Source organism: Leguminivora glycinivorella, chromosome 15 (assembly GCF_023078275.1).
Source record: "Leguminivora glycinivorella isolate SPB_JAAS2020 chromosome 15, LegGlyc_1.1, whole genome shotgun sequence".
NCBI lineage: Eukaryota > Metazoa > Arthropoda > Insecta > Lepidoptera > Tortricidae > Leguminivora > Leguminivora glycinivorella.
In genome coordinates, this window is record NC_062985.1 from 19,293,569 (window position 1) to 19,365,657 (window position 72,089).

Sequence of the window (72,089 nt, forward strand, 5' to 3'; positions counted from 1 at the left end):
CTAAAATATTTTAAGAGTTTTAAATGATTCACGGTTAGTTTAATTAGACTAAATCTTATATTGACCGGGATATAAGCGGCGGGTTTTTCGTGTTCATGATTCATGATGCATGCAACTGCGTCGAAATATCGGGACCTCGATAAAAATCAAAAAAGTAATCACGGTCTACATATATCCCGGTCAATATAAGTCTAATTTGGGGTTTCTTGTTAGATTAAATACTCACAATATAATAATATTAAATAATCATAATATTTAGAAAGGATAGTAGATTGTCAAGATTGTGTCATAAAAAAAAATAGGTTTTTAAGGCGAGGACGCACATGGAATCCTGAATACCTATCGAATGCTGAACGTAGCGAAGGATTCTAAAATACAATCCTGAGAGTAGCCAGAGAGTCTAAAATAGAATGCATACGAGAGATTAACCTTGTATTCAGAGAAACCGCGTGATTTTGGCCGAATACCGAATATTTGACACTTTTCTCGGCCGAAGCATCGAATATTACGCGACCGCCTAAAAGTATCTATAATTTTATGTCACTAAACCAAACTAAAATAAACCTATATTTTAGTTTGATTTAGTGAGATTAAATTATCAATACTGGATTAAACGTAAAGCAGGGATTTAGCATTGGATTGGTTCGGGTTGATGAATATTTATCACTAATATAGCTGCGAGCAACGCCAAAAATATATTTACATGTATACATTGTAGACCTTATCTAGTTCCAATAAGGCATTAAACTGCATACATTGTCGGCGTCAATGTACGGTCGAGTACACAAACATCTTTACAAGCCAACATGGCAAAATAGTACATTATGTATTAGGGGCGGAAAGTGTAGGATTACGAACGGGAGGCTGTTTGAAGCCCGACGCCGAAGGGCTTTAATAACTCGTGTTTGTAATCCTTCAGCCGGCCGTGATATACACAATGTTTTTAACCATATTTTAAACTAAATGTATTAATTGAAATACCTAATCTGACATTTCGAACATTCGTCCGCCATCTTGTAACTTTTGACAGGTCGTGGAAGGTCCTACCCAGCAGGCCTAGCACATGATGGCCGCGGGAGTATGTCGCCGTGAGATAGACTACCTGTCCTTATGTCATTAATACAATTAGACAAAGACGTGTCATCTATCTCGCGGCGACATACTCCCGCGGCCATCATGTGCTAGGCCTACAGGTGCCGTTGACGAATGGCATTTCTGCGACGCGGAACGAAAACAAAACGCCTCGTGAGCGTTTGTGCCATTCGGCTACGTACCCATCAGGTATTCACTTTACCACCCTAGGGCGGTAAAATAGCTCATTACTTATTAGTATGCAGGCATCTAATAACACCGTTTACGAGCAAGTGTGATGAAAATATATTTACACGTCTATGACAAATGACAACAAGGTCGTGTATTTTAACTATAAAACTCCCGTGAGACTCAAACATATTTAAAAATATTTTAAGCTGGTTACTCACCTCTTAAGTCGATATAGCGTTCGACATGTTTCGATCCATTTTCGAGGATCTCTCTCAAGAGTAGCGACCCCGCCTTTACATGTCGAAAGCGCGACGCATGCTGCGGGACGTGGGTAACGCGCTTAAAATATTTTTAAATAAGTTCGTGTATATTTGGAATGTTGGTTTGTAAAGGGTTTCTGAACTCGACTGTACAGTGTACAAGGATTAGAAACAAACCATTGTTTGTCATTGTGAATTCCGATTGGATTCATTTCATTCAATTGGAAACATTAGGATTAAACCTATAAAATGACATAAAGTTATATGGGTCACACACTGTTTCATTGAAGATAGGTGAAGTGTTCGACAGTGGTTCGCTTTTTTCCATAGGCCATATCTCCGGAACTATTACTTATAGAGAGTGACTATAAAGACAATATTATAATGAATTTAATGTAGTTTTAGTATGTGTTACTGATTTTTAAAAATAGTCAATACTTTCAACAATACATTCGTTTTTTTTTTAAAGAGAGAAATTAGCCACTGTGTACGAGGGGTTTGTAACAGTGGCTCAGCCTTATTTTCACAGTGGCGCGGGGCGGCACACAGTGGATAACATTAGGCTAATTAACAGAAATAAAACAATTTCATGCGTATTTAAGTCAATCAGTCGTCTTTATTAAAATCCATGTAGCATAATCTGAGATCTACATATACAGATATTAAATATTCTTAACAAAAATTCAACACAAAACAAAACCTTTTCTCAACTTTCGGCGAATTTGTCTAAGTGCTACTTTGTCTCTTAATATTATACTTACACTACTCACAGACCTAGTTAAACATATGTCGAGATTCGAAACTGTTGAGGAGCTAGACGTACCTACGTAAACTGTCACGGACCAAAAATATCAAAGTTGATTTTCGTCCTTTGTCAAAAATAGAAGAACACTGTACTAGACACCAGCCGGCGTATCATGCTGCCAATTTTATCACTTATCCACGTGGATAAAGCATCCGTCACGCTTTAGCAAGTATGTCAGTGTGAGAGTGACAGATGTCTTATCCACGTGCATAAGTGATAAAATTGGCAGCATGATACGCCGGCAGGGGGTTAATCTATTTAACAAATTACCTCTGGAACTAAAAACTATTTCCACATATAGCTTATTTAAGGTGTTTTCGTAGGTCCTAAGTGTTGATTTGATTTATCTGTTTTGTATAGTTTTAAGTGTTGTTTTTTAACCGTCGCCTCATATCTCTCAAGAAGGACGGTTATCAAGTCGTCTGTATGTTTTTTTATTTTTTATGTTTGTTCCTTGATATCTCCGTCGTTACTAGACCGATTTTGAAAATTTTTCTTTTGATTGAATGTAGGTATATGCATACAGATTGGTCCCAATTTTCTCAGAACCCAGTTCTGAGAAAATTGGGAGGATCCTCAGAACCCAGTTCTGAGGATCCTGGAGAAATTGAGGGAACTCCTCGAATCTGAAAAGCATACATATGATGATTTTTGTGTTTTTAAAGGAACAGCATGCATTTAGGTACGGTACAGTGACATTTGGTGCAGTGGAACTGCTGATGATGGCCAGAACGGAACTCTTAAAATCTGAACGGCACGCTTATAGTGACTTTGGTATTTTTATAAGAACAGCAAGCACTTTCGTCCAGAACAGTGACATTTGGTGCAGTGGAACTCCTGATGATGGTCAGAACCGAACTCCTCAAATCTGAACGGCACGCTTATAGTGACTTTGCCATTTTTATAAGAACAGCATGCGCTTACGTCTAGAACAGTGACATTTGGTACAGTGGAACTGCTGATGATGGTCAGAACAGAACTACTCAAATCTGAACGGCACGCTTATAGTGACTTTGGTATTTTTGTAAGAAAAGCATGAATTTAAGTTCAGAACAGTGACATTTATTTAGTTATGTTTGTTAAGCATATTGAGTTTTCAAGTCAAAGTTTGTCAAGCTTCGATTTCTTATAATATAATCGGATTCATGAGGAATTAAGGAAACTCCTCAAACCTTAACGTTATACGTATATTCAGTTTTAAAAAATACTTACACATTTCTACATAATCCAACATTCGCAAGTAGCTTTCACCAGAACCCGTAAGGCGACGGTTTTTTTTTTTCTTAAAAATTATTTTTTCTTTTTCATTGAATTCAGTTTGTGTAGTTTCATAAGTCCTCTTCGTTGTTTTTTTTTTCTTCTCTCTCATTTCATGTACCTATGTATGTTCAAACACAATGTATATTGTTATTGAATAAAAATACTATGACTACTATGACTATGACTATGACTAATTTCTAAAAAATATAGGTGGGCTTTTTTTTCAAAGTTGTCCACCCCCATTTTTCTGGGTTTGGATTTTTTTATGTGGTTTCCACTCAGAATCGCGAGCGCGAGCTCTTTAAATCCTAATAGGAAAGAAATTCATACATTTTTTATGGCGGTAACGGAATGGAAGGTTTGAAAAATGTTTGGAAATCTTGGGACATTTTTTTTCCTCCTATCAGGATCGAAGAACCTCGCGATTTTCAGTATGAATCGCGTAAAAAATTTCCATGTTACCATGTGTAAGTTGAAAAAAATGTCCCAGGTACTTCTTAATAATACTCCTTAATTATACTGCACTTAAATTACAGTTTCCGAACCGATACGATTTTCAAAGCTGAGGATCATATATAACAAGTTTACTTTAACCATTTTGCTCGTTAGATTGCAACGATGGAAATCGGAGTCCATCGTTAATGGGCAAAACGACCTTGGCCTCTACCACGAGTTTTCAACATTTACTCTTCACGCCACAGCGTAAACGAAACAATGTACATATTTATGTCACTGTAAAAGCCCGAAGTACGGTAAAATCTAGGTTTAACCGGTAAATCCTAGGTTTTACCAATCGGCATTGGTAAAACCTAGGATTTACCGGTTAAACCTAGATTTTAGCCCGAAGTGAAGTACCCTGTGCTCGAGCGATTTTAGGCGTATGTATACAGCGTACGTATTCCATACGGGCAAATATTTTAATAACGATTAGTATCGGACCTAAGGAGCTTAGGCTACATGGTTTTGTTTTTTAATATATGAGTTTTTTTTTCATGCGTTCAGCACGCAATGTATTATGTACCCATCAATTAGCGTACCCACCTAAACGTCAATACGACATGACGTTTATGTCATGTCAAATTAAGTTGGACGGCGTACATTTAAAAACATAATTATTTTAAATTAATAACACATTTTAACAAAATTATGTCCTTGTTTTTGCCTGAAACACAGAAACTATCCTAGCTCAGGTATTTGTATAAATCATCCCTTATAAAATTAGTATTTAAGAATAACCACTGTACAGTGTACACTTATGTAACTCATAATAAATTATTTGTATTTGATTATCCTATACGATTTGTATTATCAGATCCTAGAGGTATAACTGGATACATTATTCGCCCGTATGGAATCCACACGCTGTATAATACCTCAATACCTACACAAATGGCGTCCATAACAATACATACCCACTCATAAAATGTTTAATCCTATTTTATTATATTATTTATTTTAAATGATATTTTTATTTTCTTAATCAAAGCTAACAGAGCCATAACCAAATTAGAGAAGCATCAACATATGAATTGAACAATAACATCTACGCTGTTTCGTTTCGTTTATACAAAATCAACAGTATAAAATCATACGGCGTTCTCTAAGTTGATATTCAGTAGTTTATTTTTAAATGAATTTTACTGATTTAGGTTAGATTGTAATCAATTTATATTTTTTAGTTCTAGTGTCCAAACCTGGCTAGGGAATGCGACCGGTTATAACCGTAACCTAAATAATCGGTTATAATAACCGGATATTTGGCAAATTTTCATAACCGATTATTAGGAAATTCTAATAACCGGTTACGGTTATTATCGGTTATTATTTTATGTCTGAAATTCGATGAATTTGATCTTTTAATGACTAGAAAAACTGCCTTCTTGCCTGTAACTATAATTTTTGTCATTCTTGTACTTTAGTAACGAAAATATAACATACTAGCTTTTGCCCGCGGCTTCGCTCGCGTTAGAAAGAGACAAAAAGTAGCCTATGTCACTCTCCATCCCTTCAAAAATTTCCACTTAAAAAATCACGTCGATTCGTCGCTCCGTTTTACCGTGAAAGACGGACAAAGAAACATACACACACACTTTCCCATTTATATTATTACTAATACTAGTATAGTATGGATTTCTAGAAGAAGGAAGAAAGGAAGAAGAGGGAAGAAATCCATACTATACTAGTACTAGTACTAGCACACAATAGGCTAGTTTCCTATAAGGTACAGCGAGGCAAATTTCGACTGGGGGGCAATTGTAACTGATCCATTTTTTTCCATTACTACGCTATGATATTGAGTTCTACATGTATCCACTGAACACGCCTACCATATATAACCGGTGGACACTCTATTTAGTGTTGCAAACATTGTAAAACATGGAAAAAATTAACCAGTTACATTGGCCCCCCAGTCGAGATTTGCCCCGCTGTACCTTACTTAAAATACAATATTTTATGCAGTGCACGAAATAAAGCACCACATAATTAGAAGGAAAATATGGACAGTAGTTAAATGTTTAAACATAATTTCTATTTAATTAGCCACAGGGAAAGATACTAATTAAATGAATTGACAGTGACATCACTCCTCAGTATTTCATAGGTAATTCCATATTACCAAATCGCTTTGACAGTTCTTAAAAAGAAGCTGATTTGACTAGTAGGAAACTAGCCTGTTACAACGTACTGGAATACAAATAATACCACAGAATATATAATAGTACAAGTACAGAAGGCCCACTGCTTTGATGTTCACAAAATGCCGCCTTTTTAAATGCCTACAAAATTCTAACAAAGAAACGAGCCGCACGTGCGCAGCGTCGGACGATAGGGTTGCCTATGGATTAAAACGAATTAATACTCAGATAAAATATTATACTAGTATAGTCAAGTTAAGGGTACTCTCTAGGTATATATACAATACTTATATATTTTTGTTTAAGTCCCAACATCGCAAGCCTTATTTAACTTTTCCGTGGAACAATCAATAGTAGATCTATGTAAGATTGTCCTATTTTATTCATGATGGCTATTTAACTAAGCATTATTAGCCATTCCACACGCGGACATCTCATATGAACCTTAAAAAAATATTTGCGACGTAAAGTAACAATGGAAAGTACAAACGTGCGTTCCGTGAGAATGCGCGCAACCCCTGATTAGGCCGCGAACTCGCGGCCGCCAGCATGTACTTGTAGCGTGGCGATAGAATCGCGGAGTGAGCCGCCCCTGATAATACAGGAACCCACCTCTCGTTCACTGAATTAGATAAAGATAGAGAGAATAAAGCCGCAGACAGAGCAATTAATAGTTTGCGGCCAGTTTTATGAAGTAACTTTTTCGGATTGTTCCAAGACTAATTATGGAGTTAGCGCGCTTTTGATCGAAACTCGCACGAAACTAAGTGGGGAAGATTAGTTGATGGGAATCGATGGTTAAGCTGCTAGGGAAGGCATAAAGATTTTATTCGATTCAGTTGAGAAAGCGTAATACGGGCGAAAAATTAAACCAGGGATGGAAATCATTATTGTTATCATTAATTGAGAGGTGTTTTTGAGTTACTCTTAATTGTCACCCCATAATTAATTGTGTAAATTTTTTTCAACGGAAATATACTGTAAACATGGTTACAATGACAGGCAATAATAACTGTCAACGACCGTTAACCGTGAGTGAGTTTGCATTATACTGCAAGCCGAATACTTTGTTTGGTTTATTTTTATTTCAATTTTAAGTCCACCGTTACTAAGAGATTCACCCGTATTAACTAGCTTTACACGCTGTATTAATTAAAGGAATATGTATGTTTTCTATGTATATAAGTATTTATATATTATATATATCGTTGTCTGAGTGAGTACCCACAACACAAGCCTTCTTGAGCTTACCGTGGGCCTCAGTCAATCTGTGTAAGAATGTCCTATAATATTTATTTATTTATTTATTTATTTATGTATATCAACGCTGACATAATATCAAAAATCAAAAACAAAACAAACAAAAACGTATGTGTGTATTAATTTGTATTGTTTCTATAAGTGTAAACCTGTAATTGGCTTTCCATCTCATATTCATTAAGGGCCGGTTGCATCAAACCGTCTGTTACCGTTAAAGAGTTCGTTAAATTTTATTGTATGGGAAGTTCCATAGACGTCTGCTGGTTGATGAATCTGTCAAATATTGTTGATGCAACTGGCCCTTAGTGTTATATTTTAATAATATCTCCATGACCTAAATAAATAAATAAAAACAACCCCCTCTTAGGGGGCGTCCATTAATCGCGTCATACGTTTTTGGCTTATTTTAGACCCCCTCCCCCATGGTGATCTTTGGTGATATTTTCAGGACCCCCCCCCCCCCCTTGGCCAATATGACGTGTAATTTTTTAGCAACTTAAGTAGACTTTTTTCAACCCACGAATCAACCAAATCTTGGCGCGAAATTCAAATTTTCTATGAGAATTAAACCTTCGCCCCGTCATTTTTAGTGCGTTTTCACATTATCCGATCCGATATCGGATGTAGGACCGATATCCCCTACATTTAAGCCGCCATCTTGGATTTTTGCTTTAGAAATCCTTCCGACATCCGATATCTTATACGTATTTCAAAAATATATGTTTTTAATAATTTTCAGTCAAGTAATTTAAGAAAACAGGCAAAAATGACCATTCCCTTATCTCCGAAACTAATTAGCATAAAATTTTCAAAACATCACCGGGTAAGCCTTTAATGTATAGATTACAACAAAACCTATTAGAAAATATATAGTCAAGCCTAAATTGGACTTAAAAGAAAAAAACTCAAATTACGAATTTCACTCATGGGGCTGCAAGGAGTTACCAAATCTTTTGAAAGTGTACTCGCGTTTGAATATTACATGTACATTCATTTTTGTTTCGTCTTTTTAGGGTTCCGTAAGTCAACCAGGAACCCTTATATTTTCGCCATGTCTGTCTGTCTGTCCGTCCGTCCGTCCGTCCGTCCGCGGATAATCTCAGTGACCCTTAGCACTAGAAAGCTGAAATTTGGTACCAATATGTATATCAATCACGCCAACAAAGTGGTAAAATAAAAAGTGGAAAAAATGTTTTGTAAGGGTACCCCTACATGTAAAGTGGGGACTGATTTTTTTTTTCATTCCAACCCCAACGTTTGATAAATTGTTGGATAGGTATTTAAAAATGAATAAGGGTTTACTAAAATCGAGAAAAATACGGAAAACTACGGAACCCTACCCTGAGCGTGGCCCGACACGCTCTTGGTCGGTTTTTTATAAATTGTTCAAAATATTATTATTTTATTTTCAAAAATGACTTAGCGCCTCCAGAAGGCGCTTAAGCTCTTCTTGTGATATAACCATTGCAACACGAGTTCAACTCACACTTGGCCGGTTTTTAAGTGTTATGGCTCGACTGTCCGTGTACACGTGATGAGGGCAAACTAAAAAAATCTTTGAGAATTAAAAATAACCGACTGCACACAGCTCTTTTTTTCTCACTTGATGGTCTCATCGAAAGATCAGCGCTGGAAGTTAACAGCAACACGCTGAGATGAGGCCATTTCGTGGCACTTCATTCCGTTCTGTTTGTGTTGTAATGTGTAATTAAACTTGACTGTGTTCACGAATAAATTATATTATATTCTATTCTGTTCTCTTTGCACTGCACAACGCAAGTTCTGACTGTAAAAGTTGATATTATAAAAATAGCTCAGAAATATGATTTTTTCTTTACGTTAGTGTAACAAAAAAATACACGTGATATGTTCCTAACCCCCCCACCCCCCATGGTGATACTTGGTGATTTTTTCATGACCCCCTCCCCCCCCTATGCAGTATGACGCGATTAATGGACGCCCCCTTACCCGAACATAAGATTTTCCAGCCAGTGGGCCAACCCGAGAGGATCGCGAATCCTTTTCCCTTCGCCGTGAATAAAAAACTTTTGACGTCATAAAAGTATACGAGTTCGTCCCAATACTGTGTCGATGAGTTCCAATCTCTGTACCGTGCCCGACCCTGGAGATTGCTTTTCTCCCTCATCCAGTAAATTGAATTAAAATGAGAAGAAAACGGATAAAGGAAAGGGTGTTCGCCGATTTTCGCGAACATTTCATACAAAGAATGTATAAAACTGAGGAAAAAATCAAGTTATTCAGTATTTTTTTGATTTTTGAGCAGATTTAATACTATACACACAGTCACACTCAGCTGACTGTTTTATAAGGATAGCTGTCAAACAAAAAACCGGGCAAGTGCGAGTCGGACTTATTTATTACTATTTTTTACATTTATTGTTTTTAAGTTTCGCGAAGTTAACATTTAGGTTTTATCCATTCTTTAACAAACTCGCATTGCTTTTTATTATTTACACGACTGCCCCAAAAAAAGAGTGTATTGTTCATGTTTGTATGTAAGTAAGTATGTATGTGAGTTTCTTTGTTCCACCATAACTTCTGAATGACTTAACCGATTTAAATGAATGATGTATCATTAGAATCCTTACGTCACCCCAATGAACATAGGATATGTGACGTCACTTAAAATTGAATATGGCGGGCGTATTACGTCATAATGCGCAAACTTTAGAAAAAAAATTTTTGCAAACCTATCAAGTGGGGTATCGAAATGAAGAGCTTTGAAAGGCGATTAATAATATATACACATTATATGTGTTTATGTCTTGTTTTGAGATATTAAGAGTTTTCAAAAACAAATCTAATAATAAAAACAGATAATATTGAATGAGACATTAAAATGAAGACTAGATAGAGGATAATAGAAAATATAAGTATCCGGAATAACCATAGGTGTTATTCGGGGACCTAATAGTTAATAGACTATATGAATCACTCCAATAGGGTTGAAAACGTTAAAACTTAATCTAGGTACATCTACGTCTGTTTATTAAGCAATACGATCATAGGATACAAAAGAAATTGCGTCGACTTACAGATCAAAGCAGGTGCCCGACTGATTTTCCGAGAAAAAATACGATCATTTTCGGCAGGCCAACAGCCGCCAGCGGTTCGCCGACGGCTTCTTTTTCCAAATAAAAATTAGAAGAATCTCATTACGCATAGTATAATAATTCATCTGTAGTTGTAGATCATTTGGCATTAGGTACTGGTAGTTTTCTAGGACTCGCGTATAATTTGTTGTATGGATTCAATAAGCTACTATCTTTAACTTATCTAATAAAAAGTTTCTAAATATCTGAGAGGTCTATACCTATTCAAAGCTATTTATTCCGAGCCTGCGATAGCATATTGACCAATTTCATGCGGCCGAAGGCCGGAAGGCGCCCTCATACTTAGAGTCGTGCGAAGCCCGACGCACGCGGTCCAAGACCGGGCGCCGAAGGCACCCTCATACATAGAGTCAGGCGAAGCCGGACGCACGTGGTCCAATGCCGGGCGCCGAAGGCGCCCTCATATAATTATAGAGTCGGGCGAAGCCCGACGCACGCGGTTGCAGGCCGGGCGCCCAAGGCGCCCCTATACATAGAGTCGGGCGAAGCCCGACACACGCGGTTGAAGGCCGGGCGCCCAAGGCTCATACATAGAGTCGGACGAAGGCCGACGCACTCGCTTGAAGGCCGGGCGCCCAAGGCGCCCTTATACATAGAGTCGGGCGAAGCCCGACGCACGTGGTTGAAGGCCCTCATAGTTAGAGTCGAGTGAGGCCATGCACGCGGTCCAACGTCGGGCCAGGGCTGCGTCACTACTATTCTGCTGAGTTTTACGTGGTAACTCACTAGTATTAGTGAAATAAAGCGAAAGTATTTGTAGTTTTGCTGGCAAGTGAAGGATCTGTTTGTGTGGGGATGCAGAGATAGAGTGTTGTTGTTACGGTGTGCCATTCTCTCTGTCCTCCGTAGCAGAGTTATGGCTATGCAATAGGTATGTTGTCAGTGCTTAATAAAGCACAGAACAAAAGTACAAGTGTCTAAAAGCGAATGCCGTTAAATAAAGTTACCTACACGTTTCATGCTAAAATATCAAGAGCCAACACATGGCCTAAATAAAATAATTATGGTTCGTTTGTGTGGTCACTAAAATGTAAGAAATAAAATAAATAATTAAAAAATTAAAAAACACGACTGCGGTTTTAAAGCAAACTGAAAAGATGAAAATAATCTTTAGATATGCTGGTCAGTCAACTTGATTAATTATAAATTAGAATAATGAGTGCTTAGTCAGGTTCATAAATAGCTAAAGCAAAAGTTAATGCTCATGGAGGATATCGTGACCGTACCTGAATATTTTATTTCAATTGCAGTCGGGGGACCTTCTTGTCAGGTTTTTGTCCATTGTCCCCCGACTGCGAGGGAAATAAAATATTCAGGTACGGTCACGATATCCTCCAAACTACATATTAGAACCAAAAATCATAATTTTCCGAAACTTTTACTCTATTGAGTAACGCAGTTAAAAAAGCGTCGAAAACTAATATTTCGCCTTTTTAGGGTTCCGTAGTCAACTAGGAACCCTTATAGTTTCGCCATGTCTGTCTGTCCGTCTGTCCATCCGTCCGTCCGTCCGTCCGTCCGTCCGTCCGTCCGCGGATAATCTCAGTAACCGTTAGCACTAGAAAGCTGAAATTTGGTACCAATATGTATATCAATCACGCCAACAAAGTGCAAGAATAAAAAATGGAAAAAAATGTTTTATTAGGGTACCCCCCCTACATGTAAAGTGGGGGCTGATATTTTTTTTTCATTTCAACCCCAACGTGTGATATATTGTTGGATAAGTATTTAAAAATGAATAAGGGTTTACTAAAATCTTTTTTTGATAATATTAATATTTTCGGAAATAATCGCTCCTAAAGGAAAAAAAGTGCGTCCCCCCCCCCTCTAACTTTTGAACCATATGTTTAAAAAATATGAAAAAATCACAAAAGTAGAACTTTATAAACACTTTCTAAGAAAATTGTTTTGAATTTGATAGGTTTAGTAGTTTTTGAGAAAAATACGGAAAACTACGGAACCCTACACTGAGCGTGGCCCGACACGCTCTTGGCCGGTTTTTTATAGGTTATTCTTACACAGATTGACTGAGTCCCACGATAAGCTCAAGAAGGCTTGTGTTGCAGGTACTCAGACAACGATATAATAATATACAAATACTTATATATGGACATAGAAAACATCCATGACTCAGGAACAAATATATGTGCTCATCACACAAATAAATAGTTAAATACCCTTCACGGGATTCGAACCCGGGACCGCGGCGTAGCAGGCAGCGCTAGGCCAGGCCGGTCGTCAAATTCGCTTCTTTTAAGAAAATTAAAAATCTCTTGAAGCATTCTTCAAGAGATTTTTAATTTTCTTAAAAGAAGCCATTGCTGACTAGACAGATACCAATCCGATTTGTTTGCATAAAATAATGGGATTAGTCCATTATCTACAGGTATTTGATAAACCTTGACGGGTTATTGAAATATTCAATATTGGCATTCATTTTAAAAGATTATATGTAGTTAGTAGACAGAATATTATCAAAAGTTTACTTGATTCATTAAACATGGCTTTTAGGGAATTGGGTTGCAGTGCTGTATTTTTGAAGCGTTGATATTTATGTGGATCATCATCATCATCATCCTCCTCGCGTTATCCCGTCATTTGCCACGGCTGATATTTATGTGGATATTAAAGTAATAAATAAATAGAGCAGAATACTTCAAATTAGGTCGGGATTTGGAACTACATACTACGTATCCGGTGCGCTGGGTGAGGATGATATGTTTTAAAGGAATTTACATCAGCAACCGCTTTACATCAGGCGGGCCGTATGCTTGTTTGCCACTGACGTAGTATAAAAAATCATAGTACATTTCACACCTAAGCCAGTTAAGCACCCTTCATTTGTTTTTAAACGTCAAATACATTTTCTGTGACGTATTAACTATCAAGTGATAAACTAAGTCAATAGTAGAGGCAACGAATAGTAGAGGATCTTGGCGAGTTAAAATAACAAGACTGTTTCGTGTTTCACATCTCATTTGGCCGAAAATGGCTGCGTTCCACTCGGTTGACTTTCACGCGACCGCTTAAATGGAACTATAAAATTGTTTGCGGTCTGAAAGTAACCCTGAAGTAACCCTAAATCTGCAGAGCTTTTGGGAGCCACTTGTGTAACAAAGGGAAACCTATAAAGTAGTTTTTAAATCCAATTTTGTACTTCCGCGTTAAGGTCAATACGGGTATGTGTGTCACAAGGGGAAGTGTGTCTGTCCTTCACATTTGGCCTGTTTACCATTACCCTATCCCTTCCCCTATTGGGAAGTTGACTGTAGTTCAAATAAAATATTTTATACGATCCACGAAATAAAGCATCAGATAATTATAAAAAAAACGTGGACAGATGTTGTTTTTTAATCCAATTTCTATTTAATAAGTCAAGTAGAATTATATAAAGTAACTGAGTTAACTGTGATGTCACTTAATTCGATCTCATATAAATTCGATATTAGCAAGTCGTTCAAATTCGTTTTGATAGTTCTTAAAAAGAAGCTGATTTGACTAGGATGCATGTAGCCTATCGTGAGTAGCAAGTGGCAAAAGTATGAATTGTCAAAAACACTGACAATTAGTAAAAAGGTCAAATGTGAGGTCCATACACACTGTATAACACACTTACTCGTATTACTTGACTTATCACAATTTTAATTACGGCCCATGATGCACTAAATACTAGATTGCCACTATGGTAGTCAGGACGAATAAAAGGGAAAACAATTAAGGCGATATATTTCCGTAGACGCTGCGCGCACTCGTTTTTTGAAGCCGTTAAAAACATAGGAAAACGCAATGGAAAAATCTGAAAATGATATATGTTAAATTTCAGGATCTGGTGAGTATGTTATGGAGTTGAACAACATGAATGTTACAACTTCGCTCGATAGAAAATGACTCCAAAGTTACCTCTTCTTTTAACAATAAATCGTTCCCATAGCTAGGATAAAAACTTTTTTGACTTGTTTTTTACTTCAATACATAGGTAATAAGATTATCTAGACGAATCTGATGAGTTTGTGCCGGTAGCGTCATTAAAATAATATAATGTTTACCAAATACTATCAAATCCGCAAAGGAAAGATGGAACAACTATGAACCCAATTTTAAGACCTGTTACTAATCCTGTTTTTGCAAAAAAAAATTGTTTTTGAAAAAAATTTTGAAATTGAAAACATTTTCGATGGCACTTATGGCCTCTTCAGTCGCGCGGCGGCGCTTTCAGAGGATGGACCTGTGTCAGTTTTCTCCGCGTGGTCACGTGTCATTGAAACAATGGGGAACAAAGCTTTGAGGAGGCAGAAAAAATAATTGCGTGCTAGAAAACAAATAAATAAAGGAAATTCTAATCAAAGACTGTGAAAAGGGAGGAAAATAATAATTTATATATACTCGTAAGTATTTCATTTTCATATGATGTTATCAAGTGACATTTACGATATCTAAACATCATAGATTTTAGAAACCCCTAGATGACGCGTCTGTGACGTCATTACAGCACAACTTTTCTACTTGGAAAATATATGTATGACTGATGTCCAGCTAGTGAAGAAACTTACGTATAATTTTCATACGTATCATTTTGACGTTCATATGCGCATTGTAATATGCCTACTTGAAAAAAAAAAATATTTCATTTTCATTTCATTTTCATTTTCATACAAATATTGAGTTGTTCGAAAGAAAAGGCGGCGGCAGGTACAGTACTGATTGAAGATCAGGTAGGGTAGGTATTTCTGTCTTTCAAAATTTGGTATAAGGTTAATTAGATCGTGCTACCCTCCGTCTATATTTTTTCTGTGTCTATGCCAAACATGTGGCCAGCCTGACAGAAATTTTGTTTGACAACTGTCGCCATTTTTCCACAATAGTTAAAAGATTTCAGTATTTTAACTTCTCAATAAATTTTGATGAAAGTTCATAATCATACATTGGTTCATAATCATATTTGGTGGGTATGATTACGGTACTTTATATTTACAGATATTTGTCTAATTTGCAAGATTATATGAATCCTTTAACAAGCTGTCTGACTCCTTTGACAACAGTTGATAAGATATGAATATACTTGAGAATCCAAGGTGGGCATAGAATGGTATTGATACTTTATGTTGTGCTGAGTTGTATTTTATTTGGAGGTACGGTAGTGGCGGTAGTGCCCCCGCCAACACGAGTCAAGCGAAGAGAAAAGCTGTTTTCTTGAAGCATTTTGTCGTTCTTCTGAATCCTCGATTTTTGGGTCTGGTAACCAAAAAAGACCAGACTCTGGTTTAAACCAGATAAATATAATTGTCAGGATATGATATCAATAGCAGCTTTATTAAATAGACAAAGTTTCAATTGCATAGTTTTCATACTTTAGATTTTATTCATATCTTAATATAAATAGCATAGATGTCATCAAAATATACAAGTAATTAACCTGCTATTAGTAGGTTCATAAACAACAAGAATAAAATTCGAAACTTTGGTATGTATACAGCTTAAAAGCTTTCAATATGAAAATGAAAAAGCGTTATTTATTCACGACTGACAAATTTAATGTGTATTTTTAAACAACAGTGACATTACATAATAATCTCTTTACATAAAGTCTATGGTCAAAGAAGCTGACTGTTGTGTTCTGTTAACAATATGTTTATAAGAAAAAACTTCTACATGAAGTAGAAAACTCGCCGAGATGTTAATCTTTCCCCTCTTCCCTTCAGTTTTTCATATATTCATTTTCAGTTTCAACCGTAAAATCTACAGTTATGATGTTTATGATGTTTAGGAGAAGTAGGTATATTTCCATAAAATTCTCTACACAGTATTATCTTTGCAGGTAAATAGTTGTAACTCGTAATTTTCAAATTGTGCTCCTATTTACTATGGGACTAATGCTGAAAACGCAAAAAAAAAATCTTTTTTATACATTTCGACTGTCATGATACAGCTCATTTCTATGGAACATCCATTTTTTTTCGTGGTTTCAGCATTGGACCCTTACTAAAACTTGTTCATAATGACCTCAAAAGTCACTATGCAAAGTTTGAATGGTCCTTTTTATTTCACCCTGTCGATCTGTAGCTAAGTGCGATTACTAAGAAGTTTCGACGATGGCAGTTGGAGAATCCGAAATAATCGATAAAATTGATTGTAGTTTAGGTACGTCCTTAAAAGCTCCGACAACGCTGACCAAACGCTGGATAAAACGAACATCGTTCACTTTCAGTTAAGAAACACAATTAAAACAAAATTAAACATAGTTCTCAATGACACCCTTATTCCTCAGGTTGATACAGTTAAATATCTCGGTTTTGAAATCGATGCCGGGCTGACATGGGGCCCCCACATCCAGTCGACCTGCGATAGACTGGCTTCTGCCTGCTATGCGCTGTCCAGGTTAGCGCCCAGTCTGACTACTGAAAATCTCAAAATGGCGTATTACGGCTATTTCCATTCGATCCTTACACAGGCTGTTGATCTCTGGGGCACTGCTGCAGACCGGGATAGGGTGTTCAGGATGCAAAAACGTGCCCTCCGTATAATCGATGGTAAACCAACTGACCACCCAGCAAAATTGTTATTTAAAAAACATAACATACTAACTTTACCTAGTATATTTGTGTTGTCGGCTTGTATGTACGTCAGAACAAATATAAATATGTATAAAACTAGTGCACCTATACATACTCACGACCTGCCCCCCCACAGATCTCCCCTACTACTTGTTCCGATGCGCCGGCTTGCTAAATCGTGACGGTCACTTGGTGTAATCGGACCAAGGCTTTATAATTCACTTCCGTCTAAATTAAAGGACTCGAAAAGTGACTCAATTTTTAAAAAAGACCTTAAACTATTACTCATTAGACATGCTTGCTACTCGATTGAAGAATTTATGTGTATAATAACAACCAAAGATCATTGACCCAAAATTGCACTAAAAAAAAAAGAGCAAATAATTGTGTTATATTAATGATATTTAAATTTTAATTGTGTAAATTATTGTAAATTTTGTATATTATTCTTGACTTGTAAAATGTACTTTTATTTTATCAATAAATTCTGTATTCTGTATTCTGTATTCTGTATACACACTGTAACTATAAATCATTAGTATTACTTACACAAGTGATATGAAACCTAATAAAGAAAATAAAGGCGGTGATCGTTTACCATGAGGCGATACAGCTGCTCATTTGCCTCCTATTTCATGAAAAAACTAAGAAAGCCCAGTTAAAATACGGCGATCATTATACTGCGATCCGTCTGTGCCATGTTGCCGCGCGAATTTGAGTTCCCGTGTGCGACAAGCGAACAGAGCCGCGCGGGCGGGGCTGCCCGGACGCCGCGCACCTCACCCCCTTGGATTGGTTAGTTTGACAGATCATCTCGCCTTAATATTCGTTTTATAGATTACGTATGTCAATGCAAAAATACACACTGTATAAGGCCTTCTATCAGGATAATACTGAACGAGGAAAAACTCATTTTCTGTAAGTTAATTATGTGAAAACTTCAATTTGACATTTAACTCGACAAAATCGTTAAAAATACAATAAGAAATTTTCGAAAAGTTAATCTGAAATCAATCTGAAATGTTTCATGAATATTTTGCAGATTTTCAACCCAAATCTGGTCCTATTTATTACTTTTATGTAAACCATTATTCACCAACACCCTTCTAAAAGTAGAAAAACATTAAAGAACACTCCAGCCTTGACACAGAAACCCGTCCATGCATAGAAATTAAAGTGTGGCACCGGCACCATACAAGTCGTGTCGCGGTTATTCCTCGGGGCCTCCGCATTTTCTTATATTTCCGTCCGTTGAGAAAATTTATTTGGCCTCTGAGAATATTCGCGATGGTCGCCGCGCTTTTGCCTCGAACAAACTTAAGGCTTTGTAGTTAGGACCGAGCGGATCCTCCGCGTCGTCAAATTGTAGTTTTTTTTATCGCACGGGTGATTTTAGGCGCGATTCAGGCTCCAAAAGCGGTCACTATCATTGGCCTTCAACAGACCATAACAGCAGTCTCAGATGGGTCATTTTTTTTTTCAAAATTGTCCACCCCACTTATTTTTGTAACATGGGTATTTTTTACGCGATTCATACTCAGAATCGTGAACTCTTTCAATCCTAATAGGAGAAAAAAAGAGTACCAAGGATTTTTTCCCATTCCGTTACCATTTTTTCATACATTTTGTATAGCGGTAACGGAATGTAAGGTTTCAAAAATGTATTATTATTTATTATTTATTTGATACACTAGGTCCAGAGGGTGGATCCATCACGTTACCTGTCCGGTAACTGAATGGAATCACTACGGGTACGCGACCCCGGACTGCTCTAGCTGCTAGTGTCACACGCCCCTCTGTCTCTGTGACCCTAGTATCCCAAACCCTTGCCCTTAATATCCTTTCCTTTTCCTTACCTAATCTTATCTTTCTATACTTCTAAGCGAAGAATTCCCAAGGAGGGTTGATGTCAGGCAGGCGGCCGATCGTAAAAAAGACATGCCAAATCCCACACAACATGAGTATTAGTGCAACGGATGGAATATGTGATAATGCTAGGGCGTACCCCGCAGGCGACGCGCAGGCGCAGCACCCGGCGGCTGTGGGAAGTGGACGAGGGTTGCTGCACCGGGGACGGGGGCAGCGTAAGAAGCTAGTCCGGGAAGTAAGACTGAGGATTGCAAGCTGGAATGTAGGTACGATGACTGGGAGAGAAAGAGAGTTAGCGGATGTTTTGGAAAGAAGACGAATAAATGTAGCATGCCTGCAGGAGACGAAGTGGAAGGGACAGAAAGCAAGAGAAATTGGGGCGGGTTACAAGTTTTATTATTGTGGAAGTGACGGGAAAAGAAATGGGGTGAGTGTAGTTCTGGATAGAGAACTCAAGAACAAGGTGATGGATGTAAACAGAGTGAATGATAGAATGATTGCCGTGAAATTGTTGCTAGAAAACGTGATTGTGAATGTAATAAGTGTTTATGCACCGCAGACTGGGTGTAATAATAGTTTGAAAGAGAAATTCTGGAGTGATTTGGATTTGTTAATTATGGGAATACCAGAATATGAGGAGATATACGTGGGTGGGGATTTTAATGGACATGTGGGAAGGATGAATGATGGATATGAAAGAGTGCATGGGGGGCGTGGTTACGGAGTCAGGAATCAGGAGGGTGAAGCTCTACTGGAAGCAGCCTTAGCCTTTGACTTGGCTATAGTTAACACCTACTATCAAAAGAAAGATCAACATCTTGTCACATACCGTAGTGGTCAACACTCTACCCAAATTGATTACTTTCTTTTGAGAAGGAGTAAAATACTTTCGGCTAAGGACTGCAAAGTTGTACCAAGTGAGAGCTTAGTTTCCCAGCATAGGTTACTGATTCTGGAGTTGAAGCATAAAGTAGCACGTAAGCATAATAACCTAAAGCCCCCACCTAAAACGAAGTGGTACAAATTGAGTGACAGGGAGTTGGCTGATGAATTTAAGAAAAGAATGGTCGATAAGATGATAAAAATGAATGATATGGCAGAGATGAATGAATGCTGGAATGAAATGGCTGTAAGTTTAAGAAGTGTGGCGAAGAATGTACTTGGTGAAACAAGGGGGAAAGGAAAGATTGATAAAGATACATGGTGGTGGAATGATGATGTGCAAATGATTTTGAAAGAAAAGAAGAATGCTTTTAAAGAATGGAAAAGTGTGGAAGAGGGTAATGATAGAGAAAAGGAAAACAAGAGGTCAGCTTATCTAATAAGTAAAAAGAAGGCCAAGAAAGCAGTTGCAATCGCGAGGGCCAAGGTCCAAGATAAGCTCTACAACCATTTGGAAAGCCCACAAGGCCAAAAAGACCTTTATAGAATAGCAAGAGAGCGGGAGAGGAATGCAAGAGATATCAATCACATGAAATGTATGAAAGATGAAGCAGGAAAGATTTTGACGGATGACAAGAGCATAAGAGAACGCTGGAAGAACTATTTTAATAAACTTATGAATGAAGAGAATGACTGGACAGGTGTGCTAGATGATGCTAAAAGTAACATAGGTATGGTGAAAGAGATTACTGTAGAAGAAGTAAAAATGGCAGTGCAAGGTATGAAGAATGGGAAAGCGGTAGGGCCAGATGATATACCAGTGGAAGTATGGAAGGTTCTGAAAGCGGATGGTTGGAAGTGGCTGACTTTATTCTTTAATAAGTTGTTGCAAGAAGCGGCGATCCCTGATGAATGGTGCAGCAGTACATTGGTGCCCATTTTTAAGAATAAGGGTGATGTACAGGATTGCAACAACTACCGGGGAATAAAGCTCATGTCACATAGTATGAAGATATGGGAAATAGTGGTAGCGAGACGAATAAGAGAAGAGAGTGAGGTAACACAGAACCAATTTGGGTTTATGCCGGGCCGGGGAACCACGGACGCCATATTTGCACTTCGCCAACTATGCGAGAAATACAGAAAAGCCAAAAAGAACTTGCACATGGTGTTCGTGGATCTGGAAAAGGCATACGATAGAGTTCCGCGTAAGGTTCTGTGGTGGTGTATGAGAGAGAAGGGAGTGCCAGAGAAGTATGTGCGGCTTGTTCAGGCGATGTATGATAGAGCTAGTACTCACGTCAGGTCTGAAGCTGGAGTCACCGACAAGTTCAATGTGGCGGTAGGTCTACACCAGGGGTCGGCTTTAAGTCCGTATTTGTTCCTCCTGGTTATGGATGCTCTGACATCGGACATACAGGAGGAAGCACCCTAGTGTATGCTGTTTGCCGATGACATTGTTCTTGTTGGGGAAAATGCACTTGAGGTCCAGAGCAAACTGGGAAAATGGCAAGAAAGACTGGAAAGTGTGGGACTGAAAATCAGCAGAACCAAAACTGAACAGATGTTCTGCGATTTCGGTGGTCTATCCAGTTTTTCCCCTATTGCCTTAGATGGTGTATACCTACCAGTCTGCTCCGACTTCCGGTACCTTGGGTCATTATTCCAAAATGACGGAAGCATCGACCGTGACGTGAAAAATAGAATAAATGCGGGATGGATGAAATGGCGACAGGTCTCAGGGACAACATGCGATCGACGGATGCCCCTTAAACTTAAGGGGAAAATCTATAAGACGATTGTGAGGCCTGTTGTATTGTATGGATCTGAATGCTGGGCGACAAAGGTGGAGGATGAAAGGAGATTGCACGTAGCGGAAATTAGAATGTTGAGATGGATGTGTGGAGTGACCAGAATGGATCAGATCAGGAATGAGTATATTAGGGGAAGTTTGAAAGTTGCGCCTATAACGGAAAAGATGAGGAGTGGCAGGTTGGCGTGGTACGGTCATGTAATGAGGAGGGATGAGTGTCATATAGGCAAAAGAATGTTGGAGATGAATGTTGATGGATGGAGAGGGAGGGGTAAACCCAAACAACGATGGATGGATTGTGTGAAAGAGGACATGAGAAAGAAAGATGTGAGTGTTGAGATGACGAAAGATAGGGGAGAATGGAAGAGAAAGACATGTTGTACCGACCCCACATAACGTGGGATAAGGGTAGGAGGAAGAAGATTTATTTGATACACTAGCAGCTCTTCGAGCTGATGCGTGTATATCACTGCACTTGTGTTTATTTTGCACTTTTCAAAGTTCTAATATAATTGTCCAGTCTATTTTTGAAACAGTTCACTGACGGCGCGCTAATAACAGTTTCTGGTAGAGAGTTCCACATATTAACTATGCGATTCGGCAGGAAGTGTTTCTTAGGATTGCTAGCACATGGAGGTTTGATAAGCTTTTTAGAATGCCCTCTTAGTTTTGAGTTCTGGCTTAGTATATATAGGTCTTTCATATTATTCACATTGTAGTGTCCAGACAAGATTTTGTATGTCTCAATGAGATCACCACGCTTTCTTCTATCCTCCAATGATGTAAGACCTAATTCCTGAAGCCGTTCGTCGTATGGCTTATCTTTCAGTGAAGCGACCATTTTAGTAGCCATTCTCTCTGGACTTTTTCTAATAGTGTAATATCCTTTTTGAAGTAGGGGGACCATACCTGAAAAGCGTATTCAAGCAAAGGACGCAGGTATGTCTTGTAAATCCCAACAAAAAGATCCTTAGTGATCACATAGAATGCCTTTCGAATCATATACAGCATAGAATTTGCTTTCTTCGTTATATTGGTGGTGGTATGTAAATCTTGGGACATTTTTTTTTCTCCTATCGAGATCCAAAGTCGAGCGATTCTGAATATGAAACGCGTAAAAAATATCCATGTTATAAAAAAAGTGGGGTGGAAAACTTTGAAAAAAAAATGGTCCAGATGGGCGGCAATATTTTTCATGGCTGTGTTAAGGTGCTGTTACACGGGCAACACAATTGACAGCAATTGACATACCATTGCCGCGTTTGCTCCGTAATTAGTTGGTACGTATTGAACAAACGCGGCAATGGTATGTGAATTGCTGGCAACCCGTGTAACAGTACCGTAAGCCAATACGGGAGCGACAAGCATGACCACAACTCATGAAGGTGTAGTGTGCCCGGGGCAAACAGGTATCGCGCTGATAACTGAAAATATTTTTTTTGCATGTTGGCCCTTACTCTGCATGTCGTAACAACAAGCCAGAAACGAGAATAATACTAGACCGGACCCGAATCGCGAATGTGCGACGCAACGCACCTAATATATCAAGGGCGGTACTTTAATCTACCTCGCCCACAAGTATTGCGTAGCCAGAATAATCTTGAATGCGGGACAATTTAAGCACATTGTTGTCACTTGGGAATAAATTATGGTGGTCAGTATATAGTGGCTTATGTACAAGACATTTATTTTATTTTATTATTGTGAGCCTGTCATGTCCCACTTTTGGGCAAAGGCCTCCCCCCGCTTCTTCCACTCTTCCCTGTGTTGAGTAGTCGTCGGCCATTTTTCCAAAAAGGAGTCTAGCTCGTTCCGCCATCGCATACGTGTTCTGCTGGGTCCCCGTTTTGGCCTGCGCTGCCACTCTGTGGTAATTTTGGCCCATAGCTCATTCGGCATTGGGCCGACATGACCAGCCCAGTCCCACTTGAGCTTAGTCGCTTTCCGAGCTACGTCGACTATTTTTGTTTTGGAGCGCAGCCTGGTGTTCCGGATACGATTCGTTAATTTTACACCTAATATGCTGCGCTCCATGGCTCAAGATATTTATTGACTATATTTTTTTATGATATCGGCAGCAAACGGACAGACGATCCGCCATCGCCACCAATGGACATAAGCAATATCAAGGGAGCCACTTATGCGTCGCCCATGTTTAAGAATCCTAAATGCCTGCTTCTTTAAGAACCCCATATAGCGCAAGGAAAACGCCTCAGAAGGTAGAGGTCCGGAAAATACCTAATTAGATTCTCAAGTGATATAAATATTTTCAATTTGAAACTACATGTTCTTAATTTCATTTATTTTATTAAATGATAGTGATATGTATCTATATACTCCTACAAACTACTACAACAGTGCGAAGAGTGAAGCCGATGATGTGGTTTCTATTATATTTCATTAGTCTATTGACTTGTTTGAGCATAAATCAGGGCGAAGACCGAATATGTGCCTCTGACAACCTGAAATATAAAAAAATACACATTAAAGATTGTTTCAGTCACGACGTGGTTTGCGAAGACGACGGTCGCGCGACGGCGATACGACGCGACGCATCGCGATGAAATCAAACCTTCGATTTCTATGGAAGTGTCTTAGGTGGGCCACGTCGATGAACTATCGTTGATAGACTATGCGATGCGACGCGATGGTGACGATCGTGCAACTACCGTCCACGAAAGCCACGATGTCAAAAAGAACCATGGTCCGATTCATAATAAGGGCCGGTTGCATCAAACTGCGAATCATGAAATCGTTAAATTTTATTGTATGGGAAGTTCCATAGACGTCTGCTGCGTGACGATGATGTGTCTGCCAAATGTGGTTGATGCAACTGGCCCTAAGTATCATATCGTAAATGATGTTCTAAATTTTAAATGCGCCCATAAGTTGTACACAATTAAGTGGCAAAAGTCCTCATTACAGTCCCTCAATTCTAACCTGTATAAAGGTACCATAAGTTAGCTGCAACATGTTGAAGGCCTTCATGACGATTGGTCGTTGCGCCGCCGCCACCGAGAACAGAACTAGACGGCGTACGTCGCGTCGCGTCGTGCACGCGTGCCAGCCGCAGTAGAAGATCGAATCGGATAGTAGAGATGCCTGAACATTTCATTTTAATTATTAGGGTTCCGTAACAAACATTTTGTGAGTAACGCCGTGTCTTGCGTGGTTTTTCAAGGTTTGATTTCGTATGCGACGCATCGCCGTCGCGCGACCATCGCGCGACCTTCGCCCACGCAAGCCACGGCGTTACACTTTGCAATGCGTTGACTACTCGCACGTGACCGGGTTAGAGGCGTCAGCTGAAGTCTAAAATGCTTGTTGAAGCATCGGGCCGTATGATACTATACAGCACGACCACGGATGATTTTATTAATTCTGTTGCGGTACAAATTCCCGAAAAAATGAACTTTTTTGTACTTACGTTTAAAAAAAATGTACCCTAATGGTTTTGCAGTTTCGACATAGGAGCCGTGGTCGTGCTAGTTAGGTAGTCCCTGGCACCACCACATTATTAATGAGTTTTTAAATTTCTGTTGCAGTACAAATTCACGAAAAAAAAAATACTTTTTTGTACTTACCTTTTAAAAAAAATACCCGCATGGTTTCGGTGTTTTGACATGGAGTATGGTCGTGCTAGATAGGTACTTCCTGGCACGTACGTACGGGCACAGCACGTAAGTACGCCGTGAATATAATTGTAATAAAATTGTTTATATAAATTCTAATTTCATTGAAAAAAATAAAATAAAGGTTAAGACATACCTGATAAGTGATTTCGCCAGCGTTGCACAGGAAAAGTGCGAGTAGAAAGTACAACGCTACCACAAACAGGATTATTTTCATTTGGGCGGCCAGAGTCAAGTCCTTTGAGAGCTGGAAATAAGCAGTTTTGCTTTTACAACGTTTTACGCTGCCTTTTCACTTTGTTTCTATGTGTGTGTGTGTGTATGTGTGTGTGTGTGTTTGTGGTGCCATATATTTAGTTGGCTGGTGATATACAAGATGCGGGTGACAAATATGTGTGTCGCTTAACTTCAAACTTGGGTAAATCCATTCTGCTATAAGGTTGATTATCTTTCAGATCAATATTATATTTTTTATTTATATTCAAGTCGACTGTGGGATATGGGTTAAATTGTGGCGTAGGCGAGAGGCTGGCAACCTGTCACTGCAATGTCACAATTTGGATTTCTTTCAAACCCTTTTTGCCAAGAGTGGCACTGAAACTTAGTAGTTCATGTGCTCTGCCTACCCCTTTATGGGATACAGGCGTGATTATATGTATGTATGTATATGTATATTCAACCTTAAAGCAGAATGGATTTGCCCATGTTTGAAGTTAAAGCGACACACGTATCTGTCACCGCATCTTGTAGTAGTAGTAGTAGTAGTAACTCTTTATTGTACAAAAACACATTAAAAAAAAAGCATACATTGAGATGTGAAGTACAAAGGCGAACTTCTTCTTGTATATCACCAGCCAACTAAATATATGGCTATTTTAGTTTTTTTTTTTTTTTTTAGTTACCAGTTGGCTGTGGGAAAGTGTGTGTGTCTGTTTGTTTGTCCGTCTTTCACGGCAAAACGGCGCGGAGCGACGAATTGACATAATTCTTTAAGTGGAGATAGTTGAAAGGATGGAGAGTGACATAGGCTACTTTTTGTCTCTTTCTAACCCTCCACTTCCCCAAAATTCCCTAAAATTATAATCTTATTTATAACGTCACTGTGACATAGTTCTACAGTGGCCTAGGGTTCCAATTGGTTAACTGTACATAGTCTTTAACGCGACAACGCGGCTCCGAAAATGCTAGCTTTACGATATTCGATCGAGTGACGATATTAAAACTCAGACATCACACAAACAATTTAATAACGAATTGAAGAATTTATTACTAAGTAAGTGCTACTATAAACTTAATGATTTTTTGGATGAAAAGAATGATGATAATGAATGCTATTAGTTTTAGTTCAAATTTACACACGCCAATTTAATTAATATAATTTTAATCTTATTTTTATTTTCTTACCCTCTTAATTGAATATTCTGTGACATATTATCTATTTTGGTATACGTAGCAACTTCAAGTGACATTCATAATTTTAATTCTTTTTTGACATACCTACCTTTATGTCCTATTTCATTGTTTCCTATTATATACTTTTACATAATTACCTTGTTAAATTCAATATTGTAATATTATAATCGATTCAATACCTAGCATAATTTAGATTTAAAACTTGCTGTACCCTGTCAGGGTCCATGTGAAACTAATATAAATATGTAACACCTAGATGTAACCATGGATGCAATAAAGAAATTATGAATTATGAATTATTTGGCCCCGTAGCCGAATGGCATTTCTACGACGCGAAACGAAAACGAAACGCCGCGAAAGGTAGTCTGGCTCTGTCGCGCTAATAAGCAAGAGCGATAGAGATAGATATCCACGAGCGTTTGTGCCATTCGGCTACGTAGGTAAGGTACCCTGGACCACTCCGGACTAATGTACATTGTGCATCCATTCTGCATTTCGCCGTATTATAATTTTGCTTTATTTCCTTTTACATTGCCGAATAACATATATTGGAGTGTATGATAGTGATGTGCCGTTGCCGAAAAATTCCCGAGATGGGTAATTTCTCGGTAAATGTTCGGTATATGAGTAATCAAGTTTGCTCCTAGTGTGCGTAGAATGATGAGACAATTTGCAGGTAAATAAATATAAAATATCTGGGCGACCGAGCTTCGCTCGGTTCTGTTTCGTATCCTTGACCTGTGTCGCCATCTAGTTCGAAAATAAATAGTACCTACATCGATCAATCGAAAGAACTCTCAGTCTTAACAACACAACTACTCCACACGAGATGGCGCGCGTTTCGTCACAAAAGCTCAGTGTATTTTTCTATTCGTGTTAGCCTTGACCTGTGTCGCCATCTAGTCTTTGAAGTAAATAATACTTACATCGACCGAAAGACTTCTGTCTCAACAGTACAACTACTCCACACGAGATGGCGCGCGAAGAAAAACGCGTGAAAACTCGAAAATTCGCGTTTTCCGGGACCTAAGGATATGTTAGATCGATTTTTCACCCACTAAAACCCCCACATAACAAATTTCAGCGAAATCGTTAGAGCGGTTTCCGAGATCGTCGGTATAAATAAATAAATAGATAAATAAATAAATAAATATACAAGAATTGCTCGTTTAATAGTATAAGATTAAATAAATATTGGGGACACCTTACACAGATCAACTTAGCCCCAAACTAAGTAAAGCTTGTACTAAGCTAAGCGACGATATACATATTTAAATAGATAAATACACACTTTTTTTACATAGAAAACATCCATGACTCAGGAACAAATATCTGTAAATAAATGCCCTTACCAGGATTCGAACCCAGGACCGCGGCTTAGCGGTCAGGGTCACTACCGACTGAGCCAGAGCCGGTACGGATATTATCGTAAGTGTTTGTGCATTTGGCTACGTACCCAGTTCATGGTCCAGGAAAATTCGGGAAATATTTATTTTCCGGTAAAAGGAATTCCCAACGGCACATCACTAGTGCATGCAATTTAGCTTAAGCGTGCATGATATTTATTTAAGCCCATAACTGAGCTGGTTGCCTGAAATCGCAGTTGCGCTGGCAATTCCGTCGTGTACTGTTTATGTGGCATTCCACGGTGAAAGGTATCTGGTTGGTACCGCATTACGGCCTAGCCACCACATTGGTCTAAGGGGACAGTGGCGAGCGGCGGCCGTTCGAGCGAGACAGAGCAATTAGGCCTTTCGTTCGCACCTATAGCCGCCGCTCGCCACTGTAATCTTAATCCAACCGAAATAATAATCGTTGTCGCTAGACGCCGCAGTCTGACTCTGTCGAGCCAATACAGAAGAACGATATTGTAGATAGCTACTCGTACGATAACGATATTATTATCGTAAACTTTTTGCATTTGGTTACGTACCCTGTACACAACATTAGTGTTAAGGCGCCGTTATGAAGGCATCAGCGCCATCAGCGCCAAACGCCTTAAGGTACCTTTCATCGTGAAATGTCACATATATGTCACACGAATGCCTCATTTATATATAGGTACTTTGAATTTCTAGTGCTCTAAATTGCTCAATAGTTGGCATCATTACAATACAATACAATTTAGTACCTACTATTTCATAGACTTTACATATTTTTACAGGAATATAAGGAGAAAGAAATGAACAAGCGTAAGCGGTTTTTTCGCTCAAAAGCAAGCAAAGGCAAACTAGAAGCCCCGTAACGCGCCAACAACGGACCGAGTTACTCCTTTTGATAAGTTTACAATTTACAACCCATGTAAGTATTTATAAACTGTAACATTTAATTTTAAGACTTCGCGTTCGTGATAACGTTTAATGAAAGTTTCACTATCTAAATACTCGAAATGTTAAAGATACTTTTAACCGTTGACGCAAAAAAGACGGGGTGTTATAAGTTTGACGTGTCTGTCTGTCTGTGTGTTTCTGTTTGTGGCATCGTAGCTCCCGAAAGGATGAACCGATTTAGATTTAGTTTTTTTATTTGAAAGTTTAGTCGGGAGTGTTTTTAGCCATCTTTGATGGAAATCGGTCAACTATGTCGGCGGTTTTTTTTTTATATAAATTCTGTGGTTCTGGTTGTGGTTATGGTTGGTTGTGGTATTGGTTTTGTGGTTTCTGTGTATATTTTATCTTTCACCTGATCATGATGTCGTTCACCTGAATTTTAATCGATCATAACTTCTAAAGTAATTAATTCATACCGGTGCCTTTGACAGTTTTAAAATGTTTGAGATGCATTAAAACGATGCCTAAAAGAAATCTAACTAAAAATGGGTAATTTTTCAAAAATAAAAACTTTCACCGACAGGTGCCAAAAATTTGAGAAATGACCTTAGGTTATTGGTATATCATTGAAACTTACGGCCAACTGCAACAGCAAGGATACGGCGGAGCCCGAGCTCAGGCATACTTGGAGCGCCAGCACTGCGCCCACGCACCGGTCGATGTCTTTTGATAACCTTATAACATAAATCTGCCATTAGATTTGTATTTTAACTAATTATAAACTCAACAAAAGCAATGAACTTGGTCGTAACTGTCGTAAGCTCTAGTTACTCCTCAAACTGAGTAATAACATAGATCAAGCAAACGTATCTACTTAGCGTGTCAAATGAACTCAGTGAAATCCACTGAGTTGTCCGTCTTTACTCGCAGCTTGCAGCTTTCGGGCGTCAATTTTTGTAAGTTGAAGTCAACCAAAACATAAAAAATGCCTCGTTACGTGATATTCAATTGCAACAACACAAAAATTATGAACAATCAAGAGCCTGAGACATATTTAAAATTACAGGCAAGAATCAACTTCAGTACAAAATTTGACACGCTCGGCCCCTATACAAATATATGAATTTGTTTCTTCTATCTAAACTAGTGGCTCTGGGAGCTGTAGACCTTCGCGAAATGCTTAGAGAACGCAAAACTGAAAGATAATTAGTGATTATCGCAGTCAGGTCATGACCTCATGACAGCAACAGTTTCAAGCGACATATACTCGTACGCTATAGGCACTCAACTCAAGCCCTTAACGGCAATTTCTGCATTTAACATATAAAAACTGTGGGGCTATCATGCTTGCACTTTTATCACTTATCAATGTGGATAACATATATGTCAATATTACACTGACTAACTTGCCACAACGTGACGGATGCTTTATCCGCGTAGATAAGTGATAAAATGGCAAGAATCATAGTCCTGCCCTTGGTTTTGTTATCAACTTTTGTTTTGTAATCGTGTCGACGCTAGCCCGCAAAGTGGGCTTTTCGCTTCTAAGCGTCACACGAAAATCCTAACCTAACTTAGTTTGGATATTTAATAGGTCTTTCTTTTTTCGGGGCTGGCCCCCCCAGCCCCCCCCTTATAATCACCCTTGTTCGTCGCAAGAAAACCTTAAACTAACTTATTTTCAATAGGTATTACGTTGGTATTTTGTGGGGGTTACCCCTCCCCCTCCCCGAGCCCCGGGGTGGGTGTTTCGCCGAAAGAAAACCCTAACTTCTTTTCAATAAGTACAACGGTGGTATTTCTTTCTTCGCCCCCGTCGTCCACGATTTGTAAGCGTGTCGACACTAGCCCGCGAAGTGGGTTGCTTATTTTCGCTTTTCAGGGTCACAAGAACACCTAACCCTACTTAGTTTGGATACTTAATTGGTGTTTCTATTTTGCGGGGGCTGCGCCCCGAGACCCCTTATTTTCGATCTTAAACTTCGCAAGTAAACCCTAACCTAACTTATTTTCAATACGTACTACGTGGTATTTCTTTTTGGAGCCTCTCTTGTGGGTGCTTCTCCCCTCGTCGTCCATTTTGGTTTTGTTATCAATTTTCGATTTGTAAGGGTGTCGACGCTAGCCCGCGAAGTGGGCTGCCTATTTTCGCTTTTCAGGGTCACAAGAAAACCCTAACCTTACTTAGTTTGGATACTTAATCGGTATTTCTATTTTGCGGGGGCTGCGCCCCCGAGCGCCCCCTTATTTTCCATCTTAAACTTCGCAAGAAAACCCTAACCTACCTTATTTTCAATACGTACTACGTGGTATTTATTTTTGGCGGGGGCTTCGCCCCCGAGCCCCTTGTGGGTGCTTCGCCCCTCGTCGTCCATTTTGGTTTTGTTATCAATTTTCGATTTCTAAGCGTGTCGACGCTAGCCCGCGAAGTGGGTTGCTTATTTTCGCTTTTCAGGGTCACAAGAACACCTAACCCTACTTAGTTTGGATACTTAATTGGTGTTTCTATTTTGCGGGGGCTGCGCCCCCGAGCCCCCCCTTATTTTCAATCTTAAACTTCGCAAGAAAACCCTAACCTAACTTATTTTCAATACGTACTACGTGGTATTTATTTTTGGCGGGGGGCTTCGCCCCCCGAGCCCCTTTGTGGGTGCTTCGCCCCTCGTCGTCCATTTTGGTTTTGTTATCAATTTTCGATTTCTAAGCGTGTCGACGCTAGCCCGCGAAGTGGGCTGCCTATTTTCGCTTTTCAGGGTCACAAGAAAACCCTAACCTTACTTAGTTTGGATACATACCGAGCCCCCCCTTATCTTCGCTCTTAAGCGTCGTAAAAAAGACTAAACCTAACTTATTTTCAATACGTACTACGTTGGTATTTCTTTTTGGCGGGGGGCTTCGCCCCCGAGCCCCCCTTGTGGATGCTTCGCCCCTCGTGGTCCATTTTGTTTTTCTTATCAATTTTGGATTTGTAAGCGTGTCGACGCTAGCCCGCGAAGTGGGTTGCCTATTTTCGCTTTTCAGGGTCACAAGATAACCCTAACCTTACTTAGTTTGGATATTTAATCGGTATTATTTTTGGCGGGGGGCTGCGCCCCTGAGCCCCCCTTATTTTCCCTCTTAAGGGTCGCAAGAAAACTTTAACCTTAATTAGTTTGGACACTTAATTGATATTTCTTTTTGCGGGGGCTGCGCCCCCGAGCCCCCCTTATCTTCGCTCTTAAGCGTCGTAAACAAGACTAAACCTAACTTATTTTCAATACGTACTACGTTGGTATTTCTTTTTGGCGGGGGCTTCGCCCCGAGCCCCCCTTGTGGATGCTTCACCCTCGTGGTCCATTTTGTTTTTCTTATCAATTTTGGATTTGTAAGCGTGTCGACGCTAGCCCGCGAAGTGCGTTGCCTATTTTCGCTTTTCAGGGTCACAAGAAAACCCTAACCTTACTTAGTTTGGATACTTAATCGGTATTTCTATTTTGCGGGGGCTGCGCCCCCGAGCCCCTTATTTTTCCTCTTAAGGGTCGCAAGAAAACATTAACCTTACTTAGTTTGGATACTTAATTGATCTTTCTTTTTTGCGGGGGGCTGCGCCCCCCGAGCCCCCCCTTATCTTCGCTCTTAAGCGTCGTAAAAAAGACCCTAACCTAACTTTTTTTCAATACTTACTACGTTGGTATTTCTTTTTGGCGGGGGGCTTCGCCCCCCGAGCCCCCCTTGTGGATGCTTCGCCCCTCGTGGTCCATTTTGTTTTTCTTATCAATTTTGGATTTGTAAGCGTGTCGACGCTAGCCCGCGAAGTGGGTTGCCTATTTTCGCTTTTCAGGGTCACAAGAAAACCCTAACCTTACTTAGTTTGGATACTTAATCGGTATTTCTATTTTGCGGGGCTGCGCCCCCGAGCCCCCCCCTTTATTTTCGATCTTATACTTCGCAAGAAAACCCTAACCTAACTTATTTTCAATACGTACTACGTGGTATTTATTTTTGGCGGGGGCTTCGCCCCCGAGCCCCCTTGTGGGTGCTTCCCCCTCGTCGTCCATTTTGGTTTTGTTATCAGTTTTTGTTTTGTAAACGTGTCGACGGTAGCCCGCGAAGTGGGATTCCTATTTTCGTTTTTAAGGGTCACAAGAAAACCCTAACCCAACTATTTTAAATACTACGATGCACCGCCAACTCACTAATTCAATCTATATTTTGAAAGTGGCAGCACATAACACTTAAATTCGCACCGATTAGTACAAACCACGGTGGTGCAGTGTCATTCATGGTACATTTTTGCCCTCATGCTGGTCATATTTCTAGGTTCGATTCCCGGCAAATGCAAAACTTTTTGTATTTTTATTATTTTTCTTCTTGTTGCCAACAGCTATCATAATTATGTTACGAAGTTTCACTTATGCCGCGCGGAGGGACTCCACGCACAAATTTTTAATGTTTGCGTCCGTTTTCTTTAGTCAAACCAGAGAGTATAGAGTCTTAGTCAGACGAAGTTATATAGGTCTCTGGTCAGACACAATTTTGTTGATTTTTCCGAGGTAAGTTTTTATCTTCTGTTTAACGCCATCTGTGAGAATATTGTGGCGTGACGTTGTAGGAGAGGCATCGTAATTATTTCAGCTCATCCTTTCTATATCAAATTGGTTAGTACTTATTTTTGCCATCTTCGGCACTACATTTATTTATAAATAATAAGTTTTTTTTTGTACTTCAAAATTATTAAACACTGGATCATAAAAAATAAATATAAATAGTCTCGTTACATAATTAAATTTTACGAGAATCGGTTGAATAGAGGAAAATATACGGACATAAAAATGCAAATTTCGATCATCAAGCAAACAGGATTTTACTTTCTACTGAAAAAAAAATGATTATATGTATATAAAATGTATATATCGCTTAGTTGGTTAAAATATAATTATTATAATACAAAATTCAAATGCAAAAAAAATACAAAAATTATGGCACCTGGAGGATTCGAACGCAGAACTTGGTGATTAGAAATTTGAAAAAAAGCACGGTGACTTACCACTGAGCCACCCTAACACATACGTAGATTGGCGAAATTAAAATGCTTATTCTCATGCAATATTACATATTTTTACATCTACCGTCTAAACCTGTGTTCTAAAACGTCTGATTTTTTTGCCAAGCACTCTATATACATGCATCTAAAAGACAAGACTTTTAAGATATCGATACGGCTAAAAGTTAAGGCTTGAGGCCCCATGACTTTGTAAATTTTTACAATTTCCAAAATCTGGGACGACAAAAAAATTTTATTGAGTCATAGAATCTGGTCACAAAATTTCACGCCAATCGGTTGGGAAATGCGAGCTGTAGAGCGAGACATCCGGACATACAAAAGCAAACTGCTTGAGTTAAAACGTAGCCCTTGCTTCGCTGCGGTCAATTAAGTTCTGTGGTAATAACGCTCTAATCTTCATAATAGGTATCATGTTTTGTGTTTATTTAATGTTTAACCAGTACTTAGATCGATGTATTGCGACTTTGTTTTACTTCAAGCAGTGTCAATTGAAAATTAATTTCCTATCGTATCGCTTTAATGCTTATTTAGCGTAGTGTTGAGATAGTTTTTTTACCGTAAATATGCAGATGTAACCACTCACAAACCATAAAGGGCGATAGATAGTTACCTAATTAAACCAGATAAATGAATAATTAGTGTTGAAAATTTAAAAAAATGTTGTTTAACAGATGCAAAATCGGGTAACTCACGTAAAATTGTCGAACGTCGCTCGATATGTTTCGCTCCATAACGAGAAGCATTTTCACTGAGCACGCGCGATGCCCATGGTATCCCGACGCAGACTGTTGTTGTTGTTGTAATGTTTTAATTTTTTCCCTCAATAAACGATTTTCTTTTCATTTTTTTAATTATTAATTAAGAAGTGTTTTAAGTTACCTACTATTAATTGCCACTCTTTAATTAATTTTTTAAAAAGTTTTTCAGCAGCAATGTAATGGCTTTATGCACTATTTTTTGACATAACTGAACGAGACAACGCAAGTGAAGTACCTACCTTATAAGATTACTATGCATCACGATTCCTTCAACCAATCCAGCATGCAACTGCTCAGTAGCATATTCCTCATTTCCCGCACAATTATTCCTATCAAATTGCCCCCTCAATCCTTCCAAATAGTATCTCAAGGTCATGAACTTGTATTTGTACATGATCAGGCTGACTATTGCGTAGGAGTCGATACAAATCATGGTGACCATCATAACGGCTAACACTAGTGTTGTGAAGAATCTGAAGGACACAGCTATGGCGGAATTGTCTTCGTAAAACGGCCAGTATGTTACTATTGTTATAAAGTGAGACCCTGAAATAAAGAGTACACACATCAAGACCCGCCTTGAACCAAATAAAATTAAATTTAAATATTCCCTATTAAAACATACTCAATATGTTCCAAACACTGAAATAAATAAGTGTATTTTATAATATCCGTACTGGGCGGGAAGAAGTTGATAACTCTAAAATGACAACTTTACAGGGCGGCAATTTTAAACTTTGTGATTTTTTCCTAAATCCATTTTTAATTAGATTTTAGGTTTGAAACTAGATTTAAGGATAAAATTATACAATCTATCAGATAATTGTATGTAAATGGGTTAATTTATTACAGATTATGAGATATAGGACTTATCGACATGTGTACCACGGACTTGTTATGTTCTTCCCCATACAAAAGCGAAAAAAACGTTAAAAATTAAATTTAACTTTATCGCAAAAATCCATTTTTCTGGTGATCATGAAGACAAAAATTGATTTAAAAATAGTTTTTAGCAAGTTTTCATATTATATGAAGACATATTAAAAACTCGTAGTCATCTTCAAGATATTAGACATATCAATAAATGTACCAACAACTTATCTATATATGAACGGATTGTCATTAGACAAATGATGAAAAAAAATCAAGTTTTGACCCAATTTTATTTACTTTTTCTATATTCTATCTATAAAAATAAAAATCTAATGATGTTCGTTAGTCTAGCTAGAACTCGAGAACGGCTGAATCGATTTGGGTAGGTAGTTGTGGTCTTAAAATATTCGTAGAAGTCCAGGGAAAGTTCATATGGAAAGAAAATAACTATGGAAAAATTTCGAGGAATATTGAAACAAATACAATAATTTTATTATACTTCCATACTAAGGGCCACTTGCACCAACGAAAATGGAGGGTTAACCCACCATTTTATACGGAAATTGACAGATGACAGCTCACTAACCCCGAGTTAAATGTTTAGTGCAAGTGGGCTTTACTGTTACAGAACAAAAGTCGATAAGGCGATAGTTTGATACAAATTATAAGAAAAATAGCCCTTAATACCTGAAATACGGTAGTGACAAGTGACAGTTAAGATTTGCTACTTTAACCTATAAAGGGTCGCATACACGGTACGATTCATCTTTGCTATCCACCCGTTACAAATTAAGGTGCGACCACAGCGCTGCTTAAAAAACGGTGACGGTACGGAATCACAGTGACGCATCGTATCCGTACCGTTTTTACCGCATGGTCCACAGACCGCTGATAATAATACGCAGACGGTAGGTACGGAAACGCAGTGACTTTCGTATGGGACACGGTGTGGGGAGCATGCAGTAAAAATGGTACGGATACGATGCGTCACTGCGATTTCGTATACCGTCGCCGTTTTTTAAGTCACGGTGTTGACACACTTGAAATTCTCTAGAAGCCTCTGATTTAGGAGCAATTTTTAACATACTCTGTTTTAGTTCTTTTTCTTTTTATCTTTGGATATAATCGTAGCCGAATGAAAGAATATAACGCAACATACAGTAGAAAAAAAGTTCGTAAATTATTGACCGCAGCGAAGCAAGGGCTACGTTTTAACTCAAGCAGTTTGCTTTTGTATGTCCGGATGTCTCGTTCTACAGCTCGCATTTCCCAACCGATTCGCGTGAAATTTTGTGACCAGATTCTATGACTCAATAAAATTTTTTTGTCGTCCCAGATTTTGGAAATTGTAAAAATTTACAAAGTCATGGGGCCTCACGCCTTAACTTTTAGCCGTATCGATATCTTAAAAGTCTTGTCTTTTAGATGCATGTATATAGAGTGCTTGGCAAAAAAATCAGACGTTTTAGAACACAGGTTTAGACGGTAGATGTAAAAATATGTAATATTGCATGAGAATAAGCATTTTAATTTCGCCAATCTACGTATGTGTTAGGGTGGCTCAGAGGTAAGTCACCGTGCTTTTTTTCAAACTTCTAATCACCAAGTTCTGCGTTCGAATCCTCCAGGTGCCATAATTTTTGTATTTTTTTTGCATTTGAATTTTGTATTATAATAATTATATTTTAACCAATTAAGCGATATATACATTTTATATACATATAATCATTTTTTTTTTTCAGTAGAAAGTAAAATCCTGTTTGCTTGATGATCGAAATTTGCATTTTTATGTCCGTATATTTTCCTCTATTCAACCGATTCTCGTAAAATTTAATTATGTAACGAGACTATTTATATAATATTGTCTTCGGTTACCGCGATAGTTACTCAATAGTTATCGGGATGTATTTTAAATTCATTATACGCGATTTAATCCGTTTCCATAGTTTTATTTCATGAGACTATTTATATTTATTTTTTATGATTCAGTGTTTAATAATTTTGAAGTACAAAAAAAACTTATTATTTATAAATAAATGTAGTGCCGAAGATGGCAAAAATAAGTACTAACCAATTTGATATAGAAAGGATGAGCTGAAATAATTACGATGCCTCTCCTACAACGTCACGCCACAATATTCTCACAGATGGCGTTAAACAGAAGATAAAAACTTACCTCGGAAAAATCAACAAAATTGTGTCTGACCAGAGACCTATATAACTTCGTCTGACTAAGACTCTATACTCTCTGGTTTGACTAAAGAAAACGGACGCAAACATTAAAAATTTGTGCGTGGAGTCCCTCCGCGCGGCATAAGTGAAACTTCGTAACATAATTATGATAGCTGTTGGCAACAAGAAGAAAAATAATAAAAATACAAAAAGTTTTGCATTTGCCGGGAATCGAACCTAGAAATATGACCAGCATGAGGGCAAAAATGTACCATGAATGACACTGCACCACCGTGGTTTGTACTAATCGGTGCGAATTTAAGTGTTATGTGCTGCCACTTTCAAATAGATTGAATTAGTGAGTTGGCGATGCATCGTAGTATTTAAAATAGTTGGGTTAGGGTTTTCTTGTGACCCTTAAAAGCGAAAATAGGAATCCCACTTCGCGGGCTACCGTCGACACGTTTACAAAACAAAAACTGATAACAAAACCAAAATGGACGACGAGGGGGAAGCACCCACAAGGGGCCAAAAATAAATACCACGTAGTACGTATTGAAATAAGTTAGGTTAGGGTTTTCTTGCGAAGTATAAGATCGAAAATAAAGGGGGGGGGCTCGGGGGCGCAGCCCCGCAAAATAGAAATACCGATTAAGTATCCAAACTAAGTAAGGTTAGGGTTTTCTTGTGACCCTGAAAAGCGAAAATAGGCAACCCACTTCGCGGGCTAGCGTCGACACGCTTACAAATCCAAAATTGATAAGAAAAACAAAATGGACCACGAGGGGCGAAGCATCCACAAGGGGGCTCGGGGGCGAAGCCCCCGGCAAAAAGAAATACCAACGTAGTAAGTATTGAAAATAAGTTAGGTTAGGGTCTTTTTTACGACGCTTAAGAGCGAAGATAAGGGGGGGCTCGGGGGGCGCAGCCCCCCGCAAAAAAGAAAGATCAATTAAGTATCCAAACTAAGTAAGGTTAATGTTTTCTTGCGACCCTTAAGAGGAAAAATAAGGGGGCTCGGGGGCGCAGCCCCCGCAAAATAGAAATACCGATTAAGTATCCAAACTAAGTAAGGTTAGGGTTTTCTTGTGACCCTGAAAAGCGAAAATAGGCAACCCACTTCGCGGGCTAGCGTCGACACGCTTACACATCCAAAATGGATAAGAAAAACAAAATGGACAACGAGGGGCGAAGCATCCACAAGGGGGGCTCGGGGGGCGAAGCCCCCCGCCAAAAAGAAATACCAACGTAGTACGTATTGAAAATAAGTAAGGTTTAGTCTTTTTTACGACGCTTAAGAGCGAAGATAAGGGGGGCTCGGGGGGCGCAGCCCCCGCAAAAAGAAAGATCAATTAAGTGTCCAAACTAATTAAGGTTAAAGTTTTCTTGCGACCCTTAAGAGGGAAAATAAGGGGGGCTCAGGGGGCGCAGCCCCCCGCCAAAAATAATACCGATTAAATATCCAAACTAAGTAAGGTTAGGGTTATCTTGTGACCCTGAAAAGCGAAAATAAGCAACCCACTTCGCGGGCTAGCGTCGACACGCTTACAAATCCAAAATTGATAAGAAAAACAAAATGGACCACGAGGGGCGAAGCATCCACAGGGGGGCTCGGGGGCGAAGCCCCCGCCAAAAAGAAATACCAACGTAGTACGTATTGAAAATAAGTTAGGTTTAGTCTTTTTTACGACGCTTAAGAGCGAAGATAAGGGGGGGCTCGGGGGCGCAGCCCCCGCAAAAAAGAAAGATCGATTAAGTATCCAAACTAAGTAAGGTTAAAGTTTTCTTGCGACCCTTAAGAGGGAAAATAAGGGGGGCTCGGGGGCGCAGCCCCGCAAAATAGAAATACCGATTATGTATCCAAACTAAGTAAGGTTAGGGTTTTCTTGTGACCCTGAAAAGCGAAAATAGGCAGCCCACTTCGCGGGCTAGCGTCGACACGCTTAGAAATCGAAAATTGATAACAAAACCAAAATGGACGACGAGGGGCGAAGCACCCACAAGGGGCTCGGGGGCAAAGCCCCCGCCAAAAATAAATACCACGTAGTACGTATTGAAAATAAGTTAGGTTAGGGTTTTCTTGCGAAGTTTAAGATTGAAAATAAGGGGGGCTCGGGGGCGCAGCCCCCGCAAAATAGAAACACCAATTAAGTATCCAAACTAAGTAGGGTTAGGTGTTCTTGTGACCCTGAAAAGCGAAAATAAGCAACCCACTTCGCGGGCTAGCGTCGACACGCTTAGAAATCGAAAATTGATAACAAAACCAAAATGGACGACGAGGGGCGAAGCACCCACAAGGGGAGCTCGGGGGCGAAGCCCCCGCCAAAAATAAATACCACGTAGTACGTATTGAAATAAGTTAGGTTAGGGTTTTCTTGCGAAGTATAAGATCGAAAATAAAGGGGGGGGGGGCTCGGGGGGCGCAGCCCCGCAAAATAGAAATACCGATTAAGTATCCAAACTAAGTAAGGTTAGGGTTTTCTTGTGACCCTGAAAAGCGAAAATAGGCAACCCACTTCGCGGGCTAGCGTCGACACGCTTACAAATCCAAAATTGATAAGAAAAACAAAATGGACCACGAGGGGCGAAGCATCCACAAGGGGGGCTCGGGGGGCGAAGCCCCCCGCCAAAAAGAAATACCAACGTAGTAAGTATTGAAAATAAGTTAGGTTAGGGTCTTTTTTACGACGCTTAAGAGCGAAGATAAGGGGGGGCTCGGGGGGCGCAGCCCCGCAAAAAAGAAAGATCAATTAAGTATCCAAACTAAGTAAGGTTAATGTTTTCTTGCGACCCTTAAGAGGAAAAATAAGGGGGGGCTCGGGGGCGCAGCCCCCGCAAAATAGAAATACCGATTAAGTATCCAAACTAAGTAAGGTTAGGGTTTTCTTGTGACCCTGAAAAGCGAAAATAGGCAACCCACTTCGCGGGCTAGCGTCGACACGCTTACAAATCCAAAATTGATAAGAAAAACAAAATGGACCACGAGGGGCGAAGCATCCACAAGGGGGGCTCGGGGGCGAAGCCCCCGCCAAAAAGAAATACCAACGTAGTACGTATTGAAAATAAGTTAGGTTTAGTCTTTTTTACGACGCTTAAGAGCGAAGATAAGGGGGGGCTCGGGGGGCGCAGCCCCCCGCAAAAAAGAAAGATCAATCAAGTGTCCAAACTAATTAAGGTTAAAGTTTTCTTGCGACCCTTAAGAGGGAAAATAAGGGGGGCTCAGGGGCGCAGCCCCCGCCAAAAATAATACCGATTAAATATCCAAACTAAGTAAGGTTAGGGTTATCTTGTGACCCTGAAAAGCGAAAATAGGCAACCCACTTCGCGGGCTAGCGTCGACACGCTTACAAATCCAAAATTGATAAGAAAAACAAAATGGACCACGAGGGGCGAAGCATCCACAAGGGGGGCTCGGGGGCGAAGCCCCCGCCAAAAAGAAATACCAACGTAGTACGTATTGAAAATAAGTTAGGTTTAGTCTTTTTTACGACGCTTAAGAGCGAAGATAAGGAGGGGCTCGGGGGCGCAGCCCCCGCAAAAAAGAAAGATCGATTAAGTATCCAAACTAAGTAAGGTTAAAGTTTTCTTGCGACCCTTAAGAGGGAAAATAAGGGGGCTCGGGGGCGCAGCCCCGCAAAATAGAAATACCGATTATGTATCCAAACTAAGTAAGGTTAGGGTTTTCTTGTGACCCTGAAAAGCGAAAATAGGCAGCCCACTTCGCGGGCTAGCGTCGACACGCTTAGAAATCGAAAATTGATAACAAAACCAAAATGGACGACGAGGGGCGAAGCATCCACAAGGGGCTCGGGGGCGAAGCCCCCGCAAAAATAAATACCACGTAGTACGTATTGAAAATAAGTTAGGTTAGGGTTTTCTTGCGAAGTTTAAGATTGAAAATAAGGGGGGCTCGGGGGCGCAGCCCCCCGCAAAATAGAAACACCAATTAAGTATCCAAACTAAGTAGGGTTAGGTGTTCTTGTGACCCTGAAAAGCGAAAATAAGCAACCCACTTCGCGGGCTAGCGTCGACACGCTTAGAAATCGAAAATTGATAACAAAACCAAAATGGACGACGAGGGGCGAAGCACCCACAAGGGGGCTCGGGGGGCGAAGCCCCCCGCCAAAAATAAATACCACGTAGTACGTATTGAAAATAAGTTAGGTTAGAGTTTTCTTGCGAAGTATAAGTTTTTACGACGCTTAAGAGCGAAGATAAGGGGGGGCTCGGGGGGCGCAGCCCCCCGCAAAAAAGAAAGATCAATTAAGTATCCAAACTAAGTAAGGTTAATGTTTTCTTGCGACCCTTAAGAGGAAAAATAAGGGGGGCTCGGGGGGCGCAGCCCCCGCAAAATAGAAATACCGATTAAGTATCCAAACTAAGTAAGGTTAGGGTTTTCTTGTGACCCTGAAAAGCGAAAATAGGCAACCCACTTCGCGGGCTAGCGTCGACACGCTTACACATCCAAAATGGATAAGAAAAACAAAATGGACAACGAGGGGCGAAGCATCCACAAGGGGGCTCGGGGGCGAAGCCCCCGCCAAAAAGAAATACCAACGTAGTACGTATTGAAAATAAGTAAGGTTTAGTCTTTTTTACGACGCTTAAGAGCGAAGATAAGGGGGGCTCGGGGGCGCAGCCCCCGCAAAAAAGAAAGATCAATTAAGTGTCCAAACTAATTAAGGTTAAAGTTTTCTTGCGACCCTTAAGAGGGAAAATAAGGGGGCTCAGGGGGCGCAGCCCCCGCCAAAAATAATACCGATTAAATATCCAAACTAAGTAAGGTTAGGGTTATCTTGTGACCCTGAAAAGCGAAAATAAGCAACCCACTTCGCGGGCTAGCGTCGACACGCTTACAAATCCAAAATTGATAAGAAAAACAAAATGGACCACGAGGGGCGAAGCATCCACAAGGGGGGCTCGGGGGCGAAGCCCCCGCCAAAAAGAAATACCAACGTAGTACGTATTGAAAATAAGTTAGGTTTAGTCTTTTTTACGACGCTTAAGAGCGAAGATAAGGGGGGCTCGGGGGCGCAGCCCCGCAAAAAAGAAAGATCGATTAAGTATCCAAACTAAGTAAGGTTAAAGTTTTCTTGCGACCCTTAAGAGGGAAAATAAGGGGGGCTCGGGGGCGCAGCCCCGCAAAATAGAAATACCGATTATGTATCCAAACTAAGTAAGGTTAGGGTTTTCTTGTGACCCTGAAAAGCGAAAATAGGCAGCCCACTTCGCGGGCTAGCGTCGACACGCTTAGAAATCGAAAATTGATAACAAAACCAAAATGGACGACGAGGGGCGAAGCACCCACAAGGGGGCTCGGGGGCAAAGCCCCCGCCAAAAATAAATACCACGTAGTACGTATTGAAAATAAGTTAGGTTAGGGTTTTCTTGCGAAGTTTAAGATTGAAAATAAGGGGGGCTCGGGGGCGCAGCCCCCGCAAAATAGAAACACCAATTAAGTATCCAAACTAAGTAGGGTTAGGTGTTCTTGTGACCCTGAAAAGCGAAAATAAGCAACCCACTTCGCGGGCTAGCGTCGACACGCTTAGAAATCGAAAATTGATAACAAAACCAAAATGGACGACGAGGGGCGAAGCACCCACAAGGGGAGCTCGGGGGCGAAGCCCCCGCCAAAAATAAATACCACGTAGTACGTATTGAAATAAGTTAGGTTAGGGTTTTCTTGCGAAGTATAAGATCGAAAATAAAGGGGGGGGGCTCGGGGGCGCAGCCCCGCAAAATAGAAATACCGATTAAGTATCCAAACTAAGTAAGGTTAGGGTTTTCTTGTGACCCTGAAAAGCGAAAATAGGCAACCCACTTCGCGGGCTAGCGTCGACACGCTTACAAATCCAAAATTGATAAGAAAAACAAAATGGACCACGAGGGGCGAAGCATCCACAAGGGGGCTCGGGGGCGAAGCCCCCGCCAAAAAGAAATACCAACGTAGTAAGTATTGAAAATAAGTTAGGTTAGGGTCTTTTTTACGACGCTTAAGAGCGAAGATAAGGGGGGGGCTCGGGGGCGCAGCCCCCCGCAAAAAAAAAGATCAATTAAGTATCCAAACTAAGTAAGGTTAATGTTTTCTTGCGACCCTTAAGAGGAAAAATAAGGGGGCTCGGGGGCGCAGCCCCCGCAAAATAGAAATACCGATTAAGTATCCAAACTAAGTAAGGTTAGGGTTTTCTTGTGACCCTGAAAAGCGAAAATAGGCAACCCACTTCGCGGGCTAGCGTCGACACGCTTACAAATCCAAAATTGATAAGAAAAACAAAATGGACCACGAGGGGCGAAGCATCCACAAGGGGGCTCGGGGGCGAAGCCCCCGCCAAAAGAAATACCAACGTAGTACGTATTGAAAATAAGTTAGGTTTAGTCTTTTTTACGACGCTTAAGAGCGAAGATAAGGGGGGGCTCGGGGGCGCAGCCCCCGCAAAAAAGAAAGATCAATCAAGTGTCCAAACTAATTAAGGTTAAAGTTTTCTTGCGACCCTTAAGAGGGAAAATAAGGGGGGCTCAGGGGCGCAGCCCCCGCCAAAAATAATACCGATTAAATATCCAAACTAAGTAAGGTTAGGGTTATCTTGTGACCCTGAAAAGCGAAAATAGGCAACCCACTTCGCGGGCTAGCGTCGACACGCTTACAAATCCAAAATTGATAAGAAAAACAAAATGGACCACGAGGGGCGAAGCATCCACAAGGGGGGCTCGGGGGCGAAGCCCCCGCCAAAAGAAATACCAACGTAGTACGTATTGAAAATAAGTTAGGTTTAGTCTTTTTTACGACGCTTAAGAGCGAAGATAAGGAGGGGCTCGGGGGGCGCAGCCCCCCGCAAAAAAGAAAGATCGATTAAGTATCCAAACTAAGTAAGGTTAAAGTTTTCTTGCGACCCTTAAGAGGGAAAATAAGGGGGGCTCGGGGGGCGCAGCCCCCGCAAAATAGAAATACCGATTATGTATCCAAACTAAGTAAGGTTAGGGTTTTCTTGTGACCCTGAAAAGCGAAAATAGGCAGCCCACTTCGCGGGCTAGCGTCGACACGCTTAGAAATCGAAAATTGATAACAAAACCAAAATGGACGACGAGGGGCGAAGCATCCACAAGGGGGCTCGGGGGGCGAAGCCCCCCGCCAAAAATAAATACCACGTAGTACGTATTGAAAATAAGTTAGGTTAGGGTTTTCTTGCGAAGTTTAAGATTGAAAATAAGGGGGGCTCGGGGGCGCAGCCCCCCGCAAAATAGAAACACCAATTAAGTATCCAAACTAAGTAGGGTTAGGTGTTTTTGTGACCCTGAAAAGCGAAAATAAGCAACCCACTTCGCGGGCTAGCGTCGACACGCTTAGAAATCGAAAATTGATAACAAAACCAAAATGGACGACGAGGGGCGAAGCACCCACAAGGGGGCTCGGGGGGCGAAGCCCCCCGCCAAAAATAAATACCACGTAGTACGTATTGAAAATAAGTTAGGTTAGAGTTTTCTTGCGAAGTTTAAGATGGAAAATAAGGGGGCGCTCGGGGGGCGCAGCCCCCCGCAAAATAGAAATACCGATTAAGTATCCAAACTAAGTAAGGTTAGGGTTTTCTTGTGACCCTGAAAAGCGAAAATAGGCAGCCCACTTCGCGGGCTAGCGTCGACACCCTTACAAATCGAAAATTGATAACAAAACCAAAATGGACGACGAGGGGAGAAGCACCCACAAGAGAGGCTCCAAAAAGAAATACCACGTAGTACGTATTGAAAATAAGTTAGGTTAGGGTTTACTTGCGAAGTTTAAGATCGAAAATAAGGGGTCTCGGGGCGCAGCCCCCGCAAAATAGAAACACCAATTAAGTATCCAAACTAAGTAGGGTTAGGTGTTCTTGTGACCCTGAAAAGCGAAAATAAGCAACCCACTTCGCGGGCTAGTGTCGACACGCTTACAAATCGTGGACGACGGGGGGCGACGAAAGAAATACCACCGTTGTACTTATTGAAAAGAAGTTAGGGTATTCTTTCGGCGAAACACCCACCCCGGGGCTCGGGGAGGGGGAGGGGTAACCCCACAAAATACCAACGTAATACCTATTGAAAATAAGTTAGTTTAAGGTTTTCTTGCGACGAACAAGGGTGATTATAAGGGGGGGGGGGGAGCTTGGGGGGCCAGCCCCGAAAAAGAAAGACCTATTAAATATCCAAACTAAGTTAGGTTAGGATTTTCGTGTGACGCTTAGAAGCGAAAAGCCCACTTTGCGGGCTAGCGTCGACACGATTACAAAACAAAAGTTGATAACAAAACCAAGGGCAGGACTATGATTCTTGCCATTTTATCACTTATCTACGCGGATAAAGCATCCGTCACGTTGTGGCAAGTTAGTCAGTGTAATATTGACATATATGTTATCCACATTGATAAGTGATAAAAGTGCAAGCATGATAGCCCCACAGTTTTTATATGTTAAATGCAGAAATTGCCGTTAAGGGCTTGAGTTGAGTGCCTATAGCGTACGAGTATATGTCGCTTGAAACTGTTGCTGTCATGAGGTCATGACTTGACTGCGATAATCACTAATTATCTTTCAGTTTTGCGTTCTCTAAGCATTTCGCGAAGGTCTACAGCTCCCAGAGCCACTAGTAAATCCATTTTTAAAATTGAGTACTTAAAGTGACTTCATTATTCCGTTTCGTAGGAGTAAATGATCCATCGTAACGTGTATTGCTTCGTGTACGGCTCGAACGTAACGATAAATTGCTTCATGTATGGCTGGCAATTTCAATGCGATCGATCGCCACGATATTCGTCCAGTCGATCAAAGCGATTAATCGTACCGTGTATGGGGCCTTTAATAGGGACTGCACTGTCATATTTTTTGCAATATGTTAAATTGAATCTTATCACTGAGCCATAAAGTCGTCTGTATCGAAAACGGTCCACGTGAGAGGGCGACGAGATTGGTCTGGTGCCTCACTCGCACAATGTCTATAATGTGCATGTGAGACACCAGCCCAAACTTTGTCCTCTCATGTGGCCGAACCTGGGACCGGAGATATAAAATCTATGGACCAAACAAACTTTTTGGCCAATATTCTCTGTCCGGTTCGCCGAAAAATAATTTGACATTTTTTTTTTTGTAATTTTATGGCCTGGTATCTAGACCTTTAAGCCAAGTCTTTATTTTTGATAGTGACTGTCACTAATAAAGTTACCATTATGTTACCATTATTAATAAATTAATTAATTAGTTTAGTTGACGACCGGTCTGGCTCAGTCGGTAGTGACCCTGCCTGCTAAGCCGCGGTCCTGGGTTCGAATCCCGGTAAGGGTATTTATTTATCTGTGTGATGAGCACAGATATTTGTTCCTGAGTCATGGATGTTTTCTATGTATATAAGTATGTATTTATCTATTTAATAAGTATGTATATAGTCGCTTAGCACCCATAGTACAAGCCATGCTTAGTTTGGGGCTAAGTTGATCTGTACGTGTAAGGTGTCCCCAATATTTATTTATTTATTTATTTATATTAAAGTAGCTAACAAACCGCCGCGCTAACATCTGTTTATAATACTGACAGTTGATGAATGACAGTAATTAGTTGTGGCAAAAATGTCTCATATAAAAGACCTCGTGATTCGTGCTTTTACGTTCTCTCTAATGCTAAAAAAATGAGGTATAATGGTAATCGCAGGTAATAATCGTTTCAGCTTAAGACGAGAGTGAGCGACATCATTTGCCATTTCTGTCACACCTATGCACTGTGATTGCCAAGCGAGGTGCGTGCGCGCAGGAATAAAAGGTACCTCATCTCTTTGAGACGCCGCCTTAATCTAAACAAACAATACTCATATCTTGTGAAACACGAATCCAAATTTACATTCACAGCATGAATATTTATGTATTGAAGCTTTTACGCTTGTTGAAGAAACTTAAATAAAACAAATTATAACTATGGCAACATTACTTCCATATACTTGTATCTCTATTCCTACAAATTGTATATTTAGACTGTTGTACACAATACAGTAATTATTACTACTACTACTACTACTACTATACTTTTTGTTCAGGTTTTTGTAGAGGATTATTTGGAACTTATTTACAGACCTTTTATCTTTTAGACCTTGTATTATGACTGTGGGTATATGTCTACCAATACATCTGCCACCAACAACATGGTAATGCCAAGGAATGACACTGATTCCGTATTGTTAGGAACGAGAGCTCGTGCGCGCCTAAGAATAAATCAGATGCAGTGGTGTGGTCTCATCTCAACACAAGAAGTCTATATGGTTTGTTGGGAAGCTAACCGATGTCACCGGGGCCATCAGCTACACGTATTAAGATAGTTAAATATTTTGCATACATAATAATATTTTAGGGTCTGCTTGATAAATTATTTATAACTATAGATATTGCACAATTATTGATCAATCCATCATTGATAACTCATTAAATATTATTTGTACATAAGTATTTAATTTGATAACTAGAAATATTCAACTGGCAAAAACATTATTTTGAAGTATTTTTATAACATGTCTACAAAAGAGTATGAAAATAAATAATTTTGTATATGAACAACTAGATAATTTGAAATATTTATTTATGTTCACAGTATTACAATCAGAATATGTGGACATATGCAGTTACTCAATCCTATCAAGTGATGGTACTTAATTTGATATATGGATCTATTCAATAAGTTTCCGTAATATTTTACCGTGCAAATGTTGATAACTTAAAATATGCAATATAAGACATTTGTTTACCTAAAAGATGTTATAAGAGGAACACGTTTTTCTATTGATCAATTGAGTAAAATATTAAGTAACCGCTTAAAATTAGCTCGTTGTGATCTTAGCTGCACTTACAGTTAATAAAAAAAGTTTTCTGCATACACCGAAACAAGATATTTATACATTTTAGGCTTTTATTTTCATCTTTTTTTCAGATAAGTATGGTTTATTACACAATTAAAACATAAAGGCGGTTTATTAGATTAATAGTCATGTTCCTATCAGTAGAGGTTTATTTTATTGGTATGATCATGACTAACATGATTTACACTACACTTGTTTATAAGGAACTAGCTTTTACCCGCGGCTTCGCCCGCGTAATAGGTCGGATCCGTAGGTTTCTCTGTAGGTATATTTATCTGCGATTATTTCGATTGCACATAATACTTTTGCTTGCAATGATTGTAGAAATATTACACATCGACCACAGCGTAGGTAATTCTATATACGCTGGGGAAACCTTTATAAACATCCCACATAGCCCGTATTTCGACACTATGATCGGTGGGTAAAAAGTACTTTTTTCTATTATCCCTTAAAATTTTTTACATTTTGCTTATACTTATCGCAAACGTAATCTTCAAGCAAGCAAACAACGATCGTCTTAGAGCACATTGATTGTAAGAGACCGCCGACCGATTATCCGTATCCCTCTAACGATACCCATATTATCCGTATCCGTATCCGTATCGCTATCGCTAACGATATCGCTATCGCTATCGCTATCGCTATTGCTATCGCTAACGATATCGCTATCGCTATCCCTATCGCTATCCCTATCGCTATCGCTATCCCTATCGCTGTCCCTATCGCTATCCCTATCCCTATCCCTTATCAAGATGTTTAATGATATAACACTTTAAGTTCTCGCGCTTTGTACACATATTTAAAGTCACATACAGGTCGAACGCGATTAATTAACATTATTTTTACCTTTTTTCCCAACGTTTCGGCCAGGTTGCACTGGCCGTGGTCGCGGAAGACTGACGTCCCAGCAAAATGTCACCGGAGATGTAAACAACACAAAACTACCCGATATTAATTTATATAAATGTTCGGGGTAGACAAATAAATATAATCTACCCGCTTTTAGTTAATGTTTATTTCCCACCATGTTTATTTTAAAGGTAAAAATAATGTTAATTAATCGCGTTCGACCTGTATGTGACTTTAAATATATGTTTAATGATTTCTTATCAAGTGCTAAAATATAAAGTTTCATGGTTTTATCTTTTAAAATTAAGAAATCCCATACAAACTTTCAACCTCTTTTTCAACCCCTTCATCCCTTTTTTTCGAAATAAAAAGTAGCCTATGTTCTGTCTCAGGGTCTAAAGATTGTCTGTTCCAAATTTCATCAAAATCGGTTGCGTGGTTTAAGCGGGAAAGCGTAACAGACAGACAGACAGAGTTACTTTCGCATTTATAATATTACTAGCTTTTACCCGCGGCTTCGCCCGCGTAATAAAAGTATTCATTAAGATTTTCATTTGGATCCGTAGGGACCGTAGGTTTCTCTGTAGGTATATTTATCTGCGATTATTTCGATTGCACGTAATACTTTTGCTTGCAATGATTGTAAAAATATAACACATCGACCACAGCGTAGGTAATTCTATATACGCTGGGGAAACCTTTATAAACATCCCACATAGCCCGTATTTCGACACTATGATCGGTGGGTAAAAAGTACTTTTTTCTATTATCCCTTACAATTTTTTACATTTTGCTTATACTTATCGCAAACGTAATCTTCAAGCAAGCAAACAACGATCGTCTTAGAGCACATTGATTGTAAGAGACCGCGGACCGATTATCCGTATCCCTCTAACGATACCCATATTATCCGTATCCGTATCGCTATCGCTATCGCTATCCCTATCGCTATCCCTATCGCCATCCCTATAGCTATCCCTATCGCTATCCCTATCGCTATCCCTATCGCTATCCCTATCCCTATCCCTATCCCTTATCAAGATGTTTAATGATATAAAACTTTAAGTTCTCGCGCTTTGTACACATATTTAAAGTCACATACAGGTCGAACGCGATTAATTAACATTATTTTTACCTTTTTTCCCAACGTTTCGGCCAGGTTGCACTGGCCGTGGTCGCGGAAGACTGACGTCCCAGCAAAATGTCACCAGAGATGTAAACAACACAAAACTACCCGATATTAATTTATATAAATGTTCGGGGTAAACAAATAAATATAATCTACCCGCTTTTAGTTAATGTTTATTTCCCACCATGTTTATTTTAAAGGTAAAAATAATGTTAATTAATCGCGTTCGACTTGTATGTGACTTTAAATATATATTTAATGATTTCTTATTAAGTGCTAAAATATAAAGTTTCATGGTTTTATCTTTTAAAATTAAGAAATCCCATACAAACTTTCAACCTCTCTTTCAACCCCTTCATCCCTTTTTTTCGAAATAAAAAGTAGCCTATGTTCTGTCTCAGGGTCTAAAGATTGTCTGTTCCAAATTTCATCAAAATCGGCTGCGTGGTTTAAGCGGGAAAGCGTAACAGACAGACAGACAGAGTTACTTTCGCATTTATAATATTAGTATGGATATGGATAAGTGATCATCTTGGAAGGTCAATATAAGTACACTTAGTTGGTTCTCAATAGATATTTTGACATAGTATGATTAACATTTGATGTTAATAATTAATTACAATTGAATACAGTTTTACTAAAGAGTTTACACATAGGCTCAGGAGTATGTGTAACTTGATTGCTCCATAATTTTAGTTTGAACCTCATAATGTCCTTTGATGTTCAAATCCTATTACGCATTTGATTTCTATTTTGAGCGCCAATTGACATTTAAATAAATATTCACATTTTAACAGAATAGCATTGAGGGCTACGCTTTGATATCTCAGTTTATCATTTTTTTTTTATTCTATTCAAACAATTTACTATTTGTACAAGTAGGTTTATAGGATTATGCACTGTGATTCGCATTTGAACTTTATTTCATATAAAGACATGTTCAAATGTTAGCGGAGGAGCTTAATAAGTCCATTTTGATATCTTAATTTGTTCGGTTTTGCACGCTTAGCATAATATTTCACTTAACTTGATATGTCGTTATATCATAGCATAACATTTCACTAAACTTGATATGTCGTTATGTCAAAATGCAAGTTAAGAATACAATGATTGTGACAAAAAGCATAAGTAAATATGTCAAATGATGTACTATGTTATAAATTTTAGCGAAGTTTAACAGTAAGACATGTTCATGTATGAACCGAGAAGTGATAAAACAAAAGGCATAATAACTCGATTCGTCAAATAAATGTCGTTCAATTTCGAGATATTCACTTGATTTCAAAACCAATAAATTCAAAATTAATGTATTAAACTGGCTGTCTTTTTTATACATATAAATATAGACCCATTGGAATCGATTGCGCCAATAAAAAAAAAATAACGTAAGTGAAGATGTCAACTTCTTCCCGCCCAGTACGGATATATCCTGCAATAAGTAACATAGAGACTCTCACGTGCAGGCAAACTGTTCACACAGTTTTGCAGAGAACACTAAAGCCATTATATTATGCTTTTAATAATTCAAAAAAAAAAGCTAAGTTGAATAGATGAGGTATGGTTGCAGTGATGTAGATTTGTAGATTTGTTTAAAAAAGTGTTGCAAATTATATAAATAATTGAACCATGAACGTAGCGTGTTTCAAAAAGTGGAATCTTGAGTGTTGAAAGGGTTTCACAAAATCAGGTTATTCAGGTTAAACAAAATTACGGGGAAAATATTAACAGTAAAACGCGAAACATCTTTTTTAACATTTATATGATTCAAAATGCACACTCAAAATGCATACCCAACTAATAGCAAGCACCAAGAAGCTTAGTAAATTACAAATCATACCTGTCATCATCTTCCGAATCCCTTCAAAAAGAAAGAAAAAAAACGAGCTATAGACAGACACCGCGTATGCCACAACATTAATCCTTATAATTCTATAATTCTGAGCCAATCGCTGTTCCTCTTCATGATCTTTGCAAATTTCTACCAACTTCTTGTTCAATTCTTTGACTCGCTTTCTATTCACGATGACTGAAAACATTTTTCCGAGAACTATAGTGTGACTTACAGCGAAGGTGGTACAATCGCTCCTTTCGTCACTAGGCATGTCACCAAAGAAAACACCTATAATTTCCAATACAGTCATTGATATGTAAATAGAAAATAATATGCAACAGTAAAGCTGGTATAACAAACTCTTTCCCTTGCTTATTTCGCCTTCCTCAAACCACATATCACCCCCTCCTGCAAGGTAAATGTATGTGCATAAGGTTTTCAAAATGAAATAGTTTTTCATTTTGATGACGGTTTCTGTCTGCCTTTTGTTTCAGTGAAGTCGAAGAAGTGAACAGAGGAGCGAAGTTGTAAATTGACTTCACGAATTATATCACAATCGTAATTTATTGGTTTTGTTCCAGAGATCCGTAAACGACATTAACAAAAAAAACTTACTATTTTGGCTGAGTGATCCAAAGTGAATACTAGCCACCGAAATGAGAGATTGCCGCCTGGGTAGGTACGTAGCCGAATGGCACCAACTCTCACGAAACGAAACGCTCGTAGATATCTATCTCTATCGCTCTTGTGTATTGGCGCGAAAAAGCCAGACTACCTTTCGCGGCGTTTCGTTTTCGTTTCGCGTCGGAGAAATGTCATTCGGCTAAGGGGCCTGTCCCGATCCTGCGCAGCCTCTTGCCAGACACTGATTTAAAGCTGACGAAGATCCGCCACCACACTGTTCTTCCAGCGAAACCTGGGTCGACCCGCCGGACATTAAGTCTTCCGGGCGAGCTCACTCCATCGTAGGCCACGTCTTTGCCTTTAGCTACTCTGTGGCTAAGAGTAAGCCCATTTAAAATAATAATAAAAAAAATTGTAACAGCTTTGGGTTAGCAGCTGAGTTATATATGAACTTGTATGTGAAACCACAACTAAAGGAGAAAATATTTTACCCCACATTCACTGAACCATCAAAAAATATTTCATAAAGTACTTAGTAGTAAGGGCTTGACAATCAAAGTCGATAGTACAAAAGTTTCACCACGTCAAGTGGCTGAAATGACATAATAAGTGTGAAAGTTTTCCAACACTAATAGCGCGAAAATGACACCTTGTTTGTTAACCCTCAATTCAACCGTAACTGTTTAACACAGTCACTAGTTACATTCATATTTTTTTCTATTCGTCGACTATTACCTATGTTTCATTAATTTCCACTGCAGCCATTTTTTTTCCACGATTATTTAAATTTCGTTTGCTATGCGAAAAGGCCACGTATGCAATTTTAAATAAAGCACCTTTTCTCAAACTTTGAATGAAATGTTGTCATTACATACTTCAAATTAGGTCGGGAAGTACTTCACATGCAAATAAATCATTCATTAATTCAATGGTTTTAGATGACCTTCTTCTCTAAATCTGTAAACGCCAATCTTCATTAATTTGAAATCGATGTATAAGTTTTTCTGAGCCCGTTTTCGCGTCACTACAAATAACTCGAATATACTGATGTATGGAGTTATCGATCGAGTCCGAAACACTACGCTACGCTCCAAAACTCACATTGCTGATGTTGGCAAAAAAAACGCCAGGCTTAAATGGGACTGGGCCGGCCACGTCTATCGCATGCATCCGGATAGGTGGGCTAACATAGCCACCAAGTGGATGCCGATGCCGACGAAGAAGCGTGGGCCGGGCAGGCCCAGGCAAAGATAGCGAAACGATCTTGACGCCTTTCTGAAGAACTGGCCGGAGGAAACAGAGAACAGGGAGTCATGGAGAGCCAGGGGAGAGGCCTTTGCCCAGCAGTGGGACAACTCTTTCCTTACTTATTCCTCTATGGTATTGATTCGATTCGACAGAGCCAGCTGCATATACTCGTTGCTTGCCACGTAGCGTGGAAAAGCTACAAAAAAAATTGCCATGCATGGGGGCATGTGAAGCGAAGGAATGAAAGTCATATAACGAGAAAGGTATTACGAATAAGGCCATGCGCTTGGCGAGGAACAGACGCCTATGGAGGGACCTAGTCTTCAACAGAATGACATGATGTCACGACCCTCAGCATTGAGGGAACGACTAAAGAAGAAGAAGAATTACGAATGAATGTAAGTAGAAGGAAGTAACGGGAGAGAAAAACCAAGGAAATAGTGGATGGACTGTGTGAGAGATGATATGAGACGAACGCAAGTGATGATGCAATGACGGACGATAGAGATGTATCGAAGAGGAAGACACTGCGTCGACTCTAAATGACTGAGATAAGGGTAAGCGAATGTTATATAAAAAATAAGTTGTTGAAAATACTAGCAAATCGAATCTAGGGATCGATTCTTTAAAATTTTAACGCACGGCTTCGCCGTTCGAAAGTCTGTGGAAAACGACGAAATGCTATTTAAAAAAATAAATAATTAAAAATTAAAAAACACGACTGCGGTTTTAAAGCGAACTGAAAAGATGAAAATAATCTTTAGGTATGCTGGTCAGTCAACTTGATTAATTATAAATTAGAATAATGAGTGTTTACTCAGGTTCATAAATAGCTAAAGCAAAAATTTATGCTCATGGAGGATATCGTGACCATACCTGAATATTTTATTTCCATCGCAGTCGGGGGACAATGGACAAAAACCTGACAAGAAGGTCCCCCGACTGCGATGGAAATAAAATATTCAGGTATGGTCACGATATCCTCCATGAGCATTAATTTTTGCTTTAGCTATTTATGAACCTGAGTAAACACTCATTATTCTAATTTATAATTAATCAAGTTGACTGACCAGCATACCTAAAGATTATTTTCATCTTTTCAGTTCGCTTTAAAACCGCAGTCGTGTTTTTTAATTTTTAATTATTTATTTTATTTCTTACATTTTAGTGACCACACATACGAACCATAATTATTTTATTTAGGCCATGGTGTTGGCTCTTGATATTTTAGCATGAAACGTGTAGGTAACTTTATTTAACGGCATTCGCTTTTAGACACTTGTACTTTTGTTCTGTGCTTTATTGTGTGGCAAATTGGGAAGAGCTTGTTTCGCCCTAAGCAGACTGACGCCAGTCCTCCCTCTTCAGGCAGTCCGCAGCTGTTACTTCGCCAGCATACAGTCTATCATTCAATACGGGCTTGAGTTGTGGGGACGTGCGGCCGATTGGCAACGTGTATTTCGCCTCCAAAAACGAATCCGAACGCCTCCAGAAACGAGGGAGCTGTAAGAGGAATCTCTCGAGTTCCATGGCGCGAGTCTGCAAGGCCTCTTTTCACAAAGCTGGGGATGATTACGTTGCCGGGTCTCTTGATACTGCAAACTGCTGTATACACGCGAGAGAATCTAGATAAATACCCCAAGAGGGGAGATAAAAGCGACCGCATCACGCGATACGGACACAAACTAGCGGCGGTGCCCCGTAGCTTAGCAAAGACGGCTAAAACTATACACGTTATGGGTCCCGCTGTGTATAACAACTTACCATCGGTAATAACAGATGCACCTACTATGACAAGTTTCAAAAACAAACTCAAAACTTGGCTTGTTGAGCAGTCGTTCTATAGCCTTGATGAATTCCTGACTAGTAAATATTAATTATATATAAGCCAATTGTAATAACAATTACTTGTATAGTAGATACGTAAGATGACATGTAATTATATATTATCAATAAATTATGAGTATGAGTATGAGTATTAAGCACTGACAACATACCTATTGCATAGCCATAACTCTGCTACGGAGGACAGAGAGAATGGCACACCGTAACAACAACACTCTTTCTCTGCATCCCCACACAAACAGATCCTTCACTTGCCAGCAAAACTACAAATATTTTCGCTTTATTTCACTAATACTAGTGAGTTATCACGTAAAACTCAGCAGAATAGTAGTGACGCAGCCCTGGCCCGGCGTTGGACCGCGTACATGGCTTCACTCGACTCTAACTACGAGGGCCTTCAACCACGTGCGTCGGGCTTCGCCCGACTCTATGTACGAGGGCGCCTTGGGCGCCCGGCCTTCAACCGAGTGCGTCGGGCTTCGTCCGACTCTATGTATGAGCGTTGGGCGCCCGGCCTTCAACCGTGTGCGTCGGGCTTCGCCCGACTCTATATATAGGGGCGCCTTGGGCGCCCGACCTTCAACCGCGTGCGTCGCACTTCGCCCGACTCTATGTATGAGGGTGCCTTCGGCGCCCGGTCTTGGACCGCGTGCGTCGGGCTTCGCACGACTCTAAGTATGAGGGCGCCTTCCGGCCTTCGGCCGCATGAAATTGGTCAATATGCTATCGCAGGCTCGGAATAAATAGCTTTGAATAGGTATAGACCTCTCAGATATTTAGAAACTTTTTATTAGATAAGTTAAAGATAGTAGCTTATTGAATCCATACAACAAATTATACGCGAGTCCTAGAAAACTACCAGTACCTAATGCCAAATGATCTACAACTACAGATGAATTATTATACTATGCGTAATGAGATTCTTCTAATTTTTATTTGGACAAAGAAGCCGTCGGCGAACCGCTGGCGGCTGTTGGCCTGCCGAAAATGATCGTATTTTTTCTCGGAAAATCAGTCGGGCACCTGCTTTGATCTGTAAGTCGACGCAATTTCTTTTGTATCTTTATGATCGTATTGCTTAATAAACAGACGTAGATGTACCTAGATTAAGTTTTAACGTTTTCAACCCTATTGCAGTGATTCATATAGTCTATTAACTATTAGGTCCCCGAATAACACCTATGGTTATTCCGGATACATATATTTTCTATTATCCTCTATCTAGTCTTCATTTTAATGTGTCATTCAATATTATCTGTTTTTATTAGATTTGTTTAAGTTACATATTTTGAAAACTCTTAATATCTCAAAACAAGACATAAACACATATAATGTGTATATATTATTAATCGCCTTTCAAAGCTCTTCATTTTGATACCCCACTCGATAGGTTTGCAAAAAATGTTTTTCTAAAGTTTGCGCATTATGACGTAATACGCCCGCCATATTCAATTTTAAGTGACGTCACATATCCTATGTTTATTGGGGTGACGTAAGGATTCTAATGATACATCATTCATTTAAATCGGTTAAGTCATTCAGAAGTTATGGTGGAACAAAGAAACTCACATACATACATACTTACATACAAACATGAACGCTGAAAACAATACACTCTTTTTTTGGGGCAGTCGTGTAAAAAAGAGGGCTTGTAATTATAAATCTAGTGGTAATGACAACTCGTTTTCGGCTCTGGGGGCCGATTTTTGAATCTCACGGCGTTCGAATTCAGAAAATTGTCACCGAAATTGCCTACTATTTTCAGTGACAGTTTTCTGAATTCGAACGCCGTGAGATTCAAAAATCGGCCCCCTGTTAGTAGAATTCAAAGCGCTAGTAGTGAAGATATTATTCGACGACGTAAAAGATGAGAAAGACGTGAGTTTAAATATTATTGAAATGAGTCGTGAACGACATTACTGATATTAGGTTGTCCACAATTTGTGCCGCCGCAGCGCTGGCGAGTGGCCAGACTCCCTTTGCCAGGAGCCACGAATTATTTGGATGACGCTGCAATATTAACTTAAACTAAAGCAAAAATAAGTACTCAAATAGTTACTACTAGCACTAGCCGAGCGTCCCCAAAAGGTGTAACGCCATCTAGGCTATTATTTCTATATGATTCTGAGGTACGTTTTTTTCTTAGACTGTAGCTGTCTATACGGAATTACGTATGTCTTTGCTATTACAAATTGATTTATTGTAATTACTTAATTAAAACATTAAGTATGACTTCTCGCCTAAGAACTTAAGCGCGCTAAACAATAGATACTTACTTTAGTAATTTACTCACTGTTTTTTGAAAAAGAAATGTATTCCAATTAGCAAAACTGTCAATCAAGGAATTTTCTAAAATTATCTGACTGGCTCGATATAATATCGATAGAAAATTATGAATTTAGTATAGTATCTATCCGTGACGTATGTAGTGGATAAGCTGAAGGAAAGCCGCATTCGATGGTATGGCCATATACTCCGCAGACTGGTGGACTAATTCGGAAACGGATGCATTAATCTCACCGTCTAAGGCCCTAAGTCACGCGGCCGCTGTTAGGCCTACGGCTCGGCCACGACATTGGTCATAGTGCGACAACGGTGAGCGGCGGCCAAACATTGGAGAGAGACACAGCGATGGGACTTTTCATTCGCACCTATGGCTGACGCTCACCGCTGTCGCGCTTAGGCCAATATCGTGGCCGGGCCGTAGCGCTGGACTGAACGGTATAGAATGCCGCCAGTCGACTTTTTCACACAGACCATCTCTTACGAGCCCCACCCCAAGCGCCCAAGCACGTTTACCATTCATTCACTCCAAAATGATACACTTCTGCAATTAAATAATGCATTGGTGATCTCATAATGTGACCGAAAAATCTAAGGGTTCGCTCCTAGCATATTTTGGAGAGGCGTGTGGTGATATTAAGTTCTTCCAAAATAGAGATATTAGTTCTTCTAGATGTACAAGGTTTACGGGTGGAAAACGTTGGGCTAAAGAAGAAGAAGACCTATGTTAAATTTATGTTAAAAGGACTCGAAAGAGAGAGTCTAGAACTACAAAACGAATTAAACCGTATACGTCTCAGTCACAAGCCAGTTCATCGAAAAAAACTTGTACTTCATGGCTTGGATGAACAATATGGAGAGACAGAAGATGTCCATAGTAAACTAAATGTTTCTATGAATGCCTTCCTCCACTCTTTCGTGCATCCGGTGCAAGCTGCAGGCCACTTGCCCGTTGTATCAGTTATTTATTGCGCGCCACTTTATTGCCGCTGCGGACTCTGGCCACGCCGCCTGTACAGGCTATCCGATCAGGGTACGTAGCCAAATGCACAAACGCTCATCTGTTTCGTAGCTATCTATCTCTATCGCTCTTGGGTATTGGCGCGTCAGAGTCAGAATGCATTTCTGTTGGCGTCTGGCGTCGACGATTTGGCTACGCCGGCAGGATACGTATCCAAATGCACAAACTCTTACGATCTCTATCGCTGTTCCAGTTACTCGCCTCTCTTCCGGGAGAGAATTCTAGGCTTCTTTGGCCATTATGCTAGACGAAATCCTGACAGCCTTGAGAAGGCGATGATCGTCAGACCAGCCTGAAAAATTGTACCTTTTGGATTTTTTATATCACGTCGGTGGCAAACAGACATACGGTCCGCCTGATGGAAAGCGGTCACCGTAACCTATGAACGCCTGCAACTCAAGAAGTGTCACATGCGCGTTGCCAACCCCATTAGAAACTTGTACACTCCCTTTTGCTGTGTTATGAGTGTTCAAGTTCCAAGGAGGGTTCGGGTTGCCGACGACTCAAAGGACAATAGATGGAACAAAAGTTCCGTAGGTCCTTCCGTCACCAGCACACCGCACCCTCGTTGAGCTCTAGCAGCCTTACTCACCGGCAGGAACACAACACTATGAGTAGGGTCTATTGCTATTTGGCTGCGGTCTTCTGTAAGGCGGAAGTAATTCCCCAGTTGGGCTCTGCTCTAGATTCGAGCGAGATGATATCCGCTGTGCTGTGTCCTACCACACAAAGCGGAATATCATTCGCTATTCCCTACCTCCTAAGGGATCCTTTAGAAAGGCAAAATATCGGCCTGAGTGGAGGGCACTGCAACGTACAGAGACTTATGGTGGTACCCTCTCCTCAGATTTGGTCGAAAAGAGATCGCTCTTCCGTATTGGCGCGACAGAGCGAGACTGCGTTTTAATCGGCCTCTAGCGTCAACGATTGTTAGTCGGCGAGGCCAACAGTGCAGCTGCTATTTGGCTAACTAACTAATATACTGGGGTTTCTTGATGGTCATTTATTGCTAAATTCATACCTTTTCATTAAATGCCTTTAATGAATTCCGTTAACTTTAAGGGACTAGGACGGAAATTTGAAGCAGGAAGCAAATAGATCGGACTGGAGAGACCTCATTGACCATAAGGCCCACGCGCGGCTGTAATGCCTCAGATGATGATGATGATGATAATTTTAAGGGATTTTTTTAGACCATACAATTAATCTCTCTAAGACACCAGCATCTTAACTCTTATCAAGTTTTTAAAAACAATTTAATTACTTAACACGGTTGTCACAACTTTTACCACTTCCAATACTTTTTTGCATATTTTTTTAACATTGTGTGATGAAAACGTTAGGAATTTTCAACTTCCGCCTTAGGTTGCCAATTTACTATTTTAGTTGGTTTCGTTCTTTTAGGTAAATACAATGACGGAAACTACATTCTATCTAGAAATGAAATGAAATATTGAATTACTTAGAGGGAAAATCGTACCTATAAATTCCTATTTGGAAATCACCAGTTCCTTTGAATGTAGATATAATTTGAATCCTTATAATTCCGTTCAATATGTCTCGTTCTATTAAACCTATCTCCAATACCTAAGCTTTTGTCAGCAGAAAAAGTAGTGATTTCCAACGTAATAATGTGCAGATGTTACCAAAGTATGTCCGAAAATAGACACGATCTCGTTTAAGCAAAGTATACACCCAAGGTACCTATTAAATATATACGGAAAAGATGTATCCACAACCTTATCATATAAGCAACTAGCTTTTTCCCGTGGCTTCGCCCGCATACTAAAAGAAATCTTTTTCAAATGTAATGAACTTTGAACCCCCATTTCACATTTGCATTTTGAAAAATCCTTCCTTATTGCTCCTTTGCACCTTATAAGAAACCTACGTGCCAAATTTGGAATATCTAGAACCGGTTTCGGCTGTGCGTTGATATGTCAGTCAGTCAGTCAGTTTCTTCTTTTACTTACATAATTATAATAAAGTCGTATATACATATTTTTGGCACTTCGTCCTCATCTATATTTAATTCCCTGTCTGCACCTATCCATGAATAGAAACCAAGACGAAAAGTACCATCCTTTGTGCCATTGTCTGCTTAAGGTAAATATAATGTGAATGTGACAGTGAGAAAAGACTCGCATTTTATTATATTCCGCTATTTTCCAGTTGAAATTCAAAATGTCAAATCTGTCGGGAGATTTTTTTTATTTTTGTCGGAAATTTTGTTTGTGGTCTGGCTAATGAAAGTTAATCCCAGTATTTTTTTAAACTGCAACTCTGGATGTCATTCATCGATTGTCATCAGTCAGTGTGACTGCAACTTTAACGAATTTCGGTAAAAGTTAACAGCGTTGTATAAATAATAATGAATACGACGGTGGAAAGGAAGAACCACTTAAGCGACATTTTGGTCGAAAATGAGTTATAAATATCATTGGAATCAGCGTTTTTTTCTGCGTCGTTTGAATTGGGTTTCACGGCGATCCGATGACTTATATGTCGCTTAAAGTAATTAACGAATGAGGTCTGAATTTGAAAAACCACCCCTTATGCGACACACAATTTGAATAAAATATTATCTGTGTCACTTAAAACCTACTCCAATATTACCACAGTCGTATAAACTATTTTTAAAAAGAGTTCGTTTCCGATGTAATGTCCCTTAATTGATTATTCCGGGCACATATATCTTGAATTCTGTACTTAAGTGGTTCTTCAAAACTGCTTAATAAAACGATTGTCGGTTAAATGAATGTTACGAAAAATTACGTTATTATTTAATTGCTTTAAGCGACACTCCTTACCGCGGCCGAACCTGTCGCTTAAAGTATACTTTATAAATGCGATACGTCGGTTAAGTGGAGATTGAAAATGGTATGATAACGGTAAAAGTGTTGCTCTAATCTATTTGATGTCGGTACAGTGAACAATTTTTGGCGCGAATTTCACACGAATGGTGCTTTACTTATACAATGGAATGCAGTGGGTCGCTTCAGTCAGCGACGAACACCGGAGTGCGGCGGTTGTGTCGTCGAACACCGGAGTTTCGTGTCACGATGAGGAATATGACGAAGAGCGTACGTAATAAACATTGTGATGTTGTACTTTATTCTAATAATACTTTACATTATACTTAAAAAATTATAAACCCAACATGATTGTGATATCAAAAACTGCCTAAGTGCTTAATTATTAACTAATTAAGTGTTACCATTAAAACATTGTGATCATTGTAATTTGTATATTTATACACTTACCAAAAAGTAAATAAGTAAGCTAGCTACTCATTCTTAATAATTTATAAACTCAAAATGATTGTGATCTCAAAAAAGTGCATACTAAATTAAGAGTTATTTGTTAGAAGTAGATTTATTTTATTAAAATAAAAATACACGTTAATATCGTATAAGTATTTTATTTTTCTCCTTATAAAACGCACAATATAGCGTTTTTTAACCGCAAATATATTCTAAATTTTTCAATAATATGAAATAGTTTAAAAAAATATTAAAGCGTTATAATTCACAAAAAAGTGTCGATTTAGTTTCAAATTTCTGGTATACCACTTCAAATTGGCACGTAATAACTGCCCATACGACTGTTGCTTAATTGAATATCTTAGAGACAAGTTAAAGAAGGTAAATGGTTCTTCCGGGAATATTTTGAGGACCTTTTCAATTAAGCGACAACATTTTCAGGATCCTGTAAGATTTTGGGGTAAATGTTTATTTCATAAAATAGAGAAAAATTAAATAAGATTATCGTCTTAAGAACTCATTTACCTATTTCAAATAGGAAAAAAGTTATGATTTTTTTTCTCAAAAAGAAAACTTTGAAACACTCTCCTGTACAATTCACTAAATGTCGCTTAAGGGGTTCTTCCTTTCCACCGTCGAATACGTAACATACGTATAAATAATAATGAATAAAACGATAAAAAGTAGTAAAATAAGTGCTGAAAATAAATTAGAAATAATAAAAAATAAATCCATATAATCAATGTGTTGCCAGCTCAAATTTTTTTGAAATTGCCATTTTTCTGCGGGATCAACTTTCATAAAGCCAGACTCTAAAAAATTGGGTACTCAGATAACGACAGACTATCTCAGATCTAGATTTAATTTCATAACCGCCCGAACAGGTTGCACTCTTCGCGAGTCCCGTAGTCTCAAGCTGGCAGTTCCTTCTCACCGTACTGGATTTGTCTCTAACTCCTTTACCGTTCAAGCGATCCGGCTTTGGAATGATCTTCCGCTTGAGATCAGAAAGGCGCAAACTAAGCTCTCATTTAAGCGCATGTTGCGCAAGCATTTTTTTGACAAGCTCACTGGTTAATTTGTTTATCGTAGGCATAGTATTCTTTGCACTGGGTGCATATAGTATGTAGTATATCTATATGTATGTATGTAATTATATATACTTATGTAAGTTTATGTAATTTTATAGATATATATTGTTGTGTAGTTTATCATTGACGTATGTATTATTTGCTACAATTATGTTTCATTTTCAGTTACCTATTTTTTTTAAAGCCTGCACCCACTACTCTTTCTGTTTAGTCTGTTGGTTGACTGGTAGAGAATGTATTTAGGCATTAAGTCCGCCATTTGTACTTTATTTGTTATATTGTGCAATAAAATTTAAATAAGTAAAATAAATAAATAAATAACGTCATTCTCCTGCCCTTACCCCAGTTATTTGGGGTCGGCGCAACATATATGTAAACCTTTGACCCAAAGACGGACATGTAATTTAAATTAAGAAAATTTAATTATAGGGGCCACTTTGGGGGGGTAAAAGTGAAAATTAAAAATCAAAGTTTTTTTAACTATATTGTGTTATAATTATAATTATCAAATGATGATCTTTTTATTAGAAATCTAAAGAAAAGCGTAAGTCGGACTTAAAAGAAAAAACTCAAATTATGAATTTCACCAAATCTCTTGAAATTGTGCGAGCCCGTGTGAATATTACATTCATTTTTGTTTCGTTTTTTTTAGAAAGTGTACAAAATATCGATTATTCGCAAAAATGACTTAAGTGCATACTAAAAAGGAGGCGCTTAATCTCTTCTTGTGGTGTACGGAACCCTTGCAACGCGAGTACAACTCGCACTTGGCCGGTTTTTTGAAGTCTGTCTTATATGATTAAGTACTATCCAATTAACCGAAATAAAATATTACCATATTTTATTATGACTTGAAAACATCAAAAATGATTTTTAAAGTATTATTTTACGTAATCCGCTGAAAACAACACAGTCATGTTAATCTATAGATTATCTGTGAATCAGGTCATTCTATTCGAAAATATGAAGGCATAAAGCTTAATATGTCAGTGATTGTTTTGACATGCAGTATGGTTTGAATTCGATGACGTCACAACACTCACAACATCGCTGACAGCGTTTTCGGTGGCCAAAATAAATAAAAAATTGCACACATTTTTAATCGAAAATACGCTTTTAATACCCAAAATCTATAAATATTGTTTTTTTATGTCAAATACTACAGAACACATAATTTATTGTGCCAAATTCGATATGAGTCTAGTAGCCTATATACTAAAACTCTGACAGTTGAAACTGGTTTAATCCAGTGCTTGTTAAAATCATATTACAATGTATTTCAGTATGAAATAACGCGCAACCCAAAAGTTTTTATTACGACTAGTCAGCCGTCAAACTTTCATAACGCGGAGCAAATGAAGCGAATTAACAACCAAGTTCGTATGGGCCGATTGTGTTTTACCATTTGATATTCGTTTTTGTATTATTTTGATACGACATTAAATGTAGGCTTCAATCGCCGATGCGATGCAATGAAAACCTGCGTGCGTAGACGAATGCACAAACGCTCAAGAAACGAAACGCTCGTAGATATCTATCTCTATCGTTCTTGCGTATTGGCGCGACAGAGCCCTGACTACCTTTCGCGGCGTTTCGTTTTCGTTTCGCATCGTAGAAATACCATTCGGCTACGGACGGACGACGAAATATCAGAAGCTCGACAAAAATCAAAAAGGTACTCATACATCCCGGTCAATATAAGTTTATTGCCGGTTGTCAATTGTTTTATTGGCTGCAATAATATCAGCGTGGTCTGAATCCGAACGATACTTCGCACCTTCAGTCATCAGCGTATTGGAATCAGGATTGAATCAAACGAATAAACAAATTCCATATTTTGAGGCCATTCTCGTGCACATGAGGATGCCTGATAACATTATTCACTATCGTGTCAAAATCAAATAAGATTATATTAAATTTTACAACAGAATTGGCCTCTGTGTACTAACAAAATCACGTTGACAGTTGATAGACCTTATTTTAACGGATTAAGGCTTACAATTCCTCCTTTCAACATGAACTAGCATTTGTAGTACTGATTGGGCAGTTCAGCTGGCTGGTAAGTTGATTCATCAAATTAAGTGTTTTACTAATGTAGGTAGCCTAAAGGTTTCAAGGCGATGTGGTTCCATGTTGTACTTTTGTTTCTGAGCCGTCTGTCACAGTATAAGGACGACTCAGTAGTTAATCTCCGACAGCGGCGACGCGATCGGTATTATGCTCTCTCTACTGACGCGACCGGCATCCTCCGGTTCCGCATGTACTCGCTGCACCTCGCTGCGTGCGAGCGCTACTCAAGAACAAACCGCGCGTCGCAAAATTTGTTAGAAGAATTATTACTGGTTTTATAATGTGCTTCAAGGCGATGTGGGTCAATGTTGTAGGTACTTTTGTTTCTGAACGTTCTGTGCTGTGTTATATGTCCTGCATTTTATTTGTTTCGTTAAAATAAATAAAAACTTAAAGGAAGTGGTGACGGGTTAAGATTTTCACCACCCCCTTTCTTCCCGTGGGTGTCCTAGAAGTGGACTGTGGGATATAGGTTAAATTGTGGCAGGCGAAAGGCTGGCAATCTGTCACTGCAATGCCACAATTTCGTTTTCTTTCAACCCCTTAATAGTCGCCAAGAGTGCCACTGAAACTTGAGTAGTTTCATGTGCTGTGCCTACCTCCTTATGGGACACAAGCGTGATTGTGTGTACCTATGTAACAAGCCTGAATCAGATAATAATCATTTGTATTTTTTACAAAAGTAAGAATAAATACCTACATGTTGAAGTATATACCTACCTTACCCGTTGGCACTACCCGCTTCATTGTTCTTGGTAATTTGTTTCCTGCTAGCCAAAGATTGTCTGTTACCTAGTTTTAATCGTTTTATTAATGTAATCTCCTTTTAATAAGTGGTGCACAATAAAGTATATTATTATTATTAATTGTGTGTTCTTTCCATATCTCGGTACCATATGTGTTCACGCCAAATCGACGGCATTTCATATTTCTCAAATGACATCGCTGAATGAACGGATCAATGAGGTGACCGCTCATTCTCATTCATTCAATGCTGTATGGTTGACCCCAGGACTCCCACTTCCTTCCTGGTCATGAGATAGATCGGTCGCGTTACCGTCGCGGTGCGTATCGCGGCTCCGAAGCCGCCATTGCCCACGTGGCTAGGGCAGATCAAAATGTAGACCGCGGGGCGGTTACTTAGTAATTATCTCGGTTAAGTAGTTTATAGTTTAACCCAGTGTAGTAGTAATAAGTGAGTTTGGTGTTACGAATACACATAATTTATTGCTAGTCAGTGCTTTCATTCAATTACCTAACCTATACGGCGCGAGGCGTGCGCCGTCATTCAGCAACCCGAAGCGGCGTCTTCCCGGCTCCAGGGCGGGCCAGAGCAGAGCCTAGTCGAAGCGACAGGCATTCATCAGACCAGCGTGCGCGGGGCGCGCACGCGACCTACTCGGCGGTCCACGAGGGGACCGAGTCATCGTGGACGAGCACGCACGGCGTGCTGGCAATGTTTTAAGGTGATCGTCGAAGCGAGTAAGTCTTTGACGGCAACATTTAGTGGAACATGCGAGGAGCATGACGTCACGTAGCTAGCTGGGCGAGCAGGCTGCAAATCAAGAGGCCCACAAGGGGGCCGTTATCATCGGTTGCGTGTGCGCAAGGCGTCCGCGCACCGTACCCAGTTGGCGACAGGGCGCAGGAGCCTTTGTATCCAACATTTTTGGTGGATCCCATGAGGGAAGTACGGTGCTTCGTGAGACGGAAGCGGCGTGCGTCGGACTAAAGCACGATAAAGAGGGGAAGTACGGTGCTCCGTGAGACGGAAGCGGCGTGCGTCGGACTAAAGCACGATAAAGAGGGGAAGTACGGCGCTCCGTGGGACGGAAGCGGCGTGCGTCGGACCAAAGCACGATAAAGAAGAAAGAAAATACGGCGCTCCGTGGGACGGAGGCGGCGTACGACGGACCACAGCACAGCAGGGAAAGAGGAACGCTTGGCGCAGCACGACGCGCGGCGACGACTGTGTTTGCTAAAAATCATTAAGTTTAGAATCAGTGCGCGTATGGGCAATTACTCGTAGATTTACAGTGAAGTGAGGTGGATCGTACAATTTCGAGGTTATCACGTGGAGAACGACGGAAGCGAAGCAGCTCGACTCGTTCACTCATTCGTTCATTCGGTCACCGGTCATTCAGCGTTCATCGAACAATTCGGTTCAATCATCTGTTAGAGACTATTAAGTGTGTCTGTGGTTACTGGTCAGTCATTCATTCATTCGTTCAGAAACGTCAATGTCAATTCAGTGTCATAACTAACGTTCTTTATATTGGAATAGGATCAAATAATTATTTGATTTATTTATTAAAAGAATAGATTGGAAACAGTTTTCGTGTAAATTGATAATCAATAGAATGCCAAGTGAGTATGGCCGTGGAAGCGGTAAAGGTACAGTTTAGCGATAACTACCTAATGCTCTCGGAGCTATTGCGAGTTCAACGATTGGAGTTTTGGGAAAACTACATCGAGACCAACGAGCCACTCATCGAACGCGATGAAGCGTTAAGTGCGTCCACGGAGGAGGCAGCGGCAGCAAGGACTGCTACGTCAAACCAAGGTAAGATCAAATTACCGTCAGTGTGTTTACCCACCTTAAGTGAAAAGTTATTTACGTCACTTGTAGACGCTTGTATATTTGATGCAGGAAAATATTATTGTGTGTGTGTGTCACCACAAGGTGAGGCGCTGTCAGTGATACAGCACCTGCCGTTAGACGGCGCTAGTTATAATGTAGCATTAGGACTGTTGCACAAGAGATATTATGACAGTAGGTTGTTTATAGATACCTACATCAAGCGGACACTCAGTCTGCCATCAGTGAAGCATTGGAATGCCGATATGAGGTCTGTCTATTATGACCCGTCGCGGGAATCATTACAAGCGCTGGAGAAGCTTGGCCAGCCAATCAGTTCATGGTATAATAGGCGAAGCAGCCATATTGTTAAAAAAGGCATGTTGAGAACGTGGTCACCGACGCGGTGCATTAGGAGTTTGTCATATCTCATAATTAACTCAATGTTACAGAAACAATCAGGCTGGATCCACACACTGTTCGAGGAACAGCACGGAAGGAAGCTGGAGGTGCTGCCCACGATCAAGCAGTTGCTGGAACTGTTGGATGAACAGCGCAAAGGATGGCAAGCAGCGCCAACAGCAGCGGAGGAGCTGCGGACTGCACAGTGTGGCCCGGCCCCTGCCCGAGGTCGAACCGGAGCAGAGGGGCAGTCTTCAAGGAAGAAGGTCCGCGCGGCGGAACAGAACCATGAACAGGTGAACGTACCTCAGTTATTTTACTCATACTGCTCGAGTTCAGAATGTCAGTCGTCAGGGCACGACTCACCATGCGACGGAGGTGCAGCGAGGCGAACACCCCCTATGACAGGAGAGTCAACTAAGCATAGTGTGCGGGTATCGCCACCAACCATGCCGAGGGTGTCAGGCATGACAAGCACAGTTGTAAAGAGATCATTTTTCGATAAATTCAGTTTACATCAAACTCCTACGGCCGTGATTATGATCAGGTCAGGCAATGGTAAGTATGTGAAAGCGAGGGCTTTAATTGACACCGGAGTGGATTGTACAGATGTTGAGGGATCATTTGTAGATAAATATCACTTGCACCAACAGTGTATTGGAAATAATATTCATGATACAGGGATGAATGTGCCAGGCACAGTCACAGGGATTTTGGTCAGACCTAGGGTAAATGTACCAGTCATTGAAGAGGTGACTACAACCATGTATCAAGTCATGGGAAAAATACCCTACTGTAATCAAGGATTAGAAGTTCATTTAAGTTCATCAAAGCTACGGTTAGCTAAAGGTTATTTCAAGCAAGAGAGACTTCAGTAGAGGACTACGGTCTCCACCACGCGACTCAAGGAGTCCCGGAGAGGTTCTGGAAGGCGGAGCAGCCCCCGGTGAAGAAACGGGAATAACCAGAATACCTACATAGGATACTCAAGGTCGTATTCCTCCATTATTAAATATGTCATGATCAATGGTACGTCTGCCACGGAGGGCAGACAGACCCAGGCTGGGCGGACAACAACGCTTGTCATGCACGGACTCATTTCATTGGAAGCCGAAACGGCTGTGAGATTCAAGTATTTGCGGAAAATACAAGGAATTCGAATATGAGGCACTTGGTTGCATGTCAAGGATATTCATCAGTGTCTCACAGGTTCTGCGAGTCAGCGATACACTGGATGAACTGGCGACGCTGCTAGTCATTGGATCAAGTATGTACAATGGATTCATACAAGAAGGAATGTGTATTGTTGAAACGAGAAAAGGATTGTTTCAAAACGCGGGGTTTTCAGAGAGGAAAATCATTTGGTGCTCGGAGTCATAATCCAAATAACCTTGAAATGTAATTTAGCGCGATAGTGTGTTTAAATTGTGTAGAACACATTTATTAATTTTCTATACGTTGATTCTTGGAGTAATGAGAATTACTTAGTTTAATGAATGTTTATGTTTCTGACGTATAATGTATATGTGCAATATCAATGAATATGAATATAAGGATCATAGGTAGACTCAATTGCTGACGTAGCATTGTCATTGAGCCCATTGTATCGCGTCGGGGAGCGCATTCATTAATGTTATGTGTGGAGGTATTGGTCGGAGGTATATACCTGCAGCAGGACCAAACATCTCTCACGTCAAATGCGATTATATGTAGTAAGTCGTATTTAATTTTATAGTCTTACGGGATTAGCGACGGAGTTCGCTGGTCTTAATTAGTTAAAGCTTACCTGTGTAATTTTATATGTTTATTAGGTACGAAGCAGTACACCTCAGGCTAGTGTCGTCACTGAGCATCGAGGCAGTCATGCAGATTTCTCCAGGTTTGTCAGCCGACGCAGGTGCCGGCTCGGCCGGAGCGAATAAGGTACGAATTGCAAGTAATAACTCATACCTCACGGAGGTTGATCAAGTCTTACTTGGTAGCGAAATGATCCTATAGAGGAATTTCGTCGTCAAGGTACCCGTTGGGAATTCAAACCCAGGCCCTGGTGTAGCTACCAGAGCGTCTGAGGAACGACACTTAGAAGCTAACTGTCTTGTTTCCAATTTATTCAATATTTGTGTTAATATTCAATAAGTTTAATAAGACTTTGATCAAATGGCAATTGATGTAACTATAGGTTGTAAATTAGAGTTTAATAGTATAAGCATGTTGTAATGTCAAACTAACTGATTTAGTTCTCATCATAAGGATGAATTTTACCTAACTATGCCCGGCATAGAAATCTTGATTTTACCTGTAGCCAGGATTCATATTTGTGTCAATTTGTGGAATGGAAGGCTTATGTCGGAGAAGCTATCCGACCCATGGTCAATATGTAAGTCGCTTACGCAGATTTAATTCATGTTACTTGACATATGCAATTTATTGGAAAATGGTTGTCGTAGGGTCATTGACCTGTGGGAGTCACTGACCTACATTCTGTACATAGGTTTCATTTTATATATGCATGTGTTATTCATTAGGGAATGAATGTTGTAGGGTCACTGACCTACACTATGTACTTAGATTTAAGTTTACTTGACATGTGTAACTCATTAAGAAAGTTGTGTTATAAGGTCACTGACCTATGTCGTGTCACTGACCTACCTTATGTATATAGGTCAACTGTTATAATTACGTTATTAACCACTGTAGCTAGTATTATTCCTTTATAAACAGCCGTTGCTGGCTATGTAATTGTTAATCATTGTAAGTAGGACTTACTGCTGATGGCCTCAGGTCTTCGGGTCAACCCCTGGCTGCCCGGGGCAGGAATTTTCACGCCAAATCGACGGCATTTCATATTTCTCAAATGACATCGCTGAATGAACGGATCAATGAGGTGACCGCTCATTCTCATTCATTCAATGCTGTATGGTTGACCCCAGGACTCCCACTTCCTTCCTGGTCATGAGATAGATCGGTCGCGTTACCGTCGCGGTGCGTATCGCGGCTCCGAAGCCGCCATTGCCCACGTGGCTAGGGCAGATCAAAATGTAGACCGCGGGGCGGTTACTTAGTAATTATCTCGGTTAAGTAGTTTATAGTTTAACCC

At 39.7% G+C, this 72,089-nt stretch overlaps 1 protein-coding gene across 1 annotated transcript; it reads right to left on the minus strand.

The window, feature by feature from the left end:
• Positions 1–24,138: 24,138 nt before the first annotated feature.
• Positions 24,139–53,027, minus strand: LOC125234231. Its single transcript, XM_048140439.1, has 6 exons — positions 52,574–53,027; positions 35,090–35,396; positions 29,686–29,782; positions 25,502–25,612; positions 24,674–24,835; positions 24,139–24,195 (listed from the first exon to the last, which is right to left on the minus strand). Exons 1-6 carry the CDS (start codon positions 53,025–53,027, stop codon positions 24,139–24,141), a joined length of 1,188 nt encoding a protein of 395 aa, XP_047996396.1.
• Positions 53,028–72,089: the final 19,062 nt, after the last annotated feature.

What these genes read in the sequence shown, in the direction of transcription:
- LOC125234231 (XM_048140439.1), bottom strand. Translation starts at nt 53,027, where the DNA reads ATGAAAAACTATTTCATTTTGAAAACCTTATGCACATACATTTACCTT. An exon ending in GATTCGGAAGATGATGACAG is followed by an intron (nt 35,397 to 52,573) that starts GTATGATTTGTA and finishes TCTTTATTTCAG; the next exon opens with GGTCTCACTTTATAACAATA. An exon ending in CTTATGGTACCTTTATACAG is followed by an intron (nt 24,196 to 24,673) that starts GTTAGAATTGAG and finishes TTTATATTTCAG; the next exon opens with GTTGTCAGAGGCACATATTC.